Here is a 72,089-nt window from a genome sequence, read left to right as displayed (position 1 = left end):
GCATATTATCGATGGACTTTATTGTTTTGAATGTTTTTATCAGGGAACATTTAATTTTGTACCGTTGAAACACTAGTTTGTTCATCATGGGGACACCAGCTCTACACATTCGTATTTTCTAGGGAGAGAGCTGGAGGAACTGCGACAAACAAACCTGATATTTCTGTTTCTATCGATGACATTTTATGCACTTGCCTAACGAAAAGAATTTGCTTTTCTCCAAAACCATTTTTACTGGGATTTTCTCGGTCCATTGCCTACGAATTCCACACCACTTTGTCCGGATATGACTGGATGAAAGGAGAAATATGCGGTTGTGTTTTGGCTAACTCAATCCCAGATATTGCTACAGCCTCTGTGTTTGTGTTTTCCTGATATTATCCTCAGACTTTATGGTTTTGAATGTTTTTTATCAGGGAACATTTAATTTTGTGCTTGGAAACACTAATTGATTCCACATGGAGACATCAGCTCTACGCATTCGTATTTTCGAGGGAGAAAGCTAGAGGAACTGCGACAAACACACATGATATTTCTGTTTGTATCGATGGCATTTTATGCACTTGCCTAACGAAAAGACTTTGCTTTTCTCCAAAACCATTTTTACTGGGATTTTCTCAGTCCATTGCCTACGAATTCCACACCAGTTTTTCCGGATATGGCTGGATGAAACCAGAAATATCCGGTTGAGTTTTGGCTAACTCAATCCGAAATATTGTGAATGACTCTGTGTTTGTGTTTTCTGGATATTATCAATGGAATTTATTGTTTTGAATGTTTTTTATCAGGGAACATTTAATGTTGTGCTGGGAAACACAAATTGGTTCTACATGGAGACTCCAGTGCTACACATTCGTAATTTCTAGGGAGGAAGCTAGAGGAACTGCGGCAAACAAACATGATATTTCTGTTTGTATGGATGACATTTTATGCACTTGCCTAACGAAAAGACTTTGCTTTTCTCCAAAACCATTTTTACTCTGATTTTCTCCGTCCATTGCGTTAGAATTCCACACCATTTTGTCCGGATATGACTGGATGAAACCAGAAATATCCGGTTGTGCTTTGGCTAACTCAATCCGAAATATTGCTACAGCCTCTGTGTGTGTGTTTTCTGCATATTATCGATGGACTTTATTGTTTTGAATGTTTTTATCAGGGAACATTTAATTTTGTACCGTTGAAACACTAGTTTGTTCATCATGGGGACACCAGCTCTACACATTCGTATTTTCTAGGGAGAGAGCTGGAGGAACTGCGACAAACAAACCTGATATTTCTGTTTCTATCGATGACATTTTATGCACTTGCCTAACGAAAAGAATTTGCTTTTCTCCAAAACCATTTTTACTGGGATTTTCTCGGTCCATTGCCTACGAATTCCACACCACTTTGTCCGGATATGACTGGATGAAAGGAGAAATATGCGGTTGTGTTTTGGCTAACTCAATCCCAGATATTGCTACAGCCTCTGTGTTTGTGTTTTCCTGATATTATCCTCAGACTTTATGGTTTTGAATGTTTTTTATCAGGGAACATTTAATTTTGTGCTTGGAAACACTAATTGATTCCACATGGAGACATCAGCTCTACGCATTCGTATTTTCGAGGGAGAAAGCTAGAGGAACTGCGACAAACACACATGATATTTCTGTTTGTATCGATGGCATTTTATGCACTTGCCTAACGAAAAGACTTTGCTTTTCTCCAAAACCATTTTTACTGGGATTTTCTCAGTCCATTGCCTACGAATTCCACACCAGTTTTTCCGGATATGGCTGGATGAAACCAGAAATATCCGGTTGAGTTTTGGCTAACTCAATCCGAAATATTGTGAATGACTCTGTGTTTGTGTTTTCTGGATATTATCAATGGAATTTATTGTTTTGAATGTTTTTTATCAGGGAACATTTAATGTTGTGCTGGGAAACACAAATTGGTTCTACATGGAGACTCCAGTGCTACACATTCGTAATTTCTAGGGAGGAAGCTAGAGGAACTGCGGCAAACAAACATGATATTTCTGTTTGTATGGATGACATTTTATGCACTTGCCTAACGAAAAGACTTTGCTTTTCTCCAAAACCATTTTTACTCTGATTTTCTCAGTCCATTGCATAAGAATTCCACACCATTTTGTCCGCATATGACTGGATGAAACCAGAAATATCCGGTTGTGCTTTGGCTAACTCAATCCGAAATATTGTGAATGACTCTGTGTGTGTGTTTTCTGCATATTATCGATGGACTTTATTGTTTTGAATGTTTTTATCAGGGAACATTTAATTTTGTACCGTTGAAACACTAGTTTGTTCATCATGGGGACACCAGCTCTACACATTCGTATTTTCTAGGGAGAGAGCTGGAGGAACTGCGACAAACAAACATGATATTTCTGTTTGTATTGATGACGTTTTATGCACTTGCCTAACGAAAAGACTTTGCTTTTCTCCAAAACCATTTTTACTCTGATTTTCTCGGTCCATTGCCTACGAATTCCACACCATTTTGTCCGGATATGGCTGGATGAAACCAGAAATATCCGGTTGTGCTTTAGCTAACTGAATCCGAAATATTGTGAATGCCTCTGTGTGTGTGTTTTCTGCATATTATCGATGGACTTTATTGTTTTGAATGTTTTTATCAGGGAACATTTAATTTTGTACTGTTGAAACACTAGTTTGTTCATCATGGGGACACCAGCTCTACACATTCGTATTTTCTAGGGAGAGTGCTGGAGGAACTGCGACAAACAAACGTGATATTTCTGTTTCTATCGATGACATTTTATGCACTTGCCTAACAAAAAGAATTTGCTTTTCTCCAAAACCATTTTTACTGGGATTTTCTCGGCCCATTGCCTACGAATTCCACACCACTTTGTCCGGATATGACTGGATGAAAGGAGAAATATCCGGTTGTGTTTTGGCTAACTCAATCCCAGATATTGCTACAGCCTCTGTGTTTGTGTTTTCCTGATATTATCCTCAGACTTTATGGTTTTGAATGTTTTTTATCAGGGAACATTTAATTTTGTGCTTGGAAACACTAATTGGTTCCACATGGAGACATCAGCTCTACGCATTCGTATTTTCGAGGGAGAAAGCTAGAGGAACTGCGACAAACAAACATGATATTTCTGTTTGTATCGATGGCATTGTATGCACTTGCCTAACGAAAAGACTTTGATTTTCTCCAAAACCATTTTTACTGGGATTTTCTCAGTCCATTGCATAAGAATTCCACACCAGTTTTTCCGGATATGGCTGGATGAAACCAGAAATATCCGGTTGAGTTTTGGCTAACTCAATCCGAAATATTGTGAATGACTCTGTGTTTGTGTTTTCTGGATATTATCAATGGAATTTTTTGTTTTGAATGTTTTTTATCAGGGAACATTTAATGTTGTGCTGGGAAACACAAATTGGTTCTACATGGAGACTCCAGTGCTACACATTCGTAATTTCTAGGGAGGAAGCTAGAGGAACTGCGGCAAACAAACATGATATTTCTGTTTGTATGGATGACATTTTATGCACTTGCCTAACGAAAAGACTTTGCTTTTCTCCAAAACCATTTTTACTCTGATTTTCTCAGTCCATTGCATAAGAATTCCACACCATTTTGTCCGGATATGACTGGATGAAACCAGAAATATCCGGTTGTGCTTTGGCTAACTCAATCCGAAATATTGTGAAAGCCTCTGTGTGTGTGTTTTCTGGAAATTATCGATGGACTTTATTGTTTTGAATGTTTTTATCAGGAAACATTTACTTTTGTACCGTTGAAACACTAGTTTGTTCATCATGGGGACACCAGCTCTACACATTCGTATTTTCTAGGGAGAGAGCTGGAGGAACTGCGACAAACACACGTGATATTTCTTTTTGTATCGATGACATTTTATGCACTTGCCTAACGAAAAGAATTTGCTTTTCTCCAAAACCATTTTTACTGGGATTTTCCCGGTCCATTGCCTACGAATTCCACACCACTTTGTCCGGATATGACTGGATGAAAGGAGAAATATGCGGTTGTGTTTTGGCTAACTCAATCCCAGATATTGCTACAGCCTCTGTGTTTGTGTTTTCCTGATATTATCCTCAGACTTTATGGTTTTGAATGTTTTTTATCAGGGAACATTTAATTTTGTGCTTGGAAACACTAATTGGTTCCACATGGAGACATCAGCTCTACGCATTCGTATTTTCGAGGGAGAAAGCTAGAGGAACTGCGACAAACACACATGATATTTCTGTTTGTATCGATGGCATTTTATGCACTTGCCTAACGAAAAGACTTTGCTTTTCTCCAAAACCATTTTTACTCTGATTATCTCGGTGCATTGCCTACGAATTCCAGACCATTTTGTCCGGATATGGCTGGATGAAACCAGAAATATCCGGTTGTGCTTTGGCTAACTCAATCCGAAATATTGTGAATGACTCTGTGTGTGTGTTTTCTGCATATTATCGATGGACTTTATTGTTTTGAATGTTTTTATCAGGGAACATTTAATTTTGTACCGTTGAAACACTAGTTTGTTCATCATGGGGACACCAGCTCTACACATTCGTATTTTCTAGGGAGAGAGCTGGAGGAACTGCGACAAACAAACCTGATATTTCTGTTTCTATCAATGACATTTTATGCACTTGCCTAACGAAAAGAATTTGCTTTTCTCCAAAACCATTTTTAATGGGATTTTCTCGGTCCATTGCCTACGAATTCCACACCACTTTGTCCGGATATGACTGGATGAAAGGAGAAATATGCGGTTGTGTTTTGGCTAACTCAATCCCAGATATTGCTACAGCCTCTGTGTTTGTGTTTTCCTGATATTATCCCCAGACTTTATGGTTTTGAATGTTTTTTATCAGGGAACATTTAATTTTGTGCTTGGAAACACTAATTGGTTCCACATGGAGACATCAGCTCTACGCATTCGTATTTTCTAGGGAGAAAGCTGGAGGAACTGCGACAAACATGATATTTCTGTTTGTATAGATGACATTTTATACACTTGCCTAACAAAAAGACTTTGCTTTTCTCCAAAACCATTTTTACTGTGATTTTCTCAGTCCATTGCCTACAAATTCCACACCAGTTTTTCCGGATATGGCTGGATGAAACCAGAAATATCTGGTTGAGTTTTGGCTAACTCAATCCGAAATATTGTGAATGCCTCTGTGTGTGTGTTTTCTGGATATTATCAATGGAATTTATTGTTTTGAATGTTTTTTATCGGGGAACATTTAATGTTGTGCTGGGAAACACAAATTGGTTCTACATGGAGACTCCAGTGCTACACATTCGTAATTTCTAGGGAGGAAGCTAGAGGAACTGCGGCAAACAAACATGATATTTCTGTTTGTATGGATGACATTTTATGCACTTGCCTAACGAAAAGACTTTGCTTTTCTCCAAAACCATTTTTACTCTGATTTTCTCAGTCCATTGCATAAGAATTCCACACCATTTTGTCCGGATATGACTGGAGGAAACCAGAAATATCCGGTTGTGCTTTGACTAACTCAATCCGAAATATTGTGAAAGCCTCTGTGTGTGTTTTTTCTGGATATTATCGATGGACTTTATTGTTTTGAATATTTTTATCAGGAAACATTTAATTTTGTACCGTTGAAACACTAGTTTGTTCATCATGGGGACACCAGCTCTACACATTCATATTTTCTAGGGAGAGAGCTGGAGGAACTGCGACAAACAAAACTGATATTTCTTTTTGTATCGATGACATTTTATGCACTTGCCTAACGAAAAGAATTTGCTTTTCTCCAAAACCATTTTTACTGGGATTTTCTCTGTCCATTGCCTACGAATTCCACACCACTTTGTCCGGATATGACTGGATGAAAGGAGTAATATGCGGTTGTGTTTTGGCTAACTCAATCCCAGATATTGCTACAGCCTCTGTGTTTGTGTTTTCCTGATATTATCCTCAGACTTTATGGTTTTGAATGTTTTTTATCAGGGAACATTTAATTTTGTGCTTGGAAACACTAATTGGTTCCACATGGAGACATCAGCTCTACGCATTCGTATTTTCGAGGGAGAAAGCTAGAGGAACTGCGACAAACACACATGATATTTCTGTTTGTATCGATGACATTTTATGCACTTGCCTAACGAAAAGACTTTGCTTTTCTCCAAAACCATTTTTACTGGGATTTTCTCGGTCCATTGCCTACGAATTCCACACCAGTTTTTCCGGATATGGCTGGATGAAACCAGAAATATCCGGTTGAGTTTTGGCTAACTCAATCCGAAATATTGTGAATGACTCTGTGTTTGTGTTTTCTGGATATTATCAATGGAATTTATTGTTTTGAATGTTTTTTATCAGGGAACATTTAATGTTGTGCTGGGAAACACAAATTGGTTCTACATGGAGACTCCAGTGCTACACATTCGTAATTTCTAGGGAGGAAGCTAGAGGAACTGCGGCTAACAAACATGATATTTCTGTTTGTATGGATGACATTTTATGCACTTGCCTAACGAAAAGACTTTGCTTTTCTCCAAAACCATTTTTACTCTGATTTTCTCCGTCCATTGCGTAAGAATTCCACACCATTTTTTCCGGATATGACTGGATGTAACCAGAAATATCCGGTTGTGCTTTGGCTAACTCAATCCGAAATATTGCTACAGCCTCTGTGTGTGTGTTTTCTGCATATTATCGATGGACTTTATTGTTTTGAATGTTTTTATCAGGGAACATTTAATTTTGTACCATTGAAACACTAGTTTGTTCATCATGGGGACACCAGCTCTACACATTCGTATTTTCTAGGGAGAGAGCTGGAGGAACTGCGACAAACAAACCTGATATTTCTTTTTGTATCGATGACATTTTATGCACTTGCCTAACGAAAAGACTTTGCTTTTCTCCAAAACCATTTTTACTGGGATTTTCTCGGTCCATTGCCTACGAATTCCACACCAATTTGTCCGGATATGACTGGATGAAAGGAGAAATATCCGGTTGTGTTTTGGCTAACTCAATCCCAGATATTGCTACAGCCTCTGTGTTTGTGTTTTCCTGATATTATCCTCAGACTTCATGGTTTTGAATGTTTTTTATCAGGGAACATTTAATTTTGTGCTTGGAAACACTAATTGGTTCCACATGGAGACATCAGCTCTACGCATTCGTATTTTCTAGGGAGAAAGCTGGAGGAACTGCGACAAACAAACATGATATTTCTGTTTGTATAGATGACATTTTATGCACTTGCCTAACAAAAAGACTTTGCTTTTCTCCAAAACCATTTTTACTGTGATTTTCTCAGTCCATTGCCTACAAATTCCACACCAGTTTTTCCGGATATGGCTGGATGAAACCAGAAATATCTGGTTGAGTTTTGGCTAACTCAATCCGAAATATTGTGAATGATTCTGTGTGTGTGTTTTCTGGATATTATCAATGGAATTTATTGTTTTGAATGTTTTTTATCGGGGAACATTTAATGTTGTGCTGGGAAACACAAATTGGCTCTACATGGAGACTCCAGTGCTACACATTCGTAATTTCTAGGGAGGAAGCTAGAGGAACTGCGGCAAACAAACATGATATTTCTGTTTGTATCAATGACATTTTATGCACTTGCCTAACGAAAAGACTTTGCTTTTCTCCAAAACCATTTTTACTCTGATTTTCTCAGTCCATTGCATAAGAATTCCACACCATTTTGTCCGGATATGACTGGAGGAAACCAGAAATATCCGGTTGTGCTTTGGCTAACTAAATCCAAAATATTGTGAAAGCCTCTGTGTGTGTTTTTTCTGGATATTATCGATGGACTTTATTGTTTTGAATGTTTTTATCAGGGAACATTTAATTTTGTACCGTTGAAACACTAGTTTGTTCATCATGGGGACACCAGCTCTACACATTCATATTTTCTAGGGAGAGAGCTGGAGGAACTGCGACAAACAAAACTGATATTTCTTTTTGTATCGATGACATTTTATGCACTTGCCTAACGAAAAGAATTTGCTTTTCTCCAAAACCATTTTTACTGGGATTTTCTCGGTCCATTGCCTACGAATTCCACACCACTTTGTCCGGATATGACTGGATGAAAGGAGAAATATGCGGTTGTGTTTTGGCTAACTCAATCCCAGATATTGCTACAGCCTCTGTGTTTGTGTTTTCCTGATATTATCCTCAGACTTTATGGTTTTGAATGTTTTTTATCAGGGAACATTTAATTTTGTGCTTGGAAACACTAATTGGTTCCACATGGAGACATCAGCTCTACGCATTCGTATTTTCGAGGGAGAAAGCTAGAGGAACTGCGACAAACACACATGATATTTCTGTTTGTATCGATGACATTTTATGCACTTGCCTAACGAAAAGACTTTGCTTTTCTCCAAAACCATTTTTACTGGGATTTTCTCGGTCCATTGCCTACGAATTCCACACCAGTTTTTCCGGATATGGCTGGATGAAACCAGAAATATCCGGTTGAGTTTTGGCTAACTCAATCCGAAATATTGTGAATGCCTCTGTGTGTGTGTTTTCTGGATATTATCAATGGAATTTATTGTTTTGAATGTTTTTTATCAGGGAACATTTAATGTTGTGCTGGGAAACACAAATTGGTTCTACATGGAGACTCCAGTGCTACACATTCGTAATTTCTAGGGAGGAAGCTAGAGGAACTGCGGCAAACAAACATGATATTTCTGTTTGTATCGATGACATTTTACACACTTGCCTAACGAAAAGACTTTGCTTTTCTCCAAAACCATTTTTACTCTGATTATCTCGGTGCATTGCCTACGAATTCCACACCATTTTGTCCGGATATGGCTGGATGAAACCAGAAATATCCGGTTGTGCTTTGGCTAACTCAATCCGAAATATTGTGAATGCCTCTGTGTGTGTGCTTTCTGCATATTATCGATGGACTTTATTGTTTTGAATGTTTTTATCAGGGAACATTTAATTTTGTACCGTTGAAACACTAGTTTGTTCATCATGGGGACACCAGCTCTACACATTCGTATTTTCTAGGGAGAGAGCTGGAGGAACTGCGACAAACAAACCTGATATTTCTGTTTCTATCGATGACATTTTATGCACTTGCCTAACGAAAAGAATTTGCTTTTCTCCAAAACCATTTTTACTCTGATTTTCTCGGTCCATTGCCTACGAATTCCACACCACTTTGTCCGGATATGACTGGGTGAAAGGAGAAATATGCGGTTGTGTTTTGGCTAACTCAATCCCAGATATTGCTACAGCCTCTGTGTTTGTGTTTTCCTGATATTATCCTCAGACTTTATGGTTTTGAATGTTTTTTATCAGGGAACATTTAATTTTGTGCTTGGAAACACTAATTGGTTCCACATGGAGACATCAGCTCTACGCATTCGTATTTTCTAGGGAGAAATCTAGAGGAACTGCGACAAACAAACATGATATTTCTGTTTGTATCGTTGACATTTTATGCACTTGCGTAACGAAAAGACTTTGCTTTTCTCCAAAACCATTTTTACTGGGATTTTCTCAGTCCATTGCCTACAAATTCCACACCAGTTTTTCCGGATATGGCTGGATGAAACCAGAAATATCTGGTTGAGTTTTGGCTAACTCAATCCGAAATATTGTGAATGCCTCTGTGTGTGTGTTTTCTGGATATTATCAATGGAATTTATTGTTTTGAATGTTTTTTATCGGGGAACATTTAATGTTGTGCTGGGAAACACAAATTGGTTCTACATGGAGACTCCAGTGCTACACATTCGTAATTTCTAGGGAGGAAGCTAGAGGAACTGCGGCAAACAAACATGATATTTCTGTTTGTATCAATGACATTTTATGCACTTGCCTAACGAAAGGACTTTGCTTTTCTCCAAAACCATTTTTACTCTGATTTTCTCAGTCCATTGCATAAGAATTCCACACCATTTTGTCCGGATATGACTGGAGGAAACCAGAAATATCTGGTTGTGCTTTGGCTAACTCAATCCGAAATATTGTGAAAGCCTCTGTGTGTGTGTTTTCTGGATATTATCGATGGACTTTATTGTTTTGAATGTTTTTATCAGGGAACATTTAATTTTGTACCGTTGAAACACTAGTTTGTTCATCATGGGGACACCAGCTCTACACATTCGTATTTTCTAGGGAGAGAGCTGGAGGAACTGCGACAAACAAACCTGATATTTCTTTTTGTATCGATGACATTTTATGCACTTGCCTAACGAAAAGACTTTGCTTTTCTCCAAAACCATTTTTACTGGGATTTTCTCGGTCCATTGCCTACGAATTCCACACCACTTTGTCCGGATATGACTGGATGAAAGGAGAAATATGCGGTTGTGTTTTGGCTAACTCAATCCCAGATATTGCTACAGCCTCTGTGTTTGTGTTTTCCTGATATTATCCTCAGACTTTATGGTGTTGAATGTTTTTTATCAGGGAACATTTAATTTTGTGCTTGGAAACACTAATTGGTTCCACATGGAGACATCAGCTCTACGCATTCGTATTTTCTAGGGAGAAAGCTAGAGGAACTGCGACAAACACACATGATATTTCTTTTTGTATCGATGACATTTTATGCACTTGCCTAACGAAAAGACTTTGCTTTTCTCCAAAACCATTTTTACTGGGATTTTCTCGGTCCATTGCCTACGAATTCCACACCAGTTTTTCCGGATATGGCTGGATGAAACCAGAAATATCCGGTTGAGTTTTGGCTAACTCAATCCGAAATATTGTGAATGCCTCTGTGTATGTGTTTTCTGGAGATTATCAATGGAATTTATTGTTTTGAATGTTTTTTATCAGGGAACATTTAATGTTGTGCTGGGAAACACAAATTGGTTCTACATGGAGACTCCAGTGCTACACATTCGTAATTTCTAGGGAGGAAGCTAGAGGAACTGCGGCAAACAAACATGATATTTCTGTTTGTATGGATGACATTTTATGCACTTGCCTAACGAAAAGACTTTGCTTTTCTCCAAAACCATTTTTACTGGGATTTTCTCGGTCCATTGCCTACGAATTCCACACCAGTATTTCCGGATATGGCTGGATGAAACCAGAAATATCCGGATGTGCTTTGGCTAACTCAATCCGAAATATTGTGAAAGACTCTGTGTGTGTGTTTTCTGGATATTATCGATGGACTTTATTGTTTTGAATGTTTTTATCAGGGAACATTTAATTTTGTTCCGTTGAAACACTAGTTTGTTCATCATGGGGACACCAGCTCTACACATTCGTATTTTCTAGGGAGAGACCTGGAGGAACTGCGACAAACAAACCTGATATTTCTTTTTGTATCGATGACATTTTATGCACTTGCCTAACGAAAAGATTTTGCTTTTCTCCAAAACCATTTTTACTGGGATTTTCTCGGTCCATTGCCTACGAATTCCACACCACTTTGTCTGGATATGACTGGATGAAAGGAGAAATATGCGGTTGTGTTTTGGCTAACTCAATCCCAGATATTGCTACAGCCTCTGTGTTTGTGTTTTCCTGATATTATCCTCAGACTTTATGGTTTTGAATGTTTTTTATCAGGGAACATTTAATTTTGTGCTTGGAAACACTAATTGGTTCCACATGGAGACATCAGTTCTACGCATTCGTATTTTCTAGGGAGAAAGCTGGAGGAACTGCGACAAACATGATATTTCTGTTTGTATAGATGACATTTTATGCACTTGCCTAACGAAAAGACTTTGCTTTTCTCCAAAACCATTTTTACTGTGATTTTCTCGGTCCATTGCCTACGAATTCCACACCATTTTGTCCGGATATGGCTGGATGAAACCAGAAATATCCGGTTGAGTTTTGACTAACTCAATCCGAAATATTGTGAATGCCTCTGTGTTTGTGTTTTCTGGATATTATCAATGGAATTTATGGTTTTCAATGTTTTTTATCAGGGAACATTTAATGTTGTGCTGGGAAACACAAATTGGTTCTACATGGAGACTCCAGTGCTACACATTCGTAATTTCTATGGAGAGAGCTGGAGGAACTGCGACAAACAAACATGATATTTCTGTTTGTATGGATGACATTTTATGCACTTGCCTAACGAAAGGACTTTGCTTTTCTCCAAAACCTTTTTTACTCTGATTTTCTCAGTCCATTGCATAAGAATTCCACACCATTTTGTCCGGATATGACTGGATGAAACCAGAAATATCCGGTTGTGCTTTGACTAACTCAATCCGAAATATTGTGAAAGCCTCTGTGTGTGTGTTTTCTGGATATTATCGATGGACTTTATTGTTTTGAATGTTTTTATCAGGGAACATTTAATTTTGTACCGTTGAAACACTAGTTTGTTCATCATGGGGACACCAGCTCTACACATTCGTATTTTCTAGGGAGAGAGCTGGAGGAACTGCGACAAACAAACCTGATATTTCTTTTTGTATCGATGACATTTTATGCACTTGCCTAACGAAAAGATTTTGCTTTTCTCCAAAACCATTTTTACTGGGATTTTCTCGGTCCATTGCCTACGAATTCCACACCACTTTGTCCGGATATGACTGGATTAAAGGAGAAATATGCGGTTGTGTTTTGGCTAACTCAATCCCAGATATTGCTACAGCCTCTGTGTTTGTGTTTTCCTGATATTATCCTCAGACTTTATGGTTTTGAATGTTTTTTATCAGGGAACATTTAATTTTGTGCTTGGAAACACTAATTGGTTCCACATGGAGACATCAGCTCTACGCATTCGTATTTTCGAGGGAGAAAGCTAGAGGAACTGCGACAAACACACATGATTTTTCTGTTTGTATGGATGACATTTTATGCACTTGCCTAACGAAAAGACTTTGCTTTTCTCCAAAACCATTTTTACTGGGATTTTCTCGGTCCATTGCCTACGAATTCCACACCAGTTTTTCCGGATATGGCTGGATGAAACCAGAAATATCCGGTTGAGTTTTGGCTAACTCAATCCGAAATATTGTGAATGCCTCTGTGTTTGTGTTTTCTGGATATTATCAATGGAATTTATTGTTTTGAATGTTTTTTATCAGGGAACATTTAATGTTGTGCTGGGAAACACAAATTGGTTCTACATGGAGACTCCAGTGCTACACATTCGTAATTTCTAGGGAGGAAGCTAGAGGAACTGCGGCAAAAAAACATGATATTTCTGTTTGTATCGATGACATTTTATGCACTTGCCTGACGAAAATACTTTGCTTTTCTCCAAAACCATTTTTACTCTGATTTTCTCAGTCCATTGCGTAAGAATTCCACACCATTTTGTCAGGATATGACTGGATGAAACCAGAAATATCCGGTGGTGCTTTGGCTAACTCAATCCGAAATATTGTGAAAGCCTCTGTGTGTGTGTTTTCTGGAAATTATTGATGGACTTTATTGTTTTGAATGTTTTTATCAGGGAACATTTAATTTTGTACCGTTGAAACACTAGTTTGTTCATCATGGGGACACCAGCTCTACACATTCGTATTTTCTAGGGAGAGAGCTGGAGGAACTGCGACAAACAAACCTGATATTTCTTTTTGTATCGATGATATTTTATGCACTTGCCTAACGAAAAAATTTGCTTTTCTCCAAAACCATTTTTACTGGGATTTTCTCGGTCCATTGCCTACGAATTCCACACCACTTTGTCCGGATATGACTGGATGAAAGGAGAAATATGCGGTTGTGTTTTGGCTAACTCAATCCCAGATATTGCTACAGCCTCTGTGTTTGTGTTTTCCTGATATTATCCTCAGACTTTATGGTTTTGAATGTTTTTTATCAGGGAACATTTAATTTTGTGCTTGGAAACACTAATTGGTTCCACATGGAGACATCAGCTCTACGCATTCGTATTTTCGAGGGAGAAAGCTAGAGGAACTGCGACAAACACACATGATATTTCTGTTTGTATAGATGACATTTTATGCACTTGCCTAACGAAAAGACTTTGCTTTTCTCCAAAACCATTTTTACTGGGATTTTCTCGGTCCATTGCCTACGAATTCCACACCAGTTTTTCCGGATATGGCTGGATGAAACCAGAAATATCCGGTTGAGTTTTGGCTAACTCAATCCGAAATATTGTGAATGCCTCTGTGTGTGTGTTTTCTGGATATTATCAATGGAATTTATTGTTTTGAATGTTTTTTATCAGGGAACATTTAATGTTGTGCTGGGAAACACAAATTGTTTCTACATGGAGACTCCAGTGCTACACATTCGTAATTTCTAGGGAGGAAGCTAGAGGAACTGCGGCAAACAAACATGATATTTCTGTTTGTATGGATGACATTTTATGCACTTGCCTAACGAAAAGACTTTGTTTTTCTTCAAAACCATTTTTACTCTGATTTTCTCAGTCCATTGCGTAAGAATTCCACACCATTTTGTCAGGATATGACTGGATGAAACCAGAAATATCCGGTGGTGCTTTGGCTAACTCAATCCGAAATATTGTGAAAGCCTCTGTGTGTGTGTTTTCTGGAAATTATTGATGGACTTTATTGTTTTGAATGTTTTTATCAGGGAACATTTAATTTTGTACCATTGAAACACTAGTTTGTTCATCATGGGGACACCAGCTCTACACATTCGTATTTTCTAGGGAGAGAGCTGGAGGAACTGCGACAAACAAACCTGATATTTCTTTTTGTACTGATGATATTTTATGCACTTGCCTAACGAAAAGAATTTGCTTTTCTCCAAAACCATTTTTACTGGGATTTTCTCGGTCCATTGCCTACGAATTCTACACCACTTTGTCCGGATATGACTGGATGAAAGGAGAAATATGCGGTTGTGTTTTGGCTATCTCAATCCCAGATATTGCTACAGCCTCTGTGTGTGTGTTTTCCTGATATTATCCTCAGACTTTATGGTTTTGAATGTTTTTTATCAGGGAACATTTAATTTTGTGCTTGGAAACACTAATTGGTTCCACATGGAGACATCAGCTCTACGCATTTGTATTTTCTAGGGAGAAAGCTAGAGGAACTGCGACAAACAAACATGATATTTCTGTTTGTATCGATGACATTTTATGCACTTGCCTAACGAAAAGACTTTGCTTTTCTCCAAAACCATTTTTACTGGGATTTTCTCGGCCCATTGCCTACGAATTCCACACCATTTTGTCCAGATATGGCTGGATGAAACCAGAAATATCCGGTTGAGTTTTGGCTAACTCAATCCGAAATATTTTGAATGCCTCTGTGTGTGTGTTTTCTGGATATGATCAATGGAATTTATTGTTTTGAATGTTTTTTATCAGGGAACATTTAATGTTGTGCTGGGAAACACAAATTGTTTCTACATGGAGACTCCAGTGCTACACATTCGTAATTTCTAGAAGGAAGCTAGAGGAACTGCGGAAAACAAACCTGATATTTCTGTTTGTATGAATGACATTTTATGCACTTGCCTAACGAAAAGACTTTGCTTTTCTCCAAAACCATTTTTACTGGGATTTTCTCGGTCGATTGCCTACGAATTCCACACCAGATTTTCCGGATATGGCTGGATGAAACCAGAAATATCCGGTTGAGTTTTGGCTAACTCAATCCAAAATATTGTGAATGCCTCTGTGTTTGTGTTTTCTGGATATTATCAATGGAATTTATGGTTTTGAATGTTTTTTATCAGGGAACATTTAATGTTGTGCTGGGAAACACAAATTGGTTCTACATGGAGACTCCAGTGCTACACATTTGTAATTTCTAGGGAGGAAGCTAGAGGAACTGCGGCAAACAAACATGATATTTCTGTTTGTATCGATGACATTTTATGCACTTGCCTAACGAAAAGACTTTGCTTTTCTCCAAAACCATTTTTACCCTGATATTTTCAGTCCATTGCCTACGAATTCCACACCATTTTGTCCGGATATGACTGGAGCAAACCAGAAATATCCTGTTGTGCTTTCGCTAACTCAATCCGAAATATTATGAAAGCCTCTGTGTGTGTGTTTTCTGGAAATTATCGATGGACTTTATTGTTTTGAATGTTTTTATCAGGGAACATTTAATTTTGTACCGTTGAAACACTAGTTTGTTCATCATGGGGACACCAGCTCTACACATTCGTATTTTCTAGGCAGAGAGCTGGAGGAACTGCGACAAACAAACCTGATATTTCTTTTTGTATCGATGACATTTTATGCACTTGCCTAACGAAAAGACTTTGCTTTTCTCCAAAACCATTTTTACTGGGATTTTCTCGGTCCATTGCCTACGAATTCCACACCACTTTGTCCGGATATGACTGGATGAAAGGAGAAATATGCGGTTGTGTTTTGGCTAACTCAATCCCAGATATTGCTACAGCCTCTGTGTTTGTGTTTTCCTGATATTATCCTCAGACTTTATGGTTTTGAATGTTTTTTATCAGGGAACATTTAATTTTGTGCTTGGAAACACTAATTGGTTCCACATGGAGACATCAGTTCTACGCATTCGTATTTTCGAGGGAGAAAGCTAGAGGAACTGCGACAAACAAACATGATATTTCTGTTTGTATCGATGACATTTTATGCACTTGCCTAACGAAAAGACTTTGCTTTTCTCCAAAACCATTTTTACTGGGATTTTCTCGGTCCATTGCCTACGAATTCCACACCAGTTTTTCCGGATATGGCTGGATGAAACCAGAAATATCCGGTTGAGTTTTGGCTAACTCAATCCGAAATATTGTGAATGCCTCTGTGTTTGTGTTTTCTGGATATTATCAATGGAATTTATTGTTTTGAATGTTTTTTATCAGGGAACATTTAATGTTGTGCTGGGAAACACAAATTGGTTCTACATGGAGACTCCAGTGCTACACATTCGTAATTTCTAGGGAGGAAGCTAGAGGAACTGCGGCAAACAAACATCATATTTCTGTTTGTATGGATGACATTTTATGCACTTGCCTAACGAAAAGACTTTGCTTTTCTCCAAAACCATTTTTACTCTGATTTTCTCAGTCCATTGCATAAGAATTCCACACCACTTTGTCCGGATATGACTGGAGGAAACCAGAAATATCCGGTTGTGCTTTGGCTAACTAAATCCGAAATATTGTGAAAGCCTCTGTGTGTGTGTTTTCTGGAAATTATCGATGGACTTTATTGTTTTGAATGTTTTTATCAGGGAACATTTAATTTTGTACCGTTGAAACACTAGTTTGTTCATCATGGGGACACCAGCTCTACACATTCGTATTTTCTAGGAAGAGAGCTGGAGGAACTGCGACAAACAAACCTGATATTTCTTTTTGTATCGATGACATTTTATGCACTTGCCTAACGAAAAGACTTTGCTTTTCTCCAAAACCATTTTTACTGGGATTTTCTCGGTCCATTGTCTACGAATTCCACACCAGTTTTTCCGGATATGGCTGGATGAAACCAGAAATATCCGGTTGAGTTTTGGCTAACTCAATCCGAAATATTGTGAATGCCTCTGTGTTTGTGTTTTCTGGATATTATCAATGGAATTTATTGTTTTGAATGTTTTTTATCAGGGAACATTTAATGTTGTGCTGGGAAACACAAATTGGTTCTACATGGAGACTCCAGTGCTACACATTCGTAATTTCTAGGGAGGAAGCTAGAGGAACTGCGACAAACAAACCTGATATTTCTTTTTGTATCGATGACATTTTATGCACTTGCCTAACGAAAAGACTTTGCTTTTCTCCAAAACCATTTTTACTCTTATATTTTCAGTCCATTGCATAAGAATTCCACACCATTTTGTCCGGATATGACTGGAGGAAACCAGAAATATCCGGTTGTGCTTTGGCTAACTCAATCAGAAATATTGTGAAAGCCTCTGTGTGTGTGTTTTCTGGAAATTATCGATGGACTTTATTGTTTTGAATGTTTTTATCAGGGAACATTTAATTTTGTACCGTTGAAACACTAGTTTGTTCATCATGGGGACACCAGCTCTACACATTCGTATTTTCTAGGGAGAGAGCTGGAGGAACTGCGACAAACAAACCTGATATTTCTTTTTGTATCGATGACATTTTATGCACTTGCCTAACGAAAAGACTTTGCTTTTCTCCAAAACCATTTTTACCCTGATATTTTCAGTCCATTGCCTACGAATTCCACACCATTTTGTCCGGATATGACTGGAGGAAACCAGAAATATCCGGTTGTGCTTTGGCTAACTCAATCCGAAATATTGTGTAAGCCTCTGTGTGTGTGTTTTCTGGAAATTATCGATGGACTTTATTGTTTTGAATGTTTTTATCAGGGAACATTTAATTTTGTACCGTTGAAACACTAGTTTGTTCATCATGGGGACACCAGCTCTACACATTCCTATTGTCTAGGGAGAGAGCTGGAGGAACTGCGACAAACAAACCTGATATTTCTTTTTGTATCGATGACATTTTATGCACTTGCCTAACGAAAAGACTTTGCTTTTCTCCAAAACCATTTTTACTGGGATTTTCTCGGTCCATTGCCTACGAATTCCACACCACTTTGTCTGGATATGACTGGATGAAAGGAGAAATATCCGGTTGTGTTTTGGCTAACTCAATCCCAGATATTGCTACAGCCTCTGTGTTTGTGTTTTCCTGATATTATCCTCAGACTTTATGGTTTTGAATGTTTTTTATCAGGGAACATTTAATTTTGTGCTTGGAAACACTAATTGGTTCCACATGGAGACATCAGCTCTACGCATTCGTATTTTCGAGGGAGAAAGCTAGAGGAACTGCGACAAACAAACATGATATTTCTGTTTGTATCGATGACATTTTATGCACTTGCCTAACGAAAAGACTTTGCTTTTCTCCAAAACCATTTTTACTGTGATTTTCTCGGTCCATTGCCTACGAATTCCACACCAGTTTTTCCGGATATGGCTGGATGAAACCAGAAATATCCGGTTGAGTTTTGGCTAACTCAATCCGAAATATTGTGAATGCCTCTGTGTGTGTGTTTTCTGGATATTATCAATGGAATTTATTGTTTTGAATGTTTTTTATCAGGGAACATTTAATGTTGTGCTGGGAAACACAAATTGGTTCTACATGGAGACTCCAGTGCTACACATTCCTAAATTCTAGGGAGGAAGCTAGAGGAACTGCGGCAAACAAACATGTTATTTCTGTTTGTATCGATGACATTTTATGCACTTGCCTAACGAAAAGACTTTGCTTTTCTCCAAAACCATTTTTACTCTGATATTTTCAGTCCATTGCATAAGAATTCCACACCATTTTGTCCGGATATGACTGGAGGAAACCAGAAATATCCGGTTGTGCTTTCGCTAACTCAATCCGAAATATTGTGAAAGCCTCTGTGTGTGTGTTTTCTGGAAATTATCGATGGACTTTATTGTTTTGAATGTTTTTATCAGGGAACATTTAATTTTGTACCGTTGAAACACTAGTTTGTTCATCATGGGGACACCAGCTCTACACATTCGTATTTTCTAGGGAGAGAGCTGGAGGAACTGCGACAAACAAACCTGATATTTCTTTTTGTATCGATGACATTTTATGCACTTGCCTAACGAAAAGATTTTGCTTTTCTCCAAAACCATTTTTACTGGGATTTTCTCGGTCCATTGCCTACGAATTCCACACCACTTTGTCTGGATATGACTGGATGAAAGGAGAAATATCCGGTTGTGTTTTGGCTAACTCAATCCCAGATATTGCTACAGCCTCTGTGTTTGTGTTTTCCTGATATTATCCTCAGACTTTATGGTTTTGAATGTTTTTTATCAGGGAACATTTAATTTTGTGCTTGGAAACACTAATTGGTTCCACATGGAGACATCAGCTCTACGCATTCGTATTTTCGAGGGAGAAAGCTAGAGGAACTGCGACAAACAAACATGATATTTCTGTTTGTATCGATGACATTTTATGCACTTGCCTAACGAAAAGACTTTGCTTTTCTCCAAAACCATTTTTACTGGGATTTTCTCGGTCCATTGCCTACGAATTCCACACCAGTTTTTCCGGATATGGCTGGATGAAACCAGAAATATCCGGTTGAGTTTTGGCTAACTCAATCCGAAATATTGTGAATGCCTCTGTGTGTGTGTTTTCTGGATATTATCGATGGAATTTATTGTTTTGAATGTTTTTTATCAGGGAACATTTAATGTTGTGCTGGGAAACACAAATTGGTTCTACATGGAGACTCCAGTGCTACACATTCGTAATTTCTAGGGAGGAAGCTAGAGGAACTGCGGCTAACAAACATGTTATTTCTGTTTGTATGGATGACATTTTATGCACTTGCCTAACGAAAAGACTTTGCTTTTCTCCAAAACCATTTTTACCCTGATATTTTCAGTCCATTGCCTACGAATTCCACACCATTTTGTCCGGATATGACTGGAGGAAACCAGAAATATCCGGTTGTGCTTTCGCTAACTCAATCCGAAATATTATGAAAGCCTCTGTGTGTGTGTTTTCTGGAAATTATCGATGGACTTTATTGTTTTGAATGTTTTTATCAGGGAACATTTAATTTTGTACCGTTGAAACACTAGTTTGTTCATCATGGGGACACCAGCTCTACACATTCGTATTTTCTAGGGAGAGAGCTGGAGGAACTGCGACAAACAAACCTGATATTTCTTTTTGTATCGATGACATTTTATGCACTTGCCTAACGAAAAGACTTTGCTTTTCTCCAAAACCATTTTTACTGGGATTTTCTCGGTCCATTGCCTACGAATTCCACACCACTTTGTCCGGATATGACTGGATGAAAGGAGAAATATCCGGTTGTGTTTTGGCTAACTCAATCGCAGATATTGCTACAGCCTCTGTGTTTGTGTTTTCCTGATATTATCCTCAGACTTTATGGTTTTGAATGTTTTTTATCAGGGAACATTTAATTTTGTGCTTGGAAACACTAATTGGTTCCACATGGAGACATCAGCTCTACGCATTCGTATTTTCGAGGGAGAAAGCTAGAGGAACTGCGACAAACAAACATGATATTTCTGTTTGTATAGATGACATTTTATGCACTTGCCTAACGAAAAGACTTTGCTTTTCTCCAAAACCATTTTTACTGGGATTTTCTCGGTCCATTGCCTACGAATTCCACACCAGTTTTTCCGGATATGGCTGGATGAAACCAGAAATATCCGGTTGAGTTTTGGCTAACTCAATCCGAAATATTGTGAATGCCTCTGTGTGTGTGTTTTCTGGATATTATCAATGGAATTTATTGTTTTGAATGTTTTTTATCAGGGAACATTTAATGTTGTGCTGGGAAACACAAATTGGTTCTACATGGAGACTCCAGTGCTACACATTCGTAATTTCTAGGGAGGAAACTAGAGGAACAGCGGCAAACAAACATGTTATTTCTGTTTGTATGGATGACATTTTATGCACTTGCCTAACGGAAAGACTTTGCTTTTCTCCAAAACCATTTTTACCCTGATATTTTCAGTCCATTGCCTACGAATTCCACACCATTTTGTCCGGATATGACTGGAGGAAACCAGAAATATCCGGTTGTGCTTTCACTAACTCAATCCGAAATATTGTGTAAGCCTCTGTGTGTGTATTTTCTGGAAATTATCGATGGACTTTATTGTTTTGAATGTTTTTATCAGGGAACATTTAATTTTGTACCGTTGAAACACTAGTTTGTTCATCATGGGACACCAGCTCTACACATTCGTATTTTCTAGGGAGAGAGCTGGAGGAACTGCGACAAACAAACCTGATATTTCTTTTTGTATCGATGACATTTTATGCACTTGCCTAACGAAAAGACTTTGCTTTTCTCCAAAACCATTTTTACTGGGATTTTCTCGGTCCATTGCCTACGAATTCCACACCACTTTGTCCGGATATGACTGGATGAAAGGAGAAATATCCGGTTGTGTTTTGGCTAACTCAATCCCAGATATTGCTACAGCCTCTGTGTTTGTGTTTTCCTGATATTATCCTCAGACTTTATGGTTTTGAATGTTTTTTATCAGGGAACATTTAATTTTGTGCTTGGAAACACTAATTGGTTCCACATGGAGACATCAGCTCTACGCATTCGTATTTTCGAGGGAGAAAGCTAGAGGAACTGCGACAAACAAACATGATATTTCTGTTTGTATCGATGACATTTTATGCACTTGCCTAACGAAAAGACTTTGCTTTTCTCCAAAACCATTTTTACTGGGATTTTCTCGGTCCATTGCCTACGAATTCCACACCAGTTTTTCCGGATATGGCTGGATGAAACCAGAAATATCCGGTTGAGTTTTAGCTAACTCAATCCGAAATATTGTGAATGCCTCTGTGTGTGTGTTTTCTGGATATTATCAATGGAATTTATTGTTTTGAATGTTTTTTATCAGGGAACATTTAATGTTGTGCTGGGAAACACAAATTGGTTCTACATGGAGACTCCAGTGCTACACATTCCTAAATTCTAGGGAGGAAGCTAGAGGAACTGCGGCAAACAAACATGTTATTTCTGTTTGTATGGATGACATTTTATGCACTTGCCTAACGAAAAGACTTTGCTTTTCTCCAAAACCATTTTTACTCTGATATTTTCAGTCCATTGCATAAGAATTCCACACCATTTTGTCCGGATATGACTGGAGGAAACCAGAAATATCCGGTTGTGCTTTGGCTAACTCAATCCGAAATATTGTGTAAGCCTCTGTGTGTGTGTTTTCTGGAAATTATCGATGGACTTTATTGTTTTGAATGTTTTTATCAGGGAACATTTAATTTTGTACCGTTGAAACACTAGTTTGTTCATCATGGGGACACCAGCTCTACACATTCGTATTTTCTAGGGAGAGAGCTGGAGGAACTGCGACAAACAAACCTGATATTTCTTTTTGTATCGATGACATTTTATGCACTTGCCTAACGAAAAGACTTTGCTTTTCTCCAAAACCATTTTTACTGGGATTTTCTCGGTCCATTGCCTACGAATTCCACACCACTTTGTCCGGATATGACTGGATGAAAGGAGAAATATCCGGTTGTGTTTTGGCTAACTCAATCCCAGATATTGCTACAGCCTCTGTGTTTGTGTTTTCCTGATATTATCCTCAGACTTTATGGTTTTGAATGTTTTTTATCAGGGAACATTTAATTTTGTGCTTGGAAACACTAATTGGTTCCACATGGAGACATCAGCTCTACGCATTCGTATTTTCGAGGGAGAAAGCTAGAGGAACTGCGACAAACAAACATGATATTTCTGTTTGTATCGATGACATTTTATGCACTTGCGTAACGAAAAGACTTTGCTTTTCTCCAAAACCATTTTTACTGGGATTTTCTCGGTCCATTGCCTACGAATTCCACACCAGTTTTTCCGGATATGGCTGGATGAAACCAGAAATATCCGGTTGAGTTTTGGCTAACTCAATCCGAAATATTGTGAATGCCTCTGTGTGTGTGTTTTCTGGATATTATCAATGGAATTTATTGTTTTGAATGTTTTTTATCAGGGAACATTTAATGTTGGGCTGGGAAACACAAATTGGTTCTACATGGAGACTCCAGTGCTACACATTCGTAATTTCTAGGGAGGAAGCTAGAGGAACTGCGGCAAACAAACATGTTATTTCTGTTTGTATGGATGACATTTTATGCACTTGCCTAACGAAAAGACTTTGCTTTTCTCCAAAACCATTTTTACCCTGATATTTTCAGTCCATTGCCTACGAATTCCACACCATTTTGTCCGGATATGACTGGAGGAAACCAGAAATATCCGGTTGTGCTTTGGCTAACTCAATCCGAAATATTGTGTAAGCCTCTGTGTGTGTGTTTTCTGGAAATTATCGATGGACTTTATTGTTTTGAATGTTTTTATCAGGGAACATTTAATTTTGTACCGTTGAAACACTAGTTTGTTCATCATGGGGACACCAGCTCTACACATTCGGATTTTCTAGGGAGAGACCTGGAGGAACTGCGACAAACAAACCTGATATTTCTTTTTGTATCGATGACATTTTATGCACTTGCCTAACGAAAAGACTTTGCTTTTCTCCAAAACCATTTTTACTGGGATTTTCTCGGTCCATTGCCTACGAATTCCACACCACTTTGTCTGGATATGACTGGATGAAAGGAGAAATATCCGGTTGTGTTTTGGCTAACTCAATCCCAGATATTGCTACAGCCTCTGTGTTTGTGTTTTCCTGATATTATCCTCAGACTTTATGGTTTTGAATGTTTTTTATCAGGGAACATTTAATTTTGTGCTTGGAAACACTAATTGGTTCCACATGGAGACATCAGCTCTACGCATTCGTATTTTCGAGGGAGAAAGCTAGAGGAACTGCGACAAACAAACATGATATTTCTGTTTGTATCGATGACATTTTATGCACTTGCCTAACGAAAAGACTTTGCTTTTCTCCAAAACCATTTTTACTGGGATTTTCTCGGTCCATTGCCTACGAATTCCACACCAGTTTTTCCGGATATGGCTGGATGAAACCAGAAATATCCGGTTGAGTTTTGGCTAACTCAATCCGAAATATTGTGAATGCCTCTGTGTGTGTGTTTTCTGGATATTATCAATGGAATTTATTGTTTTGAATGTTTTTTATCAGGGAACATTTAATGTTGTGCTGGGAAACACAAATTGGTTCTACATGGAGACTCCAGTGCTACACATTCCTAAATTCTAGGGAGGAAGCTAGAGGAACTGCGGCAAACAAACATGTTATTTCTGTTTGTATGGATGACATTTTATGCACTTGCCTAACGAAAAGACTTTGCTTTTCTCCAAAACCATTTTTACTCTGATATTTTCAGTCCATTGCATAAGAATTCCACACCATTTTGTCCGGATATGACTGGAGGAAACCAGAAATATCCGGTTGTGCTTTCGCTAACTCAATCCGAAATATTGTGAAAGCCTCTGTGTGTGTGTTTTCTGGAAATTATCGATGGACTTTATTGTTTTGAATGTTTTTATCAGGGAACATTTAATTTTGTACCGTTGAAACACTAGTTTGTTCATCATGGGGACACCAGCTCTACACATTCGTATTTTCTAGGGAGAGAGCTGGAGGAACTGCGACAAACAAACCTGATATTTCTTTTTGTATCGATGACATTTTATGCACTTGCCTAACGAAAAGATTTTGCTTTTCTCCAAAACCATTTTTACTGGGATTTTCTCGGTCCATTGCCTACGAATTCCACACCACTTTGTCCGGATATGACTGGATGAAAGGAGAAATATCCGGTTGTGTTTTGGCTAACTCAATCCCAGATATTGCTACAGCCTCTGTGTTTGTGTTTTCCTGATATTATCCTCAGACTTTATGGTTTTGAATGTTTTTTATCAGGGAACATTTAATTTTGTGCTTGGAAACACTAATTGGTTCCACATGGAGACATCAGCTCTACGCATTCGTATTTTCGAGGGAGAAAGCTAGAGGAACTGCGACAAACAAACATGATATTTCTGTTTGTATCGATGACATTTTATGCACTTGCCTAACGAAAAGACTTTGCTTTTCTCCAAAACCATTTTTACTGGGATTTTCTCGGTCCATTGCCTACGAATTCCACACCAGTTTTTCCGGATATGGCTGGATGAAACCAGAAATATCCGGTTGAGTTTTGGCTAACTCAATCCGAAATATTGTGAATGCCTCTGTGTGTGTGTTTTCTGGATATTATCGATGGAATTTATTGTTTTGAATGTTTTTTATCAGGGAACATTTAATGTTGTGCTGGGAAACACAAATTGGTTCTACATGGAGACTCCAGTGCTACACATTCGTAATTTCTAGGGAGGAAGCTAGAGGAACTGCGGCAAACAAACATGTTATTTCTGTTTGTATGGATGACATTTTATGCACTTGCCTAACGAAAAGACTTTGCTTTTCTCCAAAACCATTTTTACCCTGATATTTTCAGTCCATTGCCTACGAATTCCACACCATTTTGTCCGGATATGACTGGAGGAAACCAGAAATATCCGGTTGTGCTTTCGCTAACTCAATCCGAAATATTGTGAAAGCCTCTGTGTGTGTGTTTTCTGGAAATTATCGATGGACTTTATTGTTTTGAATGTTTTTATCAGGGAACATTTAATTTTGTACCGTTGAAACACTAGTTTGTTCATCATGGGGACACCAGCTCTACACATTCGTATTTTCTAGGGAGAGAGCTGGAGGAACTGCGACAAACAAACCTGATATTTCTTTTTGTATCGATGACATTTTATGCACTTGCCTAACGAAAAGACTTTGCTTTTCTCCAAAACCATTTTTACTGGGATTTTCTCGGTCCATTGCCTACGAATTCCACACCACTTTGTCCGGATATGACTGGATGAAAGGAGAAATATCCGGTTGTGTTTTGGCTAACTCAATCCCAGATATTGCTACAGCCTCTGTGTTTGTGTTTTCCTGATATTATCCTCAGACTTTATGGTTTTGAATGTTTTTTATCAGGGAACATTTAATTTTGTGCTTGGAAACACTAATTGGTTCCACATGGAGACATCAGCTCTACGCATTCGTATTTTCGAGGGAGAAAGCTAGAGGAACTGCGACAAACAAACATGATATTTCTGTTTGTATCGATGACATTTTATGCATTGCCTAACGAAAAGACTTTGCTTTTCTCCAAAACCATTTTTACTGGGATTTTCTCGGTCCATTGCCTACGAATTCCACACCAGTTTTTCCGGATATGGCTGGATGAAACCAGAAATATCCGGTTGAGTTTTGGCTAACTCAATCCGAAATATTGTGAATGCCTCTGTGTGTGTGTTTTCTGGATATTATCAATGGAATTTATTGTTTTGAATGTTTTTTATCAGGGAACATTTAATGTTGTGCTGGGAAACACAAATTGGTTCTACATGGAGACTCCAGTGCTACACATTCCTAATTTCTAGGGAGGAAGCTAGAGGAACTGCGGGAAACAAACATGTTATTTCTGTTTGTATGGATGACATTTTATGCACTTGCCTAACGAAAAGACTTTGCTTTTCTCCAAAACCATGTTTACTCTGATATTTTCAGTCCATTGCATAAGAATTCCACACCATTTTGTCCGGATATGACTGGAGGAAACCAGAAATATCCGGTTGTGCTTTGGCTAACTCAATCCGAAATATTGTGTAAGCCTCTGTGTGTGTGTTTTCTGGAAATTATCGATGGACTTTATTGTTTTGAATGTTTTTATCAGGGAACATTTAATTTTGTACCGTTGAAACACTAGTTTGTTCATCATGGGGACACCAGCTCTACACATTCGGATTTTCTAGGGAGAGACCTGGAGGAACTGCGACAAACAAACCTGATATTTCTTTTTGTATCGATGACATTTTATGCACTTGCCTAACGAAAAGACTTTGCTTTTCTCCAAAACCATTTTACTGGGATTTTCTCGGTCCATTGCCTACGAATTCCACACCACTTTGTCCGGATATGACTGGATGAAAGGAGAAATATCCGGTTGTGTTTTGGCTAACTCAATCCCAGATATTGCTACAGCCTCTGTGTTTGTGTTTTCCTGATATTATCCTCAGACTTTATGGTTTTGAATGTTTTTTATCAGGGAACATTTAATTTTGTGCTTGGAAACACTAGTTGGTTCCACATGGAGACATCAGCTCTACGCATTCGTATTTTCTAGGGAGAAAGCTAGAGGAACTGCGACAAACAAACATGATATTTCTGTTTGTATAGATGACATTTTATGCACTTGCCGAACAAAAAGACTTTGCTTTTCTCCAAAACCATTTTTACTGGGATTTTCTCGGTCCATTGCCTACGAATTCCACACCAGTTTTTCCGGATATGGCTGGATGAAACCAGAAATATCCGGTTGAGTTTTGGCTAACTCCATCCCAAATATTGTGAATGCCTCTGTGTGTGTGTTTTCTGGATATTATCAATGGAATTTATTGTTTTGAATGTTTTTTATCAGGGAACATTTAATGTTGTGTTGGGAAACACAAATTGGTTCTACATGGAGACTCCAGTGCTACACATTCGTAATTTCTAGGGAGGAAGCTAGAGGAACTGCGGCAAACAAACATATTTCTGTTTGTATGGATGACATTTTATGCACTTGCCTAACGAAAAGACTTTGCTTTTCTCCAAAACCATTTTTACTCTAATTTTCTCAGTCCATTGCATAAGAATTCCACACCATTTTGTCCGGATATGACTGGAGGAAACCAGAAATATCCGGTTGTGCTTTGGCTAACTCAATCCGAAATATTGTGAAAGCCTCTGTGTGTGTGTTTTCTGGAAATTATCGATGGACTTTATTGTTTTGAATGTTTTTATCAGGGAACATTTAATTTTGTACCGTTGAAACACTAGTTTGTTCATCATGGGGACACCAGCTCTACACATTCCTATTTTCTAGGGAGAGACCTGGAGGAACTGCGACAAACAAACCTGATATTTCTTTTTGTATCGATGACATTTTATGCACTTGCCTAACGAAAAGACTTTGCTTTTCTCCAAAACCATTTTTACTGGGATTTTCTCGGTCCATTGCCTACGAATTCCACACCACTTTGTCCGGATATGACTGGATGAAAGGAGAAATATGCGGTTCTGTCTTGTCTAACTCAATCCCAGATATTGCTACAGCCTCTGTGTTTGTGTTTTCCTGATATTATCCTCAGACTTTATGGTTTTGAATGTTTTTTATCAGGGAACATTTAATTTTGTGCTTGGAAACACTAATTGGTTCCACATGGAGACATCAGCTCTACGCATTCGTATTTTCGAGGGAGAAAGCTAGAGGAACTGCGACAAACAAACATGATATTTCTGTTTGTATCGATGACATTTTATGCACTTGCCTAACAAAAAGACTTTGCTTTTCTCCAAAACCATTTTTACTGGGATTTTCTCGGTCCATTGCCTACGAATTCCACACCAGTTTTTCCGGATATGGCTGGATGAAACCAAAAATATCCGGTTGAGTTTTGGCTAGCTCAATCCGAAATATTGTGAATGCCTCTGTGTTTGTGTTTTCTGGATATTATCAATGGAATTTATTGTTTTGAATGTTTTTTATCAGGGAACATTTAATGTTGTGCTGGGAAACACAAATTGGTTCTACATGGAGACTCCAGTGCTACACTTTCGTAATTTCTAGGGAGGAAGCTAGAGGAACTGCGGCAAACAAACATGATATTTCTGTTTGTATCGATGACATTTTATGCACTTGCCTAACGAAAAGACTTTGCTTTTCTCCAAAACCATTTTTACCCTGATATTTTCATTCCATTGCCTACGAATTCCACACCATTTTGTCCGGATATGACTGGAGGAAACCAGAAATATCCGGTTGTGCTTTGACTAACTCAATCCGAAATATTGTGAAAGCCTCTGTGTGTGTGTTTTCTGGAAATTATCGATGGACTTTATTGTTTTGAATGTTTTTATCAGGGAACATTTAATTTTGTACCGTTGAAACACTAGTTTGTTCATCATGGGGACACCAGCTCTACACATTCGTATTTTCTAGGGAGAGAGCTGGAGGAACTGCGACAAACAAACCTGATATTTCTTTTTGTATCGATGACATTTTATGCACTTGCCTAACGAAAAGACTTTGCTTTTCTCCAAAACCATTTTTACTGGGATTTTCTCGGTCCATTGCCTACGAATTCCACACCACTTTGTCCGGATATGACTGGATGAAAGGAGAAATATGCGGTTGTGTTTTGGCTAACTCAATCCCAGATATTGCTACAGCCTCTGTGTTTGTGTTTTCCTGATATTATCCTCAGACTTTATGGTTTTGAATGTTTTTTATCAGGGAACATTTAATTTTGTGCTTGGAAACACAAATTGGTTCCACATGGAGACATCAGCTCTACGCATTCGTATTTTCGAGGGAGAAAGCTAGAGGAACTGCGACAAACAAACATGATATTTCTGTTTGTATCGATGACATTTTATGCACTTGCCTAACGAAAAGACTTTGCTTTTCTCCAAAACCATTTTTACTGTGATTTTCTCGGTCCATTGCCTACGAATTCCACACCAGTTTTTCCGGATATGGCTGGATGAAACCAGAAATATCCGGTTGAGTTTTGGCTAACTCAATCCGAAATATTGTGAATGCCTCTGTGTTTGTGTTTTCTGGATATTATCAATGGAATTTATTGTTTTGAATGTTTTTTATCAGGGAACATTTAATGTTGTGTTGGGAAACACAAATTGGTTCTACATGGAGACTCCAGTGCTACACATTCGTAATTTCTAGGGAGGAAGCTAGAGGAACTGCGGCAAACAAACATATTTCTGTTTGTATGGATGACATTTTATGCACTTGCCTAACGAAAAGACTTTGCTTTTCTCCAAAACCATTTTTACTCTAATTTTCTCAGTCCATTGCATAAGAATTCCACACCATTTTGTCCGGATATGACTGGAGGAAACCAGAAATATCCGGTTGTGCTTTGGCTAACTCAATCCGAAATATTGTGAAAGCCTCTGTGTGTGTGTTTTCTGGAAATTATCGATGGACTTTATTGTTTTGAATGTTTTTCTCAGGGAACATTTAATTTTGTACCGTTGAAACACTAGTTTGTTCATCATGGGGACACCAGCTCTACACATTCGTATTTTCTAGGGAGAGAGCTGGAGGAACTGCGACAAACAAACCTGATATTTCTTTTTGTATCGATGACATTTTATGCACTTGCCTAACGAAAAGACTTTGCTTTTCTCCAAAACCATTTTTACTGGGATTTTCTCGGTCCATTGCCTACGAATTCCACACCACTTTGTCCGGATATGACTGGATGAAAGGAGAAATATGCGGTTGTGTTTTGGCTAACTCAATCCCAGATATTGCTACAGCCTCTGTGTTTGTGTTTTCCTGATATTATCCTCAGACTTTATGGTTTTGAATGTTTTTTTATCAGGGAACATTTAATTTTGTGCTTGGAAACACTAATTGGTTCCACATGGAGACATCAGCTCTACGCATTCGTATTTTCGAGGGAGAAAGCTAGAGGAACTGCGACAAACAAACATAATATTTCTGTTTGTATCGATGACATTTTATGCACTTGCCTAACGAAAAGACTTTGCTTTTCTCCAAAACCATTTTTACTGGGATTTTCTCGGTCCATTGCCTATGAATTCCACACCAGTTTTTCCAGATATGGCTGGATGAAACCAGAAATATCCGGTTGAGTTTTGGCTAACTCAATCCGAAATATTGTGAATGCCTCTGTGTGTGTGTTTTCTGGATATTATCAATGGAATTTATTGTTTTGAATGTTTTTTATCAGGGAACATTTAATGTTGTGTTGGGAAACACAAATTGGTTCTACATGGAGACTCCAGTGCTACACATTCGTAATTTCTAGGGAGGAAGCTAGAGGAACTGCGGCAAACAAACATGTTATTTCTGTTTGTATGGATGACATTTTATGCACTTGCCTAACGAAAAGACTTTGCTTTTCTCCAAAACCATTTTTACTCTGATATTTTCATTCCATTTCCTACGAATTCCACACCATTTTGTCCGGATATGACTGGAGGAAACCAGAAATATCCGGTTGTGCTTTCGCTAACTCAATCCGAAATATTGTGAAAGCCTCTGTGTGTGTGTTTTCTGGAAATTATCGATGGACTTTATTGTTTTGAATGTTTTTATCAGGGAACATTTAATTTTGTACCGTTGAAACACTAGTTTGTTCATCATGGGGACACCAGCTCTACACATTCGTATTTTCTAGGGAGAGAGCTGGAGGAACTGCGACAAACAAACCTGATATTTCTTTTTGTATCGATGACATTTTATGCACTTGCCTAACGAAAAGACTTTGCTTTTCTCCAAAACCAATTTTACTGGGATTTTCTCGGCCCATTGCCTACGAATTCCACACCACTTTGTCCGGATATGACTGGATGAAAGGAGAAATATGCGGTTGTGTTTTGGCTAACTCAATCCCAGATATTGCTACAGCCTCTGTGTTTGTGTTTTCCTGATATTATCCTCAGACTTTATGGTTTTGAATGTTTTTTATCAGGGAACATTTAATTTTGTGCTTGGAAACACTAATTGGTTCCACATGGAGACATCAGCTCTACGCATTCGTATTTTCGAGGGAGAAAGCTAGAGGAACTGCGACAAACAAACATGATATTTCTGTTTGTATCGATGACATTTTATGCACTTGCCTAACGAAAAGACTTTGCTTTTCTCCAAAACCATTTTTACTGTGATTTTCTCGGTCCATTGCCTACGAATTCCACACCAGTTTTTCCGGATATGGCTGGATGAAACCAAAAATATCCGGTTGAGTTTTGGCTAGCTCAATCAGAAATATTGTGAATGCCTCTGTGTTTGTGTTTTCTGGATATTATCAATGGAATTTATTGTTTTGAATGTTTTTTATCAGGGAACATTTAATGTTGTGCTGGGAAACACAAATTGGTTCTACATGGAGACTCCAGTGCTACACTTTCGTAATTTCTAGGGAGGAAGCTAGAGGAACTGCGGCAAACAAACATGATATTTCTGTTTGTATCGATGACATTTTATGCACTTGCCTAACGAAAAGACTTTGCTTTTCTCCAAAACCATTTTTACCCTGATATTTTCATTCCATTGCCTACGAATTCCACACCATTTTGTCCGGATATGACTGGAGGAAACCAGAAATATCCGGTTGTGCTTTGACTAACTCAATCCGAAATATTGTGAAAGCCTCTGTGTGTGTGTTTTCTGGAAATTATCGATGGACTTTATTGTTTTGAATGTTTTTATCAGGGAACATTTAATTTTGTACCGTTGAAACACTAGTTTGTTCATCATGGGGACACCAGCTCTACACATTCCTATTTTCTAGGGAGAGAGCTGGAGGAACTGCGACAAACAAACCTGATATTTCTTTTTGTATCGATGACATTTTATGCACTTGCCTAACGAAAAGACTTTGCTTTTCTCCAAAACCATTTTTACTGGGATTTTCTCGGTCCATTGCCTACGAATTCCACACCACTTTGTCCGGATATGACTGGATGAAAGGAGAAATATGCGGTTGTGTTTTGGCTAACTCAATCCCAGATATTGCTACAGCCTCTGTGTTTGTGTTTTCCTGATATTATCCTCAGACTTTATGGTTTTGAATGTTTTTTATCAGGGAACATTTAATTTTGTGCTTGGAAACACTAATTGGTTCCACATGGAGACATCAGCTCTACGCATTCGTATTTTCGAGGGAGAAAGCTAGAGGAACTGCGACAAACAAACATGATATTTCTGTTTGTATCGATGACATTTTATGCACTTGCCTAACGAAAAGACTTTGCTTTTCTCCAAAACCATTTTTACTGTGATTTTCTCGGTCCATTGCCTACGAATTCCACACCAGTTTTTCCGGATATGGCTGGATGAAACCAGAAATATCCGGTTGAGTTTTGGCTAACTCAATCCGAAATATTGTGAATGCCTCTGTGTGTGTGTTTTCTGGATATTATCAATGGAATTTATTGTTTTGAATGTTTTTTATCAGGGAACATTTAATGTTGTGCTGGGAAACACAAATTGGTTCTACATGGAGACTCCAGTGCTACACATTCGTAATTTCTAGGGAGGAAGCTAGAGGAACTGCGGCAAACAAACATGTTATTTCTGTTTGTATGGATGACATTTTATGCACTTGCCTAACGAAAAGACTTTGCTTTTCTCCAAAACCATTTTTACTCTAATTTTCTCAGTCCATTGCATAAGAATTCCACACCATTTTGTCCGGATATGACTGGAGGAAACCAGAAATATCCGGTTGTGCTTTGGCTAACTCAATCCGAAATATTGTGAAAGCCTCGGTGTGTGTGTTTTCTGGAAATTATCGATGGACTTTATTGTTTTGAATGTTTTTCTCAGGGAACATTTAATTTTGTACCGTTGAAACACTAGTTTGTTCATCATGGGGACACCAGCTCTACACATTCGTATTTTCTAGGGAGAGAGCTGGAGGAACTGCGACAAACAAACATGATATTTCTGTTTGTATAGATGACATTTTATGCACTTGCCTAACGAAAAGAATTTGCTTTTCTCCAAAACCATTTTTACTGGGATTTTCTCGGTCCATTGCCTACGAATTCCACACCACTTTGTCCGGATATGACTGGATGAAAGGAGAAATATGCGGTTGTGTTTTGGCTAACTCAATCCCAGATATTGCTACAGCCTCTGTGTTTGTGTTTTCCTGATATTATCCTCAGACTTTATGGTTTTGAATGTTTTTTTATCAGGGAACATTTAATTTTGTGCTTGGAAACACTAATTGGTTCCACATGGAGACATCAGCTCTACGCATTCGTATTTTCGAGGGAGAAAGCTAGAGGAACTGCGACAAACAAACATAATATTTCTGTTTGTATCGATGACATTTTATGCACTTGCCTAACGAAAAGACTTTGCTTTTCTCCAAAACCATTTTTACTGGGATTTTCTCGGTCCATTGCCTATGAATTCCACACCAGTTTTTCCAGATATGGCTGGATGAAACCAGAAATATCCGGTTGAGTTTTGGCTAACTCAATCTGAAATATTGTGAATGCCTCTGTGTGTGTGTTTTCTGGATATTATCAATGGAATTTATTGTTTTGAATGTTTTTTATCAGGGAACATTTAATGTTGTGTTGGGAAACACAAATTGGTTCTACATGGAGACTCCAGTGCTACACATTCGTAATTTCTAGGGAGGAAGCTAGAGGAACTGCGGCAAACAAACATGTTATTTCTGTTTGTATGGATGACATTTTATGCACTTGCCTAACGAAAAGACTTTGCTTTTCTCCAAAACCATTTTTACTCTGATATTTTCATTCCATTTCCTACGAATTCCACACCATTTTGTCCGGATATGACTGGAGGAAACCAGAAATATCCGGTTGTGCTTTCGCTAACTCAATCCGAAATATTGTGAAAGCCTCTGTGTGTGTGTTTTCTGGAAATTATCGATGGACTTTATTGTTTTGAATGTTTTTATCAGGGAACATTTAATTTTGTACCGTTGAAACACTAGTTTGTTCATCATGGGGACACCAGCTCTACACATTCGTATTTTCTAGGGAGAGAGCTGGAGGAACTGCGACAAACAAACCTGATATTTCTTTTTGTATCGATGACATTTTATGCACTTGCCTAACGAAAAGACTTTGCTTTTCTCCAAAACCAATTTTACTGGGATTTTCTCGGCCCATTGCCTACGAATTCTACACCAGTTTTTCCGGATATGGCTGGATGAAACCAGAAATATCCGGTTGAGTTTTGGCTAACTCAATCCGAAATATTGGGAATGCTTCTGTGTGTGTGTTTTCTGGATATTTTCAATGGAATTTATTGTTTTGAATGTTTTTTATCAGGGAACATTTAATGTTGTGTTGGGAAACACAAATTGGTTCTACATGGAGACTCCAGTGCTACACATTCGTAATTTCTAGGGAGGAAGCTAGAGGAACTGCGGCAAACAAACATGATATTTCTGTTTGTATGGATGACATTTTATGCATTTGCCTAACGAAAAGACTTTGCTTTTCTCCAAAACCATTTTTACTCTGATTTTCTCCGTCCATGGCGTAAGAATTCCACACTATTTTGTCCGGATATGACTGGAGGAAACCAGAAATATCCGGTTGTGCTTTGGCTAACTCAATCCGAAATATTGTGAAAGCCTCTGTGTGTGTGTTTTCTGCATATTATCGATGGACTTTATTGTTTTGAATGTTTTTATCAGGGAACATTTAATTTTGTACCGTTGAAACACTAGTTTGTTCATCATGGGGACACCAGCTCTACACATTCGTATTTTCTAGGGAGAGAGCTGGAGGAACTGCGACAAACAAACCTGATATTTCTTTTGGTATCGATGACATTTTATGCACTTGCCTAACGAAAAGACTTTGCTTTTCTCCAAAACCATTTTTACTGTGATTTTCTCGGTCCATTGCCTACGAATTCCACACCACTTTGTCCAGATATGACTGGATGAAAGGAGAAATATCCGGTTGTGTTTTGGCTAACTCAATCCCAGATATTGCTACAGCCTCTGTGTTTGTGTTTTCCTGATATTATCCTCAGACTTTATGGTTTTGAATGTTTTTTATCAGGGAACGTTTAATTTTGTGCTTGGAAACACTAATTGGTTCCACATGGAGACCTCAGCTCTACGCATTTGTATTTTCGAGGGAGAAAGCTAGAGGAACTGCGACAAACAAACATGATATTTCTGTTTGTATCGATGACATTTTATGCACTTGCCTAACTAAAAGACTTTGCTTTTCTCCAAAACCCATTTTACTGGGATTTTCTCGGTCCATTGCCTACGAATTCCACACCAGTTTTTCTGGATATGGCTGGATGAAACCAGAAATATCCGGTTGAGTTTTGGCTAACTCAATCCCAAATATTGTGAATGACTCTGTGTTTGTGTTTTCTGGATATTATCAATGGAATTTATTGTTTTGAATGTTTTTTATCAGGGAACATTTAATGTTGTGCTGGGAAACACCAATTGGTTCTACATGGAGACTCCAGTGCTACACATTCGTAATTTCTAGGGATGAAGCTAGAGGAACTCCGGCAAACAAACACAATATTTCTGTTTGTATCGATGACATTTTATGCACTTGCCTAACGAAAAGACTTTGCTTTTCTCCAAAACCATTTTTACTCTGATTTTTTCAGTCCATTGCTTAAGAATTCCACACCATTTTATCCGGATATGACTGGATGAAACCAGAAATATCCGGTGGTGCTTTGGCTAACTCAATCCGAAATATTGCTACAGCCTCTGTGTGTTTGTTTTCTGCATACTATTGATGGACTTTATTGCTTTGAATGTTTTTATCAGGGAACATTTAATTTTGTACCGTTGAAACACTAGTTTGTTCATCATGGGGACACCAGCTCTACACATTCGTATTTTCTAGGGAGAGAGCTGGAGGAACTGCGACAAACAAACCTGATATTTCTTTTTGTATCGATGACATTTTATGCACTTGCCTAACGAAAAGACTTTGCTTTTCTCCAAAACCATTTTTACTGGGATTTTCTCGGTCCATTGCCTACGAATTCCACACCACTTTGTCCGGATATGACTGGATGAAAGGAGAAATATGCGGTTGTGTTTTGGCTAACTCAATCCCAGATATTGCTACAGCCTCTGTGTTTGTGTTTTCCTGATATTATCCTCAGACTTTATGGTTTTGAATGTTTTTTATCAGGGAACATTTAATTTTGTGCTTGGAAACACTAATTGGTTCCACATGGAGACATCAGCTCTACACATTCGTATTTTCGAGGGAGAAAGCTAGAGGAACTGCGACAAACAAACATGATATTTCTGTTTGTATCGATGACATTTTATGCACTTGCCTAACGAAAAGACTTTGCTTTTCTCCAAAACCATTTTTACTGGGATTTTCTCGGTCCATTGCCTACGAATTCCACACTGGTTTTTAGGGATATGGCTGGATGAAACCAGAAATATCCGGTTGAGTTTTGGCTAACTCCATCCTAAATATTGTGAATGCCTCTGTGTGTGTGTTTTCTGGATATTATCAATGGAATTTATTGTTTTGAATGTTTTTTATCAGGGAACATTTAATGTTGTGCTGGGAAACACAAATTGGTTCTACATGGAGACTCCAGTGCTACACATTCGTAATTTCTAGGGAGGAAGCTAGAGGACTGCGGCAAACAAACATGATATTTCTGTTTGTATGGATGACATTTTATGCACTCGCCTAACGAAAAGACTTTGCTTTTCTCCAAAACCATTTTTACTCTAATTTTGTCAGTCCATTGCATAAGTATTCCACACCATTTTGTCAGGATATGACTGCATGAAACCAGAAATATCCGGTGGTGCTTTGGCTAACTCAATCCGAAATATTGTGAAAGCCTCTGTGTGTGTGTTTTCTGCATATTATCGATGGACTTTATTGTTTTGAATGTTTTTATCAGGGAACATTTAATTTTGTACCGTTGAAACACTAGTTTGTTCATCATGGGGACACCAGCTCTACACATTCGTATTTTCTAGGGAGAGAGCTGGAGGAACTGCGACAAACAAACCTGATATTTCTTTTTGTATCAATGACATTTTATGCACTTGCCTAACGAAAAGAATTTGCTTTTCTCCAAAACCATTTTTACTGGGATTTTCTCGGTCCATTGCCTACGAATTCCACACCACTTTGTCCGGATATGACTGGATGAAAGGAGAAATATCCGGTTGTGTTTTGGCTAACTCAATCCCAGATATTGCTACAGCATCTGTGTTTGTGTTTTCCTGATACTATCCTCAGACTTTATGGTTTTGAATGTTTTTTATCAGGGAACATTTAATTTTGTGCTTGGAAACACTAATTGGTTCCACATGGAGACATCAGCTCTACGCATTTGTATTTTCGAGGGAGAAAGCTAGAGGAACTGCGACAAACAAACATGATATTTCTGTTTGTATCGATGACATTTTATGCACTTGCCTAACGAAAAGACTTTGCTTTTCTCCAAAACCATTTTTACTGGGATTTTCTCGGTCCATTGCCTACGAATTCCACACCAGTTTTTCTGGATATGGCTTGATGAAACCAGAAATATCCGGTTGAGTTTTGGCTAACTCAATCCGAAATATTGTGAATGACTCTGTGTTTGTGTTTTCTGGATATTATCAATGGAATTTATTGTTTTGAATGTTTTTTATCAGGGAACATTTAATGTTGTGCTGGGAAACACGTATTGGTTCCACATGGAGACTCCAGTGCTACACATTCGTAATTTCTAGGGAGGAAGCTAGAGGAACTCCGGCAAACAAACACAATATTTCTGTTTGTATGGATGACATTTTATGCACTTGCCTAACGAAAAGACTTTGCTTTTCTCCAAAACCATTTTACTCTGATTTATTAAGTCCATTGCTTAAGAATTCTACACCATTTTATCCAGATATGACTGGATGAAACCAGAAATATCCGGTTGTGCTTTGGCTAACTCAATCCGAAATATTGCTACAGCCTCTGTGTGTGTGTTTTCTGCATACTATTGATGGACTTTATTGTTTTGAATGTTTTTATCAGGGAACATTTAATTTTGTACCGTTGAAACACTAGTTTGTTCATCATGGGGACACCAGCTCTACACATTCGTATTTTCTAGGGAGAGAGATGGAGGAACTGCGACAAACAAACCTGATATTTCTTTTTGTATCGATGACATTTTATGCACTTGCCTAACGAAAAGACTTTGCTTTTCTCCAAAACCATTTTTACTGGGATTTTCTCGGTCCATTGCCTACGAATTCCACACCACTTTGTCCGGATATGACTGGATGAAAGGAGAAATATGCGGTTGTGTTTTGGCTAACTCAATCCCAGATATTGCTACAGCCTCTGTGTTTGTGTTTTCCTGATATTATCCTCAGACTTTATGGTTTTGAATGTTTTTTATCAGGGAACATTTAATTTTGTGCTTGGAAACACTAATTGGTTCCACATGGAGACATCAGCTCTACGCATTCGTATTTTCGAGGGAGAAAGCTAGAGGAACTGCGACAAACAAACATGATATTTCTGTTTGTATCGATGACATTTTATGCACTTGCCTAACGAAAAGACTTTGCTTTTCTCCAAAACCATTTTTACTGGGATTTTCTCGGTCCATTGCCTACGAATTCCACACCAGTTTTTCCGGATATGGCTGGATGAAACCAGAAATATCCGGTTGAGTTTTGGCTAACTCAATCCGAAATATTGTGAATGCCTCTGTGTTTGTGTTTTCTGGATATTATCAATGGAATTTATTGTTTTCAATGTTTTTTATCAGGGAACATTTAATGTTGTGCTGGGAAACACAAATTGGTTCTACATGGAGACTCCAGTGCTACACATTCGTAATTTCTAGGGAGGAAGCTAGAGGCACTGCGGCAAACAAACATGATATTTCTGTTTGTATGGATGACATTTTATGCACTTGCCTAACGAAAAGACTTTGCTTTTCTCCAAAACCATTTTTACTGTGATTTTCTCGGTCCATTGCCTACGAATTCCACACCAGTTTTTCCGGATATGGCTGGATGAAACCAGAAATATCCGGTTGAGTTTTGGCTAACTCAATCCGAAATATTGTGAATGCCTCTGTGTGTGTGTTTTCTGGATATTATCAATGCAATTTATTGTTTTCAATGTTTTTTATCAGGGAACATTTAATGTTGTGCTGGGAAACACAAATTGGTTCTACATGGAGACTCCAGTGCTACACATTCGTAATTTCTAGGGAGGAAGCTAGAGGAACTGCGGCAAACAAACATGATATTTCTGTTTGTATCGATGACATTTTATGCACTTGCCTAACGAAAAGACTTTGCTTTTCTCCAAAACCATTTTTACTCTGATTTTCTCAGTCCATTGCATAAGAATTCCACACCATTTTGTCCGGATATGACTGGATGAAACCAGAAATATCCAGTTGTGCTTTGGCTAACTCAATCCCAGATATTGCTACAGCCTCTGTGTTTGTGTTTTCCTGATAGTATCCTCAGACTTTATGGTTTTGAATGTTTTTTATCAGGGAACATTTAATTTTGTGCTTGGAAACACTAATTAGTTCCACATGGAGACATCAGCTCTACGCATTTGTATTTTCGAGTGAGAAAGCTAGAGGAACTGCGACAAACAAACATGATATTTCTGTTTGTATCGATGACATTTTATGCACTTGCCTAATGAAAAGACTTTGCTTTTCTCCAAAACCATTTTTACTCTGATTTTTTCAGTCCATTGCTGAAGAATTCCACACCATTTTGTCCGGATATGACTGGATGAAACCAGAAATATCCAGTTGTGCTTTGGCTAACTCAATCCCAGATATTGCTACAGCCTCTGTGTTTGTGTTTTCCTGATAGTATCCTCAGACTTTATGGTTTTGAATGTTTTTTATCAGGGAACATTTAATTTTGTGCTTGGAAACACTAATTAGTTCCACATGGAGACATCAGCTCTACGCATTTGTATTTTCGAGTGAGAAAGCTAGAGGAACTGCGACAAACAAACATGATATTTCTGTTTGTATCGATGACATTTTATGCACTTGCCTAATGAAAAGACTTTGCTTTTCTCCAAAACCATTTTTACTCTGATTTTTTCAGTCCATTGCTGAAGAATTCCACACCATTTTGTCCGGATATGACTGGATGAAACCAGAAATATCCGGTTGTGCTTTGGCTAACTCAATCCGAAATATTGCTACAGCCTCTGTGTGTGTGTTTTCTGCATATTATCGATGGACTTTATTGTTTTGAATGTTTTTATCAGGGAACATTTAATTTTGTACCGTTGAAACACTAGTTTGTTCATCATGGGGACACCAGCTCTACACATTCCTATTTTCTAGGGAGAGAGCTGGAGGAACTGCGACAAACAAACCTGATATTTCTTTTTGTATGGATGACATTTTATGCACTTGCCTAACGAAAAGACTTTGCTTTTCTCCAAAACCATTTTTACTGGGATTTTCTCGGTCCATTGCCTACGAATTCCACACCACTTTTTCCGGATATGACTGGATGAAAGGAGAAATATGCGGTTGTGTTTTGGCTAACTCAATCCCAGATATTGCTACAGCCTCTGTGTTTGTGTTTTCCTGATATTATCCTCAGACTTTATGGTTTTGAATGTTTTTTATGAGGGAACATTTAATTTTGTGCTTGAAAACACTAATTGGTTCAACTTGGAGACATCAGCTCTACGCATTCGTATTTTCTAGGGAGAAAGCTAGAGGAACTGCGACAAACAAACATGATATTTCTGTTTGTATAGATGACATTTTATGCACTTGCCTAACGAAAAGACTTTGCTTTTCTCCAAAACCATTTTTACTGGGATTTTCTCGGTCCATTGCCTACGAATTCCACACCATTTTGTCCGGATATGACTGGATGAAAGGAGAAATATCCGGTTGTGTTTTGGCTAACTCAATCCCAGATATTGCTACAGCCTCTGTGTTTGTGTTTTCCTGATACTATCCTCAGACTTTATGGTTTTGAATGTTTTTTATCAGGGAACATTTAATGTTCTGCTGGGAAACACAAATTGGTTCTACATGGAGACTCCAGTGCTACACATTCGTAATTTCTAGGGAGGAAGCTAGAGGCACTGCGGCAAACAAACATGATATTTCTGTTTGTATCGATGACATTTTATGCACTTGCCTAACGAAAAGACTTTGCTTTTCTCCAAAACCATTTTTACTGGGATTTTCTCGGTCCATTGCCTACGAATTCCACACGAGTTTTTCTGGATATGGCTGGATGAAACCAGAAATATCCGGTTGAGTTTTGGCTAACTCAATCCGAAATATTGTGAATGACTCTGTGTTTGTGTTTTCTGGATATTATCAATGGAATTTATTGTTTTGAATGTTTTTTTATCAGGGAACATTTAATGTTGTGCTGGGAAACACGAATTGGTTCCACATGGAGACTCCAGTGCTACACATTCGTAATTTCTAGGGAGGAAGCTAGAGGAACTACGGCAAACAAACACAATATTTCTGTTTGTATGGATGACATTTTATGCACTTGCCTAACGAAAAGACTTTGCTTTTCTCCAAAACCATTTTTACTCTGATTTTTTAAGTCCATTGCTTAAGAATTCTACACCATTTTATCCGGATATGACTGGATGAAACCAGAAATATCCGGTGGTGCTTTGGCTAACTCAATCCGAAATATTGCTACAGCCTCTGTGTGTGTGTTTTCTGCATACGATTGATGGACTTTATTGTTTTGAATGTTTTTATCAGGGAACATTTAATTTTGTACCGTTGAAACACTAGTTTGTTCATCATGGGGACACCAGCTCTACACATTCCTATTTTCTAGGGAGAGAGCTGGAGGAACTGCGACAAACAAACCTGATATTTCTTTTTGTATCGATGACATTTTATGCACTTGCCTAACGAAAAGACTTTGCTTTTCTCCAAAACCATTTTTACTGGGATTTTCTCGGTCCATTGCCTACGAATTCCACACCACTTTGTCCGGATATGACTGGATGAAAGGAGAAATATGCGGTTGTGTTTTGGCTAACTCAATCCCAGATATTGCTACAGCCTCTGTGTTTGTGTTTTCCTGATATTATCCTCAGACTTTATGGTTTTGAATGTTTTTTATCAGGGAACATTTAATTTTGTGCTTGGAAACACTAATTGGTTCCACATGGAGACATCAGCTCTACGCATTCGTATTTTCGAGGGAGAAAGCTAGAGGAACTGCGACAAACAAACATGATATTTCTGTTTGTATCGATGACATTTTATGCACTTGCCTAACGAAAAGACTTTGCTTTTCTCCAAAACCATTTTTACTGGGATTTTCTCGGTCCATTGCCTACGAATTCCACACTGGTTTTTAGGGATATGGCTGGATGAAACCAGAAATATCCGGTTGAGTTTTGGCTAACTCAATCCGAAATATTGTGAATGCCTCTGTGTGTGTGTTTTCTGGATATTATCAATGGAATTTATTGTTTTGAATGTTTTTTATCAGGGAACATTTAATGTTGTGCTGGGAAACACAAATTGGTTCTACATGGAGACTCCAGTGCTACACATTCGTAATTTCTAGGGAGGAAGCTAGAGGACTGCGGCAAACAAACATGATATTTCTGTTTGTATGGATGACATTTTATGCACTCGCCTAACGAAAAGACTTTGCTTTTCTCCAAAACCATTTTTACTCTGATTTTGTCAGTCCATTGCATAAGTATTCCACACCATTTTGTCAGGATATGACTGCATGAAACCAGAAATATCCGGTGGTGCTTTGGCTAACTCAATCCGAAATATTGTGAAAGCCTCTGTGTGTGTGTTTTCTGCATATTATCGATGGAGTTTATTGTTTTGAATGTTTTTATCAGGGAACATTTAATTTTGTACCGTTGAAACACTAGTTTGTTCATCATGGGGACACCAGCTCTACACATTCGTATTTTCTAGGGAGAGAGCTGGAGGAACTGCAACAAACAAACCTGATATTTCTTTTTGTATCAATGACATTTTATGCACTTGTCTAACGAAAAGAATTTGCTTTTCTCCAAAACCATTTTTACTGGGATTTTCTCGGTCCATTGCCTACGAATTCCACACCACTTTGTCCGGATATGACTGGATGAAAGGAGAAATATCCGGTTGTGTTTTGGCTAACTCAATCCCAGATATTGCTACAGCCTCTGTGTTTGTGTTTTCCTGATATTATCCTCAGACTTTATGGTATTGAATGTTTTTTATCAGGGAACATTTAATTTTGTACCGTTGAAACACTAGTTTGTTCATCATGGGGACACCAGCTCTACACATTCGTATTTTCTAGGGAGAGAGCTGGAGGAACTGCGACAAACAAACCTGATATTTCTTTTTGTATCGATGACATTTTATGCACTTGCCTAACGAAAAGAATTTGCTTTTCTCCAAAACCATTTTTACTGGGATTTTCTCGGTCCATTGCCTACGAATTCCACACCACTTTGTCCGGATATGTCTGGATGAAAGGAGAAATATCCGGTTGTGTTTTGGCTAACTCAATCCCAGATATTGCTACACAGCCTCTGTGTTTGTGTTTTCCTGATATTATCCTCAGACTTTATGGTTTTGAATGTTTTTTATCAGGGAACATTTAATTTTGTGCTTGGAAACACTAATTGGTTCCACATGGAGACCTCAGCTCTACGCATTTGTATTTTCGAGGGAGAAAGCTAGAGGAACTGCGACAAACAAACATGATATTTCTGTTTGTATCGATGACATTTTATGCACTTGCCTAACGAAAAGACTTTGCTTTTCTCCAAAACCATTTTTACTGGGATTTTCTCGGTCCATTGCCTACGAATTCCACACCAGTTTTTCCGGATATGGCTGGATGAAACCAGAAATATCCGGTTGAGTTTTGGCTAACTCAATCCGAAATATTGTGAATGACTCTGTGTTTGTGTTTTCTGGATATTATCAATGGAATTTATTGTTTTGAATGTTTTTTATCAGGGAACATTTAATGTTGTGCTGGGAAACACGTATTGGTTCCACATGGAGACTCCAGTGCTACACATTCGTAATTTCTAGGGAGGAAGCTAGAGGAACTCCGGCAAACAAACACAATATTTCTGTTTGTATGGATGACATTTTATGCACTTGCCTAACGAAAAGACTTTGCTTTTCTCCAAAACCATTTTTACTCTGATTTTTTAAGTCCATTGCTTAAGAATTCTACACCATTTTATCCGGATATGACTGGATGAAACCAGAAATATCCGGTGGTGCTTTGGCTAACTCAATCCGAAATATTGCTACAGCCTCTGTGTGTGTGTTTTCTGCATACGATTGATGGACTTTATTGTTTTGAATGTTTTTATCAGGGAACATTTAATTTTGTACCGTTGAAACACTAGTTTGTTCATCATGGGGACACCAGCTCTACACATTCGTATTTTCTAGGGAGAGAGCTGGAGGAACTGCGACAAACAAACCTGATATTTCTTTTTGTATCGATGACATTTTATGCACTTGCCTAACGAAAAGACTTTGCTTTTCTCCAAAACCATTTTTACTGGGATTTTCTCGGTCCATTGCCTACGAATTCCACACCACTTTGTCCGGATATGACTGGATGAAAGGAGAAATATGCGGTTGTGTTTTGGCTAACTCAATCCCAGATATTGCTACAGCCTCTGTGTTTGTGTTTTCCTGATATTATCCTCAGACTTTATGGTTTTGAATGTTTTTTATCAGGGAACATTTAATTTTGTGCTTGGAAACACTAATTGGTTCCACATGGAGACCTCAGCTCTACGCATTTGTATTTTCGAGGGAGAAAGCTAGAGGAACTGCGACAAACAAACATGATATTTCTGTTTGTATCGATGACATTTTATGCACTTGCCTAACGAAAAGACTTTGCTTTTCTCCAAAACCATTTTTACTGGGATTTTCTCGGTCCATTGCCTACGAATTCCACACCACTTTGTCCGGATATGACTGGATGAAAGGAGAAATATCCGGTTGTGTTTTGGCTAACTCAATCCCAGATATTGCTACAGCCTCTGTGTTTGTGTTTTCCTGATATTATCCTCAGACTTTATGGTTTTGAATGTTTTTTTCAGGGAACATTTAATTTTGTGCTTGGAAACACTAATTGGTTCCACATGGAGACCTCAGCTCTACGCATTTGTATTTTCGAGGGAGAAAGCTAGAGGAACTGCGACAAACAAACATGATATTTCTGTTTGTATCGATGACATTTTATGCACTTGCCTAACGAAAAGACTTTGCTTTTCTCCAAAACCATTTTTACTCTGATTTTCTCCGTCCATTGCGTAAGAATTCCACACCATTTTGTCAGGATATGACTGCATGAAACCAGAAATATCCGGTTGTGCTTTGGCTAACTCAATCCGAAATATTGTGAAAGCCTCTGTGTGTGTGCTTTCCTGATATTATCCTCAGACTTTATTGTTTTGAATGTTTTTATCAGGGAACATTTAATTTTGTACCGTTGAAACACTAGTTTGTTCATCATGGGGACACCAGCTCTACACATTCGTATTTTCTAGGGAGAGAGCTGGAGGAACTGCGACAAACAAACCTGATATTTCTTTTTGTATCGATGATATTTTATGCACTTGCCTAATGAAAAGACTTTGCTTTTCTCCAAAACCATTTTTACTCTGATGTTCTCAGTCCATTGCATAAGAATTCCACACCATTTTGTCTGGATATGACTGGAGGAAACCAGAAATATCCAGTTGTGCTTTCGCTAACTCAATCCGAAATATTGTGAAAGCCTCTATGTGTGTGCTTTCTGCATATTATCGATGGACTTTATTGTTTTGAATGTTTTTATCATGGAACATTTAATTTTGTACCGTTGAAACACTAGTTTGTTCATCATGGGGACACCAGCTCTACACATTCGTATTTTCTAGGGAGAGAGCTGGAGGAACTGCGACAAACAAACCTGATATTTCTTTTTGTATCGATGACATTTTATGCACTTGCCTAACGAAAAGACTTTGCTTTTCTCCAAAACCATTTTTACTGTGATTTTCTCGGTCCATTGCATAAGAATTCCACACCACTTTGTCCGGATATAACTGGATGAAAGGAGAAATATCCGGTTGTGCGTTGGCTGACTCAATCCGAAATATTTTGAATGCCTCTGTGTTTGTGTTTTCTGGATATTATCAATGGAATTTATTGTTTTGAATGTTTTTTATCAGGGAACATTTAATGTTGTGCTGGGAAACACAAATTGGTTCTACATGGAGACTCCAGTGCTACACATTCATAATTTCTAGAGAGGAAGCTAGAGGAACTGCGGCAAACAAACATGATATTTCTGTTTGTATGGATGACATTTTATGCACTTGCCTAACGAAAAGACTTTGCTTTTCTCCAAAACCATTTTTACTCTGATTTTCTCCGTCCATGGCGTAAGAATTCCACACCATTTTGTCCGGATATGACTGGATGAAACCAGAAATATATGGTTGTGCTTTGGCTAACTCAATCCAAAATATTGCGAAAGCCTCTGTGTGTGTGTTTTCTGGATATTATCAATGTAATTTATTGTTTTCAAAGTTTTTTATCAGGGAACATTTAATGTTGTGCTGGGAAACACAAATTGGTTCTACATGGAGACTCCAGTGCTACACATTCGTAATTTCTAGGGAGGAAGCTAGAGGAACTGCGGCAAACAAACATGATATTTCTGTTTGTATGGATGACATTTTATGCACTTGCCTAACGAAAAGACTTTGCTTTTCTCCAAAACCATTTTTACTCTGATTTTTTCAGTCCATTGCGTAAGAATTGCACACCAGTTTTTCCTGATATGGCTGGATGAAACCAGAAATATCCGGTTGTGCTTTGGCTAACTCAATCCGAAATATTGCTACAGCCTCTGTGTGTGTGTTTTCTGCATATTATCGATGGACTTTATTGTTTTGAATGTTTTTATCAGGGAGCATTTAATTTTGTACCGGTGAAACACTAGTTTGTTCATCATGGGGACACCAGCTCCACAGATTCGTATTTTCTAGGGAGAGAGCTGGAGGAACTGCGACAAACAAACCTGATATTTCTTTTTGTATCGATGACATTTTATGCACTTGCCTAACGAAAAGAATTTGCTTTTCTCCAAAACCATTTTTACTGGGATTTTCTCGGTCCATTGCCTACGAATTCCACACCACTTTGTCCGGATATGACTGGATGAAAGGAGAAATATCCGGTTGTGTTTTGGCTAACTCAATCCCAGATATTGCTACAGCCTCTGTGTTTGTGTTTTCCTGATATTATCCTCAGACTTTATGGTTTGCAATGTTTTTTATCAGGGAACATTTAATTTTGTGCTTGGAAACACTAATTGGTTCCACATGGAGACATCAGCTCTACGCATTCGTATGTTCTAGGGAGAAAGCTAGAGGAACTGTGACAAACAAACATGATATTTCTGTTTGTATAGATGACATTTTATGCACTTGCCTAATGAAAAGACTTTGCTTTTCTCCAAAACCATTTTTACTGTGATTTTCTCGGTCCATTGCCAAAGAATTCCACACCAGTTTTTCCGGATATGGCTGGATGAAACCAGAAATATCCGGTTGAGTTTTGGCTAACTCAATCCGAAATATTGTGAATGACTCTTTGTTTGTGTTTTCTGGATATTATCAATGGAATTTATTGTTTTGAATGTTTTTTATCAGGGAACATTTAATGTTGTGCTGGGAAACACAAATTGGTTGTACATGGAGACTCCAGTGCTACACATTCGTAATTTCTAGGGAGGAAGCCAGAGGAACTGCGGCAAACAAACATGATATTTCTGTTTGTATGGATGACATTTTATGCACTTGCCTAACGAAAAGACTTTGCTTTTCTCCAAAACCATTTTTAATCTAATTTTCTCCGTCCATTGTGTAAGAATTCCACACCATTTTGTAAGGATAACCTGGTTGAAACCAGAAATATCCGGTTGTGCTTTGGCTAACTCAATCCGAAATATTGTGAAAGCCTCTGTGTGTGTGTTTTCTGCATATTATCGATGGACTTTATTGTTTTGAATGTTTTTATCAGGGAACATTTAATTTTGTACCGTGGAAACACTAGTTTGTTCATCATGGGGACACCAGCTCTACACATTCGTATTTTCTAGGGAGAGAGCTGGAGGAACTGCGACAAACAAACCTGATATTTCTTTTTGTATTGATGACATTTTATGCACTTGCCTAACGAAAAGACTTTGCTTTTCTCCAAAACCATTTTTACTGTGATTTTCTCGGTCCATTGCATAAGAATTCCACACCACTTTGTCCGGATATAACTGGATGAAAGGAGAAATATCCAGTTGTGCGTTGGCTGACTCAATCCGAAATATTTTGAATGCCTCTGTGTTTGTGTTTTCTGGATATTATCAATGGAATTTATTGTTTTGAATTTTTTTATCAGGGAACATTTAATTTTGTGCTTGGAAACACTAGTTGGTTCCACATAGAGACATCAGCTCTACGCATTCGTATGTTCGAGGGAGAAAGCTAGAGGAACTGCGACAAACAAACATGATATTTCTGTTTGTATCGATGACATTTTATGCACTTGCCTAACAAAAAGACTTTGCTTTTCTCCAAAACCATTTTTACTGGGATTTTCTCGGTCCATTGCCTACGAATTCTACAGCAGTTTTTCCGGATATGGCTGGATGAAACCAGAAATATCCGGTTGAGTTTTGGCTAACTCAATCCGAAATATTGTGAATGCCTCTGTGTTTGTGTTTTCTGGATATTATCAATGGAATTTATTGTTTTGAAAGTTTTTTATCAGGGAACATTTAATGTTGTGCTGGGAAACACAAATTGGTTCTACATGGAGACTCCAGTGCTACACATTCGTAATTTCTAGGGAGGAAGCTAAAGGAACTGCGGCAAACAAACATGAAATTTCTGTTTGTATCGATGACATTTTATGCACTTGCCTAACGAAAAGACTTTGCTTTTCTCCAAAACCATTTTTACTCTGATTTTCTCCGTCCATTGCCTACGAATTCCACACCATTTTGTCCGGATATGGCTGGATGAAACCAGAAATATCCGGTTGTGCTTTGGCTAACTCAATCCGAAATATTGTGAAAGCCTCTGTGTGTGTGTTTTCTGCATATGATCGATGGACTTTATTGTTTTGAATGTTTTTATCAGGGAACATTTGATTTTGTACCGTTGAAACACTAGTTTGTTCATCATGGGGGCACCAGCTCTACACATTCGTATTTTCTAGGGAGAGAGCTGGAGGAACTGCGACAAACAAACATGATATTTCTTTTTGTATCGATGACATTTTATGCACTTGCCTAACGAAAAGAATTTGCTTTTCTCCAAAACCATTTTTACTCTGATTTTCTCGGTCCATTGCCTACGAATTCTACACAACTTTGTCCGGATATGACTGGATGAAAGGAGAAATATGCGGTTGTGTTTTGGCTATCTCAATCCCAGATATTGCTACAGCCTCTGTGTTTGTGTTTTCCTGATATTATCCTCAGACTTTATGGTTTTGAATGTTTTTTATCAGGGAACATTTAATTTTGTGCTTGGAAACACTAATTGGTTCCACATGGAGACATCAGCTCTACGCATTCGTATTTTCGAGGGAGAAAGCTAGAGGAACTGCGACAAACAAACATGATATTTCTGTTTGTATCGATGACATTTTATGCACTTGCCTAACGAAAAGACTTTGCTTTTCTCCAAAACCATTTTTACTGTGATTTTCTCAGTCCATTGCCTACGAATTCCACACCATTTTGTCCGGATATGGCTGGATGAAACCAGAAATATCCGGTTGTGCTTTGGCTAACTGAATCCGAAATATTGTGAATGCCTCTGTGTGTGTGTTTTCTGCATATTATCGATGGACTTTATTGTTTTGAATGTTTTTATCAGGGAACATTTAATTTTGTACTGTTGAAACACTAGTTTGTTCATCATGGGGACACCAGCTCTACACATTCGTATTTTCTAGGGAGAGAGCTGGAGGAACTGCGACAAACACACCTGATATTTCTTTTTGTATCGATGACATTTTATGCACTTGCCTAACGAAAAGAATTTGCTTTTCTCCAAAACCATTTTTACTGGGATTTTCTCGGTCCATTGCCTACGAATTCCACACCACTTTGTCCGGATATGACTGGATGAAAGGAGAAATATGCGGTTGTGTTTTGGCTAACCCAATCCCAGATATTGCTACAGCCTCTGTGTTTGTGTTTTCCTGATATTATCCTCAGACTTTATGGTTTTGAATGTTTTTTATCAGGGAACATTTAATTTTGTGCTTGGAAACACTAATTGGTTCCACATGGAGACATCAGCTCTACGCATTCGTATTTTCTAGGGAGAAAGCTGGAGGAACTGCGACAAACATGATATTTCTCTTTGTATAGATGACATTTTATGCACTTGCCTAACGAAAAGACTTTGCTTTTCTCCAAAACCATTTTTACTGTGATTTTCTCAGTCCATTGCCTACAAATTCCACACCAGTTTTTCCGGATATGGCTGGATGAAACCAGAAATATCTGGTTGAGTTTTGGCTAACTCAATCCGAAATATTGTGAATGCCTCTGTGTTTGTGTTTTCTGGATATTATCAATGGAATTTATTGTTTTGAATGTTTTTTATCAGGGAACATTTAATGTTGTGCTGGGAAACACAAATTGGTTCTACATGGAGACTCCAGTGCTACATATTCGTAATTTCTAGGGAGGAAGCTAGAGGAACTGCGGCAAACAAACATGATATTTCTTTTTGAATCAATGACATTTTATGCACTTGCCTAACGAAAAGACTTTGCTTTTCTCCAAAACCATTTTTACTCTGATTTTCTCGGTCCATTGCCTACGAATTCCACACCAGTTTTTCGGGATATGGCAGGATGAAATCAGAAATATCCGGTTGAGTTTTGGCTAAGTCAATCCGAAATATTGTGAATGCCTCTGTGTTTGTGTTTTCTGGATATTATCAATGGAATTTATTGTTTTGAATGTTTTTTATCAGGGAACATTTAATGTTGTGCTGGGAAACACAAATTGGTTCTACATGGAGACTCCAGTGCTACACATTCGTAATTTCTAGGGAGGAAGCTAGAGGAACTGCGGCAAACAAACATGATATTTCTGTTTGTATCGATGACATTTTATGCACTTGCCTAACGAAAAGACTTTGCTTTTCTCCAAAACCATTTTTACTGGGATTTTCTCGGTCCATTGCCTACGAATTCCACACCAGTTTTTCCGGATATGGCTGGATGTAACCAGAAATATCCGGTTGAGTTTTGGCTAACTCAATCCGAAATATTGTGAATGCCTCTGTGTTTGTGTTTTCTGGATATTATCAATGGAATTTATTGTTTTGAATGTTTTTTATCAGGGAACATTTAGTGTTGTGCTGGGAAACACAAATTGGTTCTACATGGAGACTCCAGTGCTACACATTCGTAATTTCTAGGGAGGAAGCTAGAGGAACTGCGGCAAACAAACATGATATTTCTGTTTGTATAGATGACATTTTATGCACTTGCCTAACGAAAAGACTTTGCTTTTCTCCAAAACCATTTTTCCTCTGATTTTCTCAGTCCATTGCATAAGAATTCCACACCATTTTGTCAGGATATGACTGGATGAAACCAGAAATATCCGGTTGTGCTTTGGCTAACTCAATCCGAAATATTGTGAAAGCCTCTGTGTGTGTGTTTTCTGGAAATTATCGATGGACTTTATTGTTTTGAATGTTTTTATCAGGGAACATTTAATTTTGTACCGTTGAAACACTAGTTTGTTCATCATGGGGACACCAGCTCTACACATTCGTATTTTCTAGGGAGAGAGCTGGAGGAACTGCGAGAAACAAACCTGATATTTCTTTTTGTATCGATGACATTTTATGCACTTGCCTAACGAAAAAATTTGCTTTTCTCCAAAACCATTTTTACTGGGATTTTCCCGGTCCATTGCCTATGAATTCCACACCACTTTGTCCGGATATGACTGGATGAAAGGAGAAATATCCGGTTGTGTTTTGGCTAACTCAATCCCAGATATTGCTACAGCCTCTGTGTTTGTGTTTTCCTGATATTATCCTCAGACTTTATGGTTTTGAATGTTTTTTATCAGGGAACATTTAATTTTGTGCTTGGAAACACTAATTGGTTCCACATGGAGACATCAGCTCTACGCATTCGTATTTTCTAGGGAGAAAGCTGGAGAAACTGCGACAAACATGATATTTCTGTTTGTATAGATGACATTTTATGCACTTGCCTAACAAAAAGACTTTGCTTTTCTCCAAAACCATTTTTACTGTGATTTTCTCAGTCCATTGCCTACAAATTCCACACCAGTTTTTCCAGATATGGCTGGATGAAACCAGAAATATCTGGTTGAGTTTTGGCTAACTCAATCAGAAATATTGTGAATGCCTCTGTGTTTGTGTTTTCTGGATATTATCAATGGAATTTATTGTTTTGAATGTTTTTTATCAGGGAACATTTAATGTTGTGCTGGGAAACACAAATTGGTTCTACATGGAGACTCCAGTGCTACATATTCGTAATTTCTAGGGAGGAAGCTAGAGGAACTGCGGCAAACAAACATGATATTTCTTTTTGAATCAATGACATTTTATGCACTTGCCTAACGAAAAGACTTTGCTTTTCTCCAAAACCATTTTTACTCTGATTTTCTCGGTCCATTGCCTACGAATTACACACCAGTTTTTCGGGATATGGCTGGATGAAACCAGAAATATCCGGTTGAGTTTTGGCTAAGTCAATCCGAAATATTGTGAATGCCTCTGTGTTTGTGTTTTCTGGATATTATCAATGGAATTTATTGTTTTGAATGTTTTTTATCAGGGAACATTTAATGTTGTGCTGGGAAACACAAATTGGTTCTACATGGAGACTCCAGTGCTACACATTCGTAATTTCTAGGGAGGAAGCTAGAGGAACTGCGGCAAACAAACATGATATTTCTGTTTGTATCGATGACATTTTATGCACTTGCCTAACGAAAAGACTTTGCTTTTCTCCAAAACCATTTTTACTCTGATTTTCTCCGTCCATTGCGTAAGAATTCCACACCATTTTGTCCGGATAAGACTGGATGAAACCAGAAATATCGGTTGTGCTTTGGCTAACTCAATCCGAAATATTGTGAAAGCCTCTGTGTGTGTGTTTTCTGCATATTATCGATGGACTTTATTGTTTTGAATGTTTTATCAGGGAACATTTAATTTTGAGCCGTTGAAACACTAGTTTGTTCATCATGGGCACACCAGCTCTACACATTCGTATTTTCTAGGGAGAGAGCTGGAGGAACTGCGACAAACAAACCTGATATTTCTGTTTGTATCGATGACATTTTATGCACTTGCCTAACGAAAAGAATTTGCTTTTCTCCAAAACCATTTTTACTGGGATTTTCCCGGTCCATTGCCTACGAATTCCACACCACTTTGTCCGGATATGACTGGATGAAAGGAGAAATATCCGGTTGTGTTTTGGCTAACTCAATCCCAGATATTGCTACAGCCTCTGTGTTTGTGTTTTCCTGATATTATCCTCAGACTTTATGGTTTTGAATGTTTTTTATCAGGGAACATTTAATTTTGTGCTTGGAAACACTAATTGCTTCCACATGGAGACATCAGCTCTACGCAATCGTATTTTCTAGGGAGAAAGCTAGAGGAACTGCGACAAACAAACATGATATTTCTGTTTGTATCGATGACATTTTATGCACTTGCCTAACGAAAAGACTTTGCTTTTCTCCCAAACCATTTTTACTGGGATTTTCTCGGTCCATTGCCTACGAATTCCACACCAGTTTTTCCGGATATGGCTGGATGAAACCAGAAATATCCGGTTGAGTTTTGGCTAACTCAATCCGAAATATTTTGAATGCCTCTGTGTTTGTGTTTTCTGGATATTATCAATGGAATTTATTGTTTTGAATGTTTTTTATCAGGGAACATTTAATGTTGTGCTGGGAAACACAAATTGGTTCTACATGGAGACTCCAGTGCTACACATTCGTAATTTCTAGGGAGGAAGCTAGAGGAACTGTGGCAAACAAACATGATATTTCTGTTTGTATCGATGACATTTTATGCACTTGCCTAACGAAAAGACTTTGCTTTTCTCCAAAACCATTTTTACTCTGATTTTCTCCGTCCATTGCGTAAGAATTCCACACCATTTTGTCCGGATATGACTGGAGGAAACCAGAAATATCCGGTTGTGCTTCGGCTAACTCAATCCGAAATATTGTGAAAGCCTCTGTGTGTGTGTTTTCTGGAAATTATCGATGGACTTTATTGTTTTGAATGTTTTTATCAGGGAACATTTAATTTTGTACCGTTGAAACACTAGTTTGTTCATCATGGGGACACCAGCTCTACACATTCGTATTTTTTAGGGAGAGAGCTGGAGGAACTGCGACAAACAAACCTGATATTTCTGTTTGTATCGATGACATTTTATGCACTTGCCTAACGAAAAGAATTTGCTTTTCTCCAAAACCATTTTTACTGGGATTTTCCCGGTCCATTGCCTACGAATTCCACACCACTTTGTCCGGATATGACTGGATGAAAGGAGAAATATCCGGTTGTGTTTTGGCTAACTCAATCCCAGATATTGCTACAGCCTCTGTGTTTGTGTTTTCCTGATATTATCCTCAGACTTTATGGTTCTGAATGTTTTTTATCAGGGAACATTTAATTTTGTGCTTGGAAACACTAATTGGTTCCACATGGAGACATCAGCTCTACGCATTCGTATTTTCTAGGGAGAAAGCTAGAGGAACTGCGACAAACGCACATGATATTTCTGTTTGTATAGATGACATTTTATGCACTTGCCTAACGAAAAGACTTTGCTTTTCTCCAAAACCATTTTTACTGGGATTTTCTCGGTCCATTGCCTACGAATTCCACACCACTTTGTCCAGATATGGCTGGATGAAACCAGAAATATCCGGTTGAGTTTTGGCTAACTCAATCCGAAATATTTTGAATGCCTCTGTGTGTGTGTTTTCTGGATATTATCAATGGAATTTATTGTTTTGAATGTTTTTTATCAGGGAACATTTAATATTGTGCTGGGAAACACAAATTGGTTCTACATGGAGACTCCAGTGCTACACATTCGTAATTTCTAGGGAGGAAGCTAGAGGAACTGCGGCAAACAAACATGATATTTCTGTTTGTATCGATGACATTTTATGCACTTGCCTAACGAAAAGACTTTTCTTTTCTCCAAAACCATTTTTACTCTGATTTTCTCAGTCCATTGCATAAGAATTCCACACCATTTTGTCCGGATATGACTGGAGGAAACCAGAAATATCCGGTTGTGCTTTGGCTAACTCAATCCGAAATATTGTGAAAGCCTCTGTGTGTGTTTTCTTGAAATTATCGATGGACTTTATTGTTTTGAATGTTTTTTATTAGGGAACATTTAATTTTGTACCGTTGAAACACTAGTTTGTTCATCATGTGGACACCTGCTCTACACATTCGTATTTTCTAGGGAGAGAACTGGAGGAACTGCGACAAACAAACCTGATATTTCTTTTTGTATCGATGACATTTTATGCACTTGCCTAACGAAAAGAATTTGCTTTTCTCCAAAACCATTTTACTGGGATTTTCTCGGTCCATTGCCTACGAATTCCACACCACTTTGTCCGGATATGACTGGATGAAAGGAGAAATATCCGGTTGTGTTTTGGCTAACTCAATCCCAGATATTGCTACAGCCTCTGTGTTTGTGTTTTCCTGATATTATCCTCAGACTTTATGGTTTTGAATGTTTTTTATCAGGGAACATTTAATTTTGTGCTTGGAAACACTAATTGGTTCCACATGGAGACATCAGCTCTACGCATTCGTATTTTCGAGGGAGAAAGCTAGAGGAACTGCGACAAACAAACATGATATTTCTGTTTGTATAGATGACATTTTATGCACTTGCCTAACAAAAAGACTTTGCTTTTCTCCAAAACCATTTTTACTGTGATTTTCTCGGTCCATTGCCTATGAATTCCACACCAGTTTTTCCGGATATGGCTGGATGTAACCAGAAATATCCGGTTGAGTTTTGGCTAACTCAATCCGAAATATTGTGAATGCATCTGTGTTTGTGTTTTCTGGATATTATCAATGGAATTTATTGTTTTGAATGTTTTTTATCAGGGAACATTTAATGTTGTGCTGGGAAACACAAATTGGTTCTACATGGAGACTCCAGTGCTACACATTCGTAATTTCTAGGGAGGAAGCTAGAGGAACTGCGGCAAACAAACATGATATTTCTGTTTGTATCGATGACATTTTATGCACTTGCCTAACGAAAAGACTTTGCTTTTCTCCAAAACCATTTTTACTGTGATTTTCTCGGTCCATTGCCTACGAATTCCACACCATTTTGTCCGGATATGGCTGGATGAAAACAGAAATATCCTGTTGTGCTTTGGCTAACTGAATCCGAAATATTGTGAATTCCTCTGTGTGTGTGTTTTCTGCATATTATCGATGGACTTTATTGTTTTGAATGTTTTTATCAGGGAACATTTAATTTTGTACTGTTGAAACAGTAGTTTGTTCATCATGGGGACACCAGCTCTACACATTCGTATTTTCTAAGGAGAGAGCTGGAGGAACTGCGACAAACAAACCTGATATTTCTGTTTGTATCGATGACATTTTATGCACTTGCCTAACGAAAAGAATTTGCTTTTCTCCAAAACCATTTTTACTGGGATTTTCTCGGTCCATTGCCTACGAATTCCACACCACTTTGTCCGGATATGACTGGATGAAAGGAGAAATATGCGGTTGTGTTTTGGCTAACTCAATCCTAGATATTGCTACAGCCTCTGTGTTTGTGTTTTCCTGATATTATCCTCAGACTTTATGGTTTTGAATGTTTTTTATCAGGGAACATTTAATTTTGTGCTTGGAAACACTAATTGGTTCCACATGGAGACATCAGCTCTACGCATTCGTATGTTCGAGGGAGAAAGATGGAGGAACTGCGACAAACATGATATTTCTGTTTGTATAGATGACATTTTATGCACTTGCCTAACGAAAAGACTTTGCTTTTCTCCAAAACCATTTTTACTGGATTTTCTCGGTCCATTGCCTACAAATTCCACACCAGTTTTTCGGGATATGGCTGGATGAAACCAGAAATATCTGGTTGAGTTTTGGCTAACTCAATCCGAAATATTGTGAATGCCTCTGTGTTTGTGTTTTCTGGATATTATCAATGGAATTTATTGTTTTCAATGTTTTTTATCAGGGAACATTTAATGTTGTGCTGGCAAACACAAATTGGTTCTACATGGAGACTCCAGTGCTACACATTCGTAATTTCTAGGGAGGAAGCTAGAGGAACTGCGGCAAACAAACATGATATTTCTGTTTGTATCGATGACATTTTATGCACTTGCCTAACGAAAGGACTTTGCTTTTCTCCAAAACCATTTTTACTCTGATTTTCTCAGTCCATTGCCTACGAATTCCACACCATTTTGTCCGGATATGACTGGAGGAAACCAGAAATATCCGGTTGTGCTTTGGCTAACTCAATCCGAAATATTGTGAAAGCCTCTGTGTGTGTGTTTTCTGGATATTATCGATGGACTTTATTGTTTTGAATGTTTTTATCAGGGAACATTTAATTTTGTACCGTTGAAACACTAGTTTGTTCATCATGGGTGAGAGAGAATAAGGCAGGAAGGGGTTAAAACAGAGTTGCTTGAGCTAACTGCATATTGTTCTGCTTTTGTACAAAATGCTTTGGCTTGCAAAATGCATTTTGTTTAAGATAACTAAATTTTAGCTGACCTTGTAACATGTGATGATTGTGCTAATGCGTTTATGAGATAATTGAGCATGTGATAATTATTTTAGGAGCTATGTTGAGTTTTTGGTCATGATGACCCCGTGTTTATGCTTGCTTAAGATCTTTTGTCCCCTTACTCTGGAAAAACCCTGTATCTTATGAGAATTTGTCATGTTGCGGTTTATCTTGTGATTCTTGGCAATGATGTGGAGATATGCTAATGTTGTGGTTTTCAATCTTAAATACGCTGTGCGGTTGATGATCGGGGCCTCTCTTCTCGCACGGCACTAGAGGGTGTTGTTGTGCTTAGAGTTGGCCCATCTGCGCAGATGTAATAAACTTCCTCATGTTCTTTACAGCGATTGGAATGGAATTCGTGTTTCTGGGGTCGGTAGAAGTGTGAGGCACCTTTCGGGGGTCTTACATCTTGGGGTCTCGTCCGGGATTTGAAGACCCCAGACCCATGCTCCATTTTCCAATCGGAGGTAAGTTTTTGCTGTTTTAAGTGATTTTGTGTGTCTGGTTGATTTTTTTATTTCTTCCCGGGGTGCTTGACGTACCGGAGGTTTATGTTTTACTGAAATTGTGCCTGCAGGACCTGTATCTGAAAAGAGCCAGTAGTAGGCAGGACAGACGTGTCAAGACCCCTGGCTCAGGCCCTTGGAGGACGCTCCATTGGCGGTATTCTGGGGGGGCCTGGCGGGTGGCAGCCGCTTCGCTCCCATCACTAAGCTTACTTGGGGAGCGTGGCGGGTGGCAGCCGCTTCGCTCTCATCGGAAGCTCTGGTTAGGATTCTGGGGGGGGGCCTGGTGGGTGGCAGCCGCTTCGCTCCCATCATTAAGCTTACCTGGGGAGCGTGGCGGGTGGCAGCCGCTTCGCTCTCATTGGAAGCTCTGGTTAGGATTCAGTAAGGTTTTCTTCCCCGGGAGAAGGGCTGGTGGCAGCAGCCACTCCCGTCGGAAGTTTTTGGTTTCAGTTCTGTCTCGGTCTTCTTCCCCGGGAGAAGGGCTGGTGGCAGCAGCCACCCCCGTTGGAAGTTGTGGTTTTGGTTTTGTCTTGGTTTTGCGCGCAGTGTCTTTGTGAATTTTGTGATTTGTGTGTCTTGTGGTTATTTTTTTGTGTTTTAATATACTTTCCTTATTTGCCTTTCCCCTTCAATATGGGACAGGAATTAACTACACCTTTGAGTCTTACTTTATGAGTCTTAATTGGGAAAACTGCAACGCGAAGTTGTTTATGTTGTTTATCTGTTTTCAGTGTTTGAGTGATTACCCAACTGATTAGAAGTGTACTAATTGTTGGCCAAACCGCTTGACTCTGACAGCTTAAATTCTAAACTGAGTCTTCCAACTTTGGGCTTCCAGTCGGATCCCTGGAACTCTCAAAGGATGAGACTCTAAAATTTGTTAAAGTAACCGCTGCTTGAGTCAATTCAGATTATGTAAAATATATTAAAATGTTATAAATGGTGTCAGACCTATGCTGTCTTTTTAAAGTTGTGTCCATGTTTGCTGTCCAGGAGGAGTTATTCTTATGTTACTTAAAAGCATGGAAATGTAATTTTGACTTTTAATTCAGAACTCAGTGTCTTAAGCCATCTAGGCATCAATGCTAAGCAAAATGTAAAAAAAATGTATTGTACTTTTCACATCTTAAATTCGATAGGAGAGACTGTTTGAGTTTGTTAACATGTATTTTCATAGATTGTCTATACATAACAATTCAAGACTATGTAAAAGTAACTACAGGTATAAAGTTTCAGAAAATGTGAGCAAGTCATAAAAAAAGTTTTAAAAGGTTTACAACTTTAGAATTGTTTACAGAGTTTTCTTTAAGTTAAGTGCTAATGCCCAAATTACATTGACCTAAAGTTAAAGTCTGATCTTCTGTTACAACAAAATACCTAAAAATGGTTTAAGTTTTAAAATCTGTTTTTGCAAAAATTGTAATGTCTATTTTAACAGTGTCTGCTGAATCAGTTACTCTGCCATTTCTAGAGTTAGGTCCTATAAGCTCTTTTTGACTCTGTTGAGTAGTTCTAAATTATGTAAACCCTTATGTTTAAGGTTTTTATTTCTGGTTAATTCAACAACAGACATAAAATTCATGTTCTACCAAGGTGATCTATTTTGTACTCTACTGTTTCTGTTAAGTTCAAATTAATAAAAAGCATTGTTAAGTATTATGATCAAATCTGGTTTAAAAGTGTAAAAATCACCCTGACTAATAAATGGCTATTATTTCAGGATGTTAAGGAATTCTATTTTGACCAGATACTCTAAGTTCTCTTGGCACCTTTAACAGACTTTCTAAAAATCCAAGTTCTAAATTATCCGAACTTTTGACACCCCCAGAGGGCCCCTGGAGATGTCAAAAAGAGATCTCTCATCTTGATCGGCTGTTTAAATTAAAAGTGGTGCCAAGATGTAAAATGATGCTAAACTTCAGCTATAAACATGTTTCTTTCTAGCTGCTCCAGTCTCTGGCTCAGAAGCCAGATCCTTTAAAAGGGACCGATGAAGTCTCCGTCCAGCTAACGCTAAACAACCAGGCGTTGCTAGTTTAAATGTATTGCTAGTTCAAATGTGGATCAAACGGGAGGTCTAGCCAAAAGGGAAATAAATAGTTAAGATTGTACAAACCTACAAAAATGTAACAGTTAGAATGAAGCAGAGGAGGGAGGACCCCCAGCCCGTTCTAACTGGCCGTCCTCCTCCTCCATATAACTGAGAAGACAAGCCCTGACAGGACTTGCAGGGCCTGTTTTATTAACATTAATTTTACTATACTTAAATGGAATTCTGTAAAAGACTCAGTCTCTACTGCCAGACTCTCCTGAGGAGCTTAGCTGAAGGGGTTAAAGTTTTTTTAGTTAAAAAGGGGGAAGTTTAAAATGGGCTAAGAAAGAGGAACTAACTAGGATCCTGACCACCACAGTTAAAAGAAAGCAGAAGTAAGGGAGAATCAGGGTAAGCAGGGACCCCCGGAGACTGGCAAAAGCACAGAGAAGTACCCAAAAGGACAAGTCTGCCTAAGGTCCGACTGGTGAACGACTGCCACACGAGACTGAACTAACGGCCCCTGCAAGACGATAAGAGAAAAGATGACAGCAGCGGAGTGGTGAGACTGGGCGACAGCGGCCCCTCGGCCCCTCCCTCATTGGGACACGTTTGGGTTTCCACCTTCAACCCCCCGAGGACTCTGCTCGGCAGGCAGGGCTGATCGCTATGGACCATGCACTCCGTGCAGCTAAGAAAAAGGAGCGGGTGGCAATGCACAAGAACAGCAGGTACGCTCTCGCCACTACCTACGGGGAACTCAAAATGGACAGAGGCTTTATCAACCAGGAAGAAGAATTGCGCCAATGTTTCCCTGATTTGGACTACCAAAGGTACTGGGGTCAGACACCGGGCCGGCTTTCGTCTCCAGGGTAAGTCAGATGGTGGCACAGGTGTTGGAAATAGAAAGTTACATTGTGTTTATAGGGTAAGTCAGATGGTGGTAGCGGTGGCCAGGGTACTGGGGATATACTTAGGTAAAACGTATAATTAATGGTGGAGACTGGCACTGGAGACTGGGTCAAATTGCTGCTACATATTTTTATAATGCTACATATTTTTTATATGCTGCTAAACTTTTGCAACTTCCCTATTTTGCCAGGCTTTGCTTAAATGTCTGCCTTTTAGGGCTTTCTTTAAAGGCTTTCTGAAGAAGCAGTCCTTGGCTCTGCTCTCCGAGCAGCGGAAGATGAGTGACTGCGAGTTTGCCTATGTACATATGCTGGCTTAGGACTATTTGCTGTATATCCTGAAGATGCCGCAGCCTGGACTGGGATTGAGCAAGACGTCCAGAGTGCTGCAGAACGTCACCTTTTCCATCTAGCAAGAAGTGAAAGAGGCTCTGCTTTATACATAATTCTGGTTAAAAGACTTTTCTGGAAGTTACCAAACAGATCTGTGTGATATTGTCATTGCTAAAAAAGAAATATTGCTGACCCTTAGTAACAAAAGTAAAATTGTTTATCACTCACGCCTTGGTCCTGACCCAGCAGTGCCAAAGTTTAAAAATGAAGGACATAAAAGAAAAGAGTATTGTTGGTGAAAAGGGTTTAAAAGAGAGAGAGCTTTTTATATAAGGAAAGGACATGGTTTGTCAGAATGACTTTATCCGGATGGCTAGTTTACTCTAGACTGAAATGGAAATGGTAAAATGTTTAAAGTAAGTCGAAGAGGGTGTGTGAAAGTCACGAAAAGTATTTGGGTCAATTCAGCTGAACAGGCACTAGGTATCAACCCAAATTTGTATGACTTCTTTAGGAATGTGTTTTCTGTTTTTTTGTCTCTGTTGTATTTTAAACTCTGATGCCTTTTTGTAACTTTTTATTTTGCGGGGCGGGGCATACTTCCCCTACCCCGCAGACTTGCTTCTGTGCTTATAAGATTGGCTGTAAGATACAGAGATGAGCTTGCAATACTTTTATTTTGTTTTACCCCGGTGATGGGCAGCCCACATATCCCAATGAAGATCACGTGGGGGGTAATATCTGGTACCGCTGAGGTTGTGTGGCCCGCGTGGCCCCTTCTGGGATGTGGTGGCCCTCCTTGCACCCCAATGTTTGTTAATTGGTTGTAAAAAAAGACACCTGGGACATCTCCGGCCTGTTTTCTGATCAGACTCCCCTATGAAACAAAGGAATTGTTACCAATGTGGGACAAAATTTACAAAGTAATCCCTTAAATTTTAAGATTAAAATTTGACGAAAAGAAAAGGGGGGAATGAGAGAGAATAAGGCAGGAAGGGGTTAAAACAGAGTTGCTTGAGCTAACTGCATATTGTTCTGCTTTTGTACAAAATGCTTTGGCTTGCAAAATGCATTTTGTTTAAGATAACTAAATTTTAGCTGACCTTGTAACATGTGATGATTGTGCTAATGCGTTTATGAGATAATTGAGCATGTGATAATTATTTTAGGAGCTATGTTGAGTTTTTGGTCATGATGACCCCGTGTTTATGCTTGCTTAAGGTCTTTTGTCCCCTTACTCTGGAAAAACCCTGTATCTTATGAGAATTTGTCATGTTGCGGTTTATCTTGTGATTCTTGGCAATGATGTGGAGATATGCTAATGTTGTGGTTTTCAATCTTAAATACGCTGTGCGGTTGATGATCGGGGCCTCTCTTCTCGCACGGCACTAGAGGGTGTTGTTGTGCTTAGAGTTGGCCCATCTGCGCAGATGTAATAAACTTCCTCATGTTCTTTACAGCGATTGGAATGGAATTCGTGTTTCTGGGGTCGGTAGAAGTGTGAGGCACCTTTCGGGGGTCTTACAATGGGGACACCAGCTCTACACATTCGTATTTTCTAGGGAGAGAGCTGGAGGAACTGCGACAAACAAAACTGATATTTCTGTTTGTATCGATGACATTTTATGCACTTGCCTAACGAAAAGAATTTGCCTTTCTCCAAAACCATTTTTACTGGGATTTTCTCGGTCCATTGCCTACGAATTCTACACCACTTTGTCCGGATATGACTGGATGAGAGGAGAAATATGCGGTTGTGTTTTGGCTATCTCAATCCCAGATATTGCTACAGCCTCTGTGTTTGTGTTTTCCTGATATTATCCTCAGACTTTATGGTTTTGAATGTTTTTTATCAGGGAACATTTAATTTTGTGCTTGGAAACACTAATTGGTTCCACATGGAGACATCATCTCTACGCATTCGTATTTTCGAGGGAGAAAGCTAGAGGAACTGCGGCAAACAAACTGGATATTTCTGTTTGTATCGATGACATTTTATGCACTTGCCTAACGAAAAGACTTTGCTTTTCTCCAAAACCATTTTTACTGGGATTTTCTCTGTCCATTACCTATGAATTCCACACCAGTTTTTCCGGATATGGCTGGATGAAACCAGAAATATCCGGTTGAGTTTTGGCTAACTCAATCCGAAATATTGCTACAGCCTCTGTGTTTCTGTTTTCTGGATATTATCAATGGAATTTATTGTTTTGAATGTTTTTTATCAGGGAACATTTAATGTTGTGCTGGGAAACACCAATTGGTTCTACATGGAGACTCCAGGGCTACACATTCGTAATTTCTAGGGAGGAAGCTAGAGGCACTACGGCAAACAAACATATTTCTGTTTGTATCGATGACATTTTATGCACTTGCCTAACGAAAAGACTTTGCTTTTCTCCAAAACCATTTTTACTGGGATTTTCTCGGTCCATTGCCTACGAATTCCACACCACTTTGTCCGGATATGACTGGATGAAAGGAGAAATATCCGGTTGTGTTTTGGCTAACTCAATCCCAGATATTGCTACAGCCTCTGTGTTTGTGTTTTCCTGATAGTATCCTCAGACTTTATGGTTCTGAATGTTTTTTATCAGGGAACATTTAATTTTGTGCTTGGAAACACTAATTGGTTCCACATGGAGACATCAGCTCTACACATTCGTATTTTCGAGGGAGAAAGCTAGAGGAACTGCGACAAACAAACATGATATTTCTGTTTGTATAGATGACATTTTATGCACTTGCCTAACGAAAAGACTTTGCTTTTCTCCAAAACCATTTTTACTATGATGTTCTCGGTCCATTGCCTACGAATTCCACACCAGTTTTTCCGGATATGGCTGGATGAAACCAGAAATATCCGGTTGAGTTTTGGCTAACTCAATCCGAAATATTGTGAATGCCTCTGTGTGTGTGTTTTCTGCATATTATCGATGGACTTTATTGTTTTGAATGTTTTTTATCAGGGAACATTTAATGTTGTGCTGGGAAACACAAATTGGTTCTACATGGAGACTCCAGTGCTACACATTCGTAATTTCTAGGGAGGAAGCTAGAGGCACTGCGGCAAACAAACATGATATTTCTGTTTGTATAGATGACATTTTATGCACTTGCCTAACGAAAAGACTTTGCTTTTCTCCAAAATCATTTTTACTGAGATTTTCTCGGTCCATTGCATAAGAATTCCACACCACTTTGTCCGGATATGACTGGATGGAAGGAGAAATATCCGGTTGTATTTTACTAACTCAATCCCAGATATTGCTACAGCCTCTGTGTTTGTGTTTTCCTGATAGTATCCTCCGACTTTATGGTATTGAATGTTTTTTATCAGGGAACATTTAATTTTGTGCTTGGAAACACTAATTGGTTCCACATGGAGACATCATCTCTACGCATTCGTATTTTCTAGGGAGAAGGCTAGAGGAACTGCGACAAACAACATGGTTGTATAGTTGTTTGTATAGATGACATTTTATGCACTTGCCTAACGAAAAGACTTTGCTTTTCTCCAAACCCATTTTTACTCTGATTTTCTCAGTCCATTGCATAAGAATTCCACACCATTTTGTCCGGATATGACTGGATGAAACCAGAAATATCCGGTTGTGCTTTGGCTAACTCAATCCGAAATATTGTGAAAGCCTCTGTGTGTGTGTATTCTGCATATTATCGATGGACTTTATTGTTTTGAATGTTTTTATCAGAGAACATTTAATTTTGTACCGTTGAAACACTAGTTTGTTCATCATGGGGACACCAGCTCTACACATTCGTATTTTCTAGGGAGAGAGCTGGAGGAACTGCGACAAACACACGTGATATTTCTTTTTGTATCGATGACATTTTATGCACTTGCCTAACGAAAAGACTTTGCTTTTCTCCAAAACCATTTTTACTGGGATTTTCTCGGTCCATTGCCTACGAATTCCACACCACTTTGTCCGGATATGACTGGATGAAAGGAGAAATATCCGGTTGTGTTTTGGCAAACTCAATCCCAGATATTGCTACAGCCTCTGTGTGTGTGTTTTCCTGATATTATCCTCAGACTTTATGGTGTTGAATGTTTTTATCAGGGAACATTTAATTTTGTACCGTTGAAACACTAGTTTGTTCATCATGGGTACACCAGCTCTACACATTCGTATTTTCTAGGGAGAGAGCTGGAGGAACTGCGACAAACAAACCTGATATTTCTTTTTGTATCGATGACATTTTATGCACTTGCCTAACGAAAAGACTTTGCTTTTCTCCAAAACCATTTTTACTGGGATTTTCTCAGTCCATTGCCTACGAATTCCACACCACTTTGTCTGGATATGACTGGATGAAAGGAGAAATATCCGGTTGTGTTTTGGCTAACTCAATCCGAAATATTGCTACAGCCTCTGTGTTTGTGTTTTGCTGATATTATCCTCAGACTTTATGGTTCTGAATGTTTTTTATCAGGGAACATTTGATTTTCTGCTTGGAAACACTAATTGGTTCCACATGGAGAAATCAGCTCTACACATTCGTATTTTCGAGGGAGAAAGCTAGAGGAACTGCGACAAACAAACATGATATTTCTGTTTGTATAGATGACATTTTATGCATTTGCCTAACGAAAAGACTTTGCTTTTCTCCAAAACCATTTTTACTGTGATTTTCTCGGTCCATTGCCTACGAATTCCACACCAGTTTTTCCGGATATGGCTGGATGAAACCAGAAATATCCGGTTGAGTTTTGGCTAACTCAATCCGAAATATTGTGAATGCCTCTGTGTGTGTGTTTTCTGCATATTATCAATGGAATTTATTGTTTTGAATGTTTTTTATCAGGGAACATTTAATGTTGTGCTGGGGAACACAAATTGGTTCTACATGGAGACTCCAGTGCTACACATTCGTAATTTCTAGGGAGGAAGCTAGAGGCACTGCGGCAAACAAACATGATATTTCTGTTTGTATAGATGACATTTTATGCACTTGCCTAACGAAAAGACTTTGCTTTTCTCCAAAATCATTTTTACTGAGATTTTCTCGGTCCATTGCATAAGAATTCCACACCACTTTGTCCGGATATGACTGGATGGAAGGAGAAATATCTGGTTGTATTTTACTAACTCAATCCCAGATATTGCTACAGCCTCTGTGTTTGTGTTTTCCTGATATTATCCTCCGACTTTATGGTATTGAATGTTTTTTATCAGGGAACATTTAATTTTGTGCTTGGAAACACTAATTGGTTCCACATGGAGACATCATCTCTACGCATTCGTATTTTCTAGGGAGAAGGCTAGAGGAACTGCGACAAACAACATGGTTGTATAGTTGTTTGTATAGATGACATTTTATGCACTTGCCTAACGAAAAGACTTTGCTTTTCTCCAAACCCATTTTTACTCTGATTTTCTCAGTCCATTGCATAAGAATTCCACACCATTTTGTCCGGATATGACTGGATGAAACCAGAAATATCCGGTTGTGCTTTGGCTAACTCAATCCGAAATATTGTGAAAGCCTCTGTGTGTGTGTATTCTGCATATTATCGATGGACTTTATTGTTTTGAATGTTTTTATCAGAGAACATTTAATTTTGTACCGTTGAAACACTAGTTTGTTCATCATGGGGACACCAGCTCTACACATTCGTATTTTCTAGGGAGAGAGCTGGAGGAACTGCGACAAACACACGTGATATTTCTTTTTGTATCGATGACATTTTATGCACTTGCCTAACGAAAAGACTTTGCTTTTCTCCAAAACCATTTTTACTGGGATTTTCTCGGTCCATTGCCTACGAATTCCACACCACTTTGTCCGGATATGACTGGATGAAAGGAGAAATATCCAGTTGTGTTTTGGCAAACTCAATCCCAGATATTGCTACAGCCTCTGTGTGTGTGTTTTCCTGATATTATCCTCAGACTTTATGGTGTTGAATGTTTTTATCAGGGAACATTTAATTTTGTACCGTTGAAACACTAGTTTGTTCATCATGGGGACACCAGCTCTACACATTCGTATTTTCTAGGGAGAGAGCTGGAGGAACTGCGACAAACACACGTGATATTTCTTTTTGTATCGATGACATTTTATGCACTTGCCTAACGAAAAGACTTTGCTTTTCTCCAAAACCATTTTTACTGGGATTTTCTCGGTTCATTGTCTACGAATTCCACACCAGTTTTTCCGGATATGGCTGGATGAAACCAGAAATATCCGGTTGAGTTTTGGCTAACTCAATCCGAAATATTGTGAATGCCTCTGTGTTTGTGTTTTCTGGATATTATCAATGGAATTTATTGTTTTGAATGTTTTTTATCAGGGAACATTTAATGTTGTGCTGGGAAACACAAATTGGTTCTACATGGAGACTCCAGTGCTACACATTCATAATTTCTAGGGAGGAAGCTAGAGGCACTACGGCAAACAAACATATTTCTGTTTGTATAGATGACATTTTATGCACTTGCCTAACGAAAAAACTTTGCTTTTCTCCAAAACCATTTTTACTGGGATTTTCTCGGTCCATTGCCTACGAATTCCACACCACTTTGTCCGGATATGACTGGATGAAAGGAGAAATATCTGGTTGTGTTTTGGCTAACTCAATCCCAGATATTGCTACAGCCTCTGTGTTTGTGTTTTCCTGATATAATCCTCAGACTCTATGGTGTTGAATGTTTTTTATCAGGGAACATTTAATTTTGTGCTTGGAAACACTAATTGGTTCCACATGGAGACATCAGCTCTACGCATTCGTATTTTCGAGGGAGAAAGCTAGAGGAACTGCAACAAACAAACATGATATTTCTGTTTGTATCGATGACATTTTATGCACTTGCCTAACGAAAAGACTTTGCTTTCCTCCAAAACCATTTTTACTGGGATTTTCTCGGTCCATTGCCTACGAATTCCACACCAGGTTTTCCGGATATGGCTGGATGAAACCAGAAATATCCGGTTGAGTTTTGGCTAACTCAATCTGAAATATTGTGAATCCCTCTCTGTTTGTGTTTTCTGGATATTATCAATGGAATTTATTGTTTTGAATGTTTTTTATCAGGGAACATTTAATGTTGTGCTGGGAAACACAAATTGGTTCTACATGGAGACTCCAGTGCTACACATTCGTAATTTCTAGGGAGGAAGCTAGAGGCACTGCGGCAAACAAACATGATATTTCTGTTTGTATCGATGACATTTTATGCACTTGCCTAACGAAAAGACTTTGCTTTTCTCCAAAACCATTTTTCCTCTGATTTTCTCAGTCCATTGCATAAGAATTCCACACCACTTTGTCCAGATATGACTGGATGGAAGGAGAAATATCCGGTTGTATTTTACTAACTCAATCCCAGATATTGCTACAGCCTCTGTGTTTGTGTATTCCTGATAGTATCCTCCGACTTTATGGTATTGAATGTTTTTTATCAGGGAACATTTAATTTTGTGCTTGGAAACACTAATTGGTTCCACATGGAGACATCATCTCTACGCATTCGTATTTTCTAGGGAGAAGGCTAGAGGAACTGCGACAAAGAACATGGTTGTATAGATGTTTGTATAGATGACATTTTATGCACTTGCCTAACGAAAAGACTTTGCTTTTCTCCAAACCCATTTTTACTCTGATTTTCTCAGTCCATTGCGTAAGAAATCCACACCATTTTGTCCGGACATGACTGGATGAAACCAGAAATATCCGGTTGTGCTTTGGCTAACTCAATCCGAAATATTGTGAAAGCCTCTGTGTGTGTGTATTCTGCATATTATCGATGGACTTTATTGTTTTGAATGTTTTTATCAGAGAACATTTAATTTTGTACCGTTGAAACACTAGTTTGTTCATCATGGGGACACCAGCTCTACACATTCGTATTTTCTAGGGAGAGAGCTGGAGGAACTGCGACAAACACACGTGATATTTCTTTTTGTATCGATGACATTTTATGCACTTGCCTAACGAAAAGACTTTGCTTTTCTCCAAAACCATTTTTACTGGGATTTTCTCGGTCCATTGCCTACGAATTCCACACCACTTTGTCCGGATATGACTGGATGAAAGGAGAAATATCCGGTTGTGTTTTGGCAAACTCAATCCCAGATATTGCTACAGCCTCTGTGTTTGTGTTTTCCTGATATTATCCTCAGACTTTATGGTGTTGAATGTTTTTATCAGGGAACATTTAATTTTGTACCGTTGAAACACTAGTTTGTTCATCATGGGTACACCAGCTCTGCACATTCGTATTTTCTAGGGAGAGAGCTGGAGGAACTGCGACAAACAAACCTGATATTTCTTTTTGTATCGATGACATTTTATGCACTTGCCTAACGAAAAGACTTTCCTTTTCTCCAAAACCATTTTTACTGGGATTTTCTCGGTCCATTGCCTACGAATTCCACACCACTTTGTCTGGATATGACTGGATGAAAGGAGAAATATCCGGTTGTGTTTTGGCTAACTCAATCCGAAATATTGCTACAGCCTCTGTGTTTGTGTTTTCCTGATATAATCCTCAGACTCTATGGTGTTGAATGTTTTTTATCAGGGAACATTTGATTTTCTGCTTGGAAACACTAATTGGTTCCACATGGAGAAATCAGCTCTACACATTCGTATTTACGAGGGAGAAAGCTAGAGGAACTGCGACAAACAAACATGATATTTCTGTTTGTATAGATGACATTTTATGCATTTGCCTAACGAAAAGACTTTGCTTTTCTCCAAAACCATTTTTACTGTGATTTTCTCGGTCCATTGCCTACGAATTCCACACCAGTTTTTCCGGATATGCCTGGATGAAACCAGAAATATCCGGTTGAGTTTTGGCTAACTCAATCCGAAATATTGGGAATGCCTCTGTGTGTGTGTTTTCTGGATATTATCAATGGAATTTATTGTTTTGAATGTTTTTTATCAGGGAACATTTAATGTTGTGCTGGGAAACACAAATTGGTTCTACATGGAGACTCCAGTGCTACACATTCGTAATTTCTAGGGAGGAAGCTAGAGGAACTGCAGCAAACAAACATGATATTTCTGTTTGTATCGATGACATTTTATGCACTTGCCTAACGAAAAGACTAGGCTTTTCTCCATAACCAGTTTTACTCTGATGTTCTCAGTCCATTGCATAAGAATTCCACACCATTTTGTCCGGATATGGCTGGATGAAACCAGAAATATCTGGTTGTGCTTTGGCTAACTCAATCCGAAATATTGTGAAAGCCTCTGTGTGTGTGTTTTCTGGATATTTTCGATGGACTTTATTGTTTTGAATGTTTTTATCAGGGAACATTTAATTTTGTACCGTTGAAACACTAGTTTG

This window comes from Lepus europaeus, chromosome 6 (genome assembly GCF_033115175.1).
Source record: "Lepus europaeus isolate LE1 chromosome 6, mLepTim1.pri, whole genome shotgun sequence".
Classification (NCBI taxonomy): domain Eukaryota; kingdom Metazoa; phylum Chordata; class Mammalia; order Lagomorpha; family Leporidae; genus Lepus; species Lepus europaeus.
Note: the sequence above shows the minus strand (reverse complement) of the source record.